General features: G+C 42.1%; 1 protein-coding gene, 2 long non-coding RNA genes, 1 other non-coding gene and 1 pseudogene across 8 annotated transcripts; 2 read left to right on the top strand and 3 right to left on the bottom strand.

Annotated features, from left to right (window-relative positions):
• The first annotated feature begins 11,528 nt into the window (after nucleotides 1-11,528).
• Gm32202 (predicted gene, 32202) lies at nucleotides 11,529-18,460 on the top strand. The gene is made up of 2 exons (NR_168512.1): nucleotides 11,529-11,706; nucleotides 18,009-18,460. It is a non-coding gene; the product is annotated as a predicted gene, 32202 (long non-coding RNA).
• A 1,606-nt stretch (nucleotides 18,461-20,066) lies between these two features.
• Gm26153 lies at nucleotides 20,067-20,193 on the bottom strand (annotated as a pseudogene).
• Nucleotides 20,194-22,298: 2,105 nt separating this feature from the next.
• Mrpl39 (mitochondrial ribosomal protein L39) lies at nucleotides 22,299-39,262 on the top strand. Of its 5 annotated transcripts, none has more exons than NM_017404.5 (10): nucleotides 22,299-22,389; nucleotides 22,930-23,136; nucleotides 25,062-25,201; nucleotides 26,616-26,715; nucleotides 27,057-27,124; nucleotides 29,947-30,059; nucleotides 32,353-32,418; nucleotides 33,552-33,705; nucleotides 37,226-37,273; nucleotides 39,159-39,262. In NM_017404.5, exons 1-10 carry the CDS (start codon nucleotides 22,326-22,328, stop codon nucleotides 39,207-39,209), a joined length of 1,011 nt encoding a protein of 336 aa, NP_059100.3. In that variant the 5' UTR covers nucleotides 22,299-22,325; the 3' UTR covers nucleotides 39,210-39,262. The 5 variants fall into 5 exon arrangements, with proteins under 5 accessions (NP_059100.3, NP_001371022.1, NP_001371024.1 ...); NM_001384093.1 differs by having other exon boundaries at nucleotides 38,061-39,262; NM_001384095.1 differs by having other exon boundaries at nucleotides 37,623-39,262.
• Nucleotides 39,263-42,297: 3,035 nt separating this feature from the next.
• Mir155hg (Mir155 host gene (non-protein coding)) lies at nucleotides 42,298-44,520 on the bottom strand. Its single transcript, NR_132106.1, has 2 exons — nucleotides 44,450-44,520; nucleotides 42,298-43,490 (listed from the first exon to the last, which is right to left on the bottom strand). It is a non-coding gene; the product is annotated as a Mir155 host gene (non-protein coding) (long non-coding RNA).
• Mir155 (microRNA 155) lies at nucleotides 43,339-43,403 on the bottom strand. The gene has a single exon (NR_029565.1). It is a non-coding gene; the product is annotated as a microRNA 155 (primary transcript).
• Nucleotides 44,521-71,666: the final 27,146 nt, after the last annotated feature.

The raw sequence follows: 71,666 nt of genomic DNA, 5'->3' as shown, positions 1-71,666 counted from the left end.
TGCTTTCATTGTGTCCCATAGGTTTGGGTATGTTGTGGCTTCATTTTCATTAAACTCTAAAAAGTCTTTAATTTCTTTCTTTATTCCTTCCTTGACCAAGGTATCATTGAGAAGAGTGTTGTTCAGTTTCCAAGTGAATGTTGTATTTCTATTATTTATGTTGTTATTGAAGATCATCCTTAGTCCATAGTGATCTGATAGGATGCATGGGACAATTTCAACATTTTTGTATCTGTTGAGACCTGTTTTGTGACCATTATATTGTCAGTTTTGGAGAAGGTGCCATGAGGTGCTGAGAAGAAGGTATATCCTTTTGTTTTAGGTTAAAATGTTTTGTAGATATCTGTTAAATCCAATTGTTTCATAACTTCTGTTAGTTTCACTGTGTCCCTGTTTAGTTTCTGTTTCCATGATCTGTCCATTGATGAAAGTGGTGTGTTGAAGTCTCCCACTATTACTGTGCGAGCTGCAATGTGTGCTTTGAGCTTTACTAAAGTTTCTTTAATGAATGTGGCTGCCCTTGCATTTGGAGCATAGATATTCAGAATTGAGAATTCCTCTTGGAAGTTTTTACCTTTGATGAGTATGAAGTGTCCCTCCTTGTCTTTTTTGATAACTTTGAGTTGGAAGTCGATTTTATTAGCTATTAGAATGGTTACTCCAGCTTGTTTCTTCAGACCATTTGCTTGGAAAATTGTTTTCCAGCCTTTCATTCTGAGGTAGTGTCTGTCTTTTTCCCTGAGATGGGTTTCCTGTATGCAGCAAATGTTGGGTCCTGTTTGTGTAGCCAGTCTGTTAGTCTATGCCCCATTATTGGGGAATTGAGTCCATTGATATTAAGAGATATTAATGAAAAGTAATCATTGCTTCCTATTATTTTTGTTGTTAGAGTTGGCATTCTGTTCTTGTGGCTGTCTTCCTTTAGGTTTGTTGAAGGATTACTTTCTTGCTTTTTCTAGAATGTGGTTTCTGTCCTTGTATTTTTTTTTCCTGTTATTATCCTTTGAAGGGCTGGATTCGTGGAAAGATGATGTGTGAATTTGGTTTTGTCCTGGAATACTTTGTTTTCTTCATCTATGGTAATTGAACTTTTGGCTGAGTATAGTAGCTTAGGCTGGCATTTGTGTTCTCTAAGTGTCTGTATAACATCTGTCCAGAATCTTCTGGCTTTCATAATCTCTGGTGAAAAGTCTGGTGTAATTCTGATAGGCCTGCCTTTATATGTTACTTGACCCTTTTTCCTTACTGCTTTTAATATTCTATCCTTATTTAGTACATTTGTTGTTCTGATTATTATGTGCCAGGAGGAATTTCTTTTCTGGTCTAGTCTATTTGGAGTTCTGTAGGCTTCTTGTATGTTCATGGGCATCTCTTTGTTTAAGTTTGGGAAGTTTTCTTCTATAATTTTGTTGAAGATATGTGCTGGCTCTTTAAGTTGAAAATCTTCATTCTCATCAACTCCTATTATCCGTAGGTTTGGTCTTGTCATTGTGTCCTGGATTTCCTGGATGTTTTGAGTTAGGATCTTTTTGCATTTTGCATTTTCTTTGATTGTTGTGCTGATGTTCTCTATGGAATCTTCTGCACCTGAGATTCTCTCTTCCATCTCTTTTATTCTGTTGGTGATGATCTCATCTATGGTCCCAGATTTCTTTCCTAGGGTTTCTATCTACAGCATTGCCTCACTTTGGGTTTTCTTTATTGTGTCTACTTCTCTTTTTAGGTCTAGTATGGTTTTTTTCATTTCCATCACCTGTTTGGATGTGTTTTCCTGTTTTTCTTTAAGGACTTCTATCTGTTTGGTTGTGTTTTCCTGTTTTTCTTTAAGGACTTGTAACTCTTTAGCAGTGTTCTCCTGTATTTCTTTAAGTGAGTTATTAAAGTCCTTCTTGATGTCCTCTACCATCATCATGAGATATGCTTTTAAATCCGGGTCTAGATTTTTGGGTTTGTTGGGGTGCCCAGGACTGGGTGACGTGGCAGTGCTGTGTTTTGATGATGGTGAGTGGTCTTGGTTCCTGTTAGTAAGATTCTTAAGTTTGCCTTTTGCCATCTGGTAATCTCTGGAGTTAATTGTTATAGTTGTCTCTGTTTAAAGCTTGTTCCTCTCATGATTCTGTTAGCCTCTATCAGCAGACCTGGAGACTAGCTCTCTCCTCTGAGTTTCAGTGGTCAGAGCACTCTCTGTAGGCAAGCTCTCCTCTTACAGAGAAGGTGCACAGATATCTGGCGTTCGGACATGCCACCTTACAGAAGATGAAGGCCAGAAAGAGGGCCTGTCCCAGAAGCTGTTAGCTTCTGTAGTCCACACTCTCACCTGAACAGACTAGTCTCAGAGGGATCCGGGAACCAAGATTGCGCCCCCAGGTGCTCCGGCAAATCCCTCCTGGGCAGTGTGGACACCTCTTCTCTCGCAGGGAAGGTGCCCGGATATCTGGAGCCCAAAACGGGGTCTGCCTCAGAAGCTGTCCTCTAGGGACCTTGTGGGTGTCTGCCTACTCCGTGCCCAGGTGCCCTGCTGGTGGTGCTGACTGGAAGGGATTTTTGACCCTGGCCAGGCTGGCTTTTCTGCTTCCCTGATGCTGTCTCAGGTCCCCGCGCGATTTGATTGGAACAGAAGTTGTGTTCCACTCACCAGTGGTCCAAAGATCACATGGAGAGTCCTCTAGGGGACCTTGGGGGTATCTGCCAACTCCACACTCAAGGTGATCCGGTGCTGGCGCCAACTGAAAGGGATCCCCACTAAGCTTTTAATGCCATTCCATAGACAAAAGTAACCTCTGTTGGAAAAGAGGTCTCTTTCTCACTGTTCTAAAGGACACAATGCTTTGTTGGTTCTCCTTCCCCTTCCCCCTTTCCTTCCCCCTCCCTTCCCCCTCCCTCCTCTCCTTCTCCCTTTCCCACTCCCCCTCACCCTCTTCCCCCTGCTTTCCTCCTGTTCTCAAGGGCATCATATTTTAACTCTTGGGATGTTTTGCTGTTTTCTTTTCTCCCTGCTGCAGAGGTAGGTGACCAGCTTGTCCAGGGAAAGAGTGTGGACATTTGCGTTAAACACACTTTAGGTCTGAGACAAAGTAGCTAGTCTTTGTCTTTACCATCAGTTCTTGGCAGTCACAAATAGTACCAACAGTGTATCAGTGTAATTTGTATTATAACTGGCTGGGCGGCAAGTGTGAGAGATCCTATCTCTGCCTCCCAGCACTGGTGTCAGAGGCACATTCCACAGCACTCCAGGCTTTTCATGTGAATCCTGGGACCTGAACTCAGGTCCTCATGCTTGCCCAGCTAGTATTTTACCAACTGAAACCTCCCCCAGCTCCCAACCTGAATTTTGTGAAGAATATTTAATACTATTTAAACAGCCGCAATACGTTTTAAAATTTTTTTTGACACAAGTTTTTGACAAATTTGCAACATTAATACTTGAATTTTTCATAACAGGTTCTATTACCTTGCCTATTTGCTGAGAGGCTATTTCTGCCACAGTAACAAAAAAAATTAGAGAAAGTATAACTTTAAACAAAAAAAAAATGAGAGAAAAGATAGAGACCTTTTCCTGTGTTAATGTACTTCCAGGTACTCTTTTGAAAAACCAAATTAACTGTGTGTTATGTATCTAAACTTAAATAAGTAGACAAATAGGAGAAACATAGCAAAAATAAATGTTTATGGTTTATTTGTGTTTCCAATCTATCTCCAGGAACATATACATGTAAAACAGCGTTGCTCACCAACATCCCAAGTTCACATTTTCACCTTGCAAGAGTCATCATTCAGAGGGGAGCAGAGCACATGAACAAACAGGACATGTGTGAGAAACTAACCAGGTGCCATAGACATGAAACATACTGATGTCTTCTCCCTCCCAAAGACTCACGAATTCTTCTGTGTTCTCGGATCTGTCCACTCTAACGGGTGGATGATTTTGATCTTTCAGGAATGTTCTTTTTGGCTGATGAAATAATTGCAGACTAGAATAGCAGCAGAAGATTAACACTTAGTTTCATGATTGATAACAATGTGGCAATGTACTCTTCTCCCTGTAAGGGGAGGAAGATATTACAAGTTATAGGAATACTATTTAGCAAAGTAATGGTGATGGGTTCTCCCTTAAGATTTACGACCTATTTAGCTACAGGGTCTTGGCTCCATTTAATGATGGTGCCAGAAATAAATTCCATCTCTTAGAGTGGGACTTTGATTCAATTTGAAAGTGGCCAGCTAGTTCCATAGCGTTAGTGTCATTGGACCTTAGTGAGCCTATCTTGTCAGGCACTCACTGTTGTAACTCTCCAGAATCACAGAGGGATGAGACTGAAGCTTGCTTTTTCTCCTTCTGGAACCTGCCAGTATGACGGATGCTAGCCGGGAGAGATGAAGGCTGTGTGCAAGTACCAGCTGGATGTTTCCATGTCCTGTGATTCAAGGATTCGGTGTCTTCAGCAATAAGGTCTAACTGTCAGGTTCTAGAGGGTGACCAGGAGTAATCATCGTAACCTACAGTGTTGGGAGATCTATGTGACACTGTTGGGCAAAGCTCAAAAGGCAGTAACTCATTTCCAGTGTGTGACCACAGGTAGACCGATCATACCCGAGGGCAGGCCATAATCCCAGCACTAGGTGGACTTGATGGAGGAAAACAAAAGAACTATTCCCAAAGACGAATGGGAAGGAATAGGCGTTGAGAAGTGTGGAATGGAGGAGAATGTGTTCAAAATACATAGTACGAAGTTCTCAATTAAAAGTGTTTTTACAAAGGCGGGTGCTTGCTCATGGAACATGCTTGCTTATTTGATTTTAAGGCTGACCTTGAACTTTACAGATGTGAATGCTCAGAAGTTAGAACCATCTTCTGAAGTGTCCTTTTTCCTGGAATGGTAACATGAAGAAAGCCTACCTGTTGGTTCTAATAAGGTCAGAGACAGAAATTCAAATGCTTATCTATACGCTTTCACATCTACTTTGGGGTGGACGGTGGTTAAAAACCAAGATGCTGGGTCAGAGACGTAGTAGAGTCACCCCTTTGTCACCCCTTTCTAGAATAGGTATTAACCCTTCTAGAGTATGGAAAATCAAAGATTTTAAAGATTCCCAGGCTACTCCAGAAGCAATGATAATTGTCTCTTGATACCCTGAAAGTTATGCACCTAAGCACACCTGCTTCTTCCTATATAAAAAACAGGACTGAAAGATCTAATTGAACAGATGTTTTCAAGTACAAAACTAAACTGCCCTTATATTCGAGTCTTCAAATTTAGAAATAAATTCTCATAACAAAACTATATTCCTATTAATTGAATTTTTCTTTGATGTATACACTTCATTAATGTATATAATATATCTCAATACTCTCACCCCACTCTCTCATCTCCAGTGCACTTCTGTTAGCTCTGTAAGCATTCCTTTCCCACAATCCCATCTTTTGTTTTTATTTTTGATGCACTGAGTTTAATCAAGACTGTCTGTGTGGCCAAGTGGTGGTGGCGAACGCCTCTAATCCCAGTGCTTGGGAGGCAGAGGCAGGCAGATTTCTGAGTTTGAGGCCAGCCTTGTCTACAGAGTGAGTTCCAGGATAGCCAGGGCTATACAGAGAAACCCTGTCTCGAAAAACCAACCCCCCCTCAAACAACAAACAAACAAACAAACAAACAAGACTGTCTGTGTGGCTCTGGGTCTGGAGCTAGCCATTGTAACTCACTGGACTCACTGGTCAGTACACAACCAAAAACAATGACTTGTTTCTCCCAGAATATTCCAGTTGCCAGTGGTTCTGCAGGCAGGAACAGAACTCCAGGAGTTCTTGGCTATTGACAGGACCAGCCTGGAGCAGTTGCTATCAATTCATGGGGCAATGGCTCTGTCATACCCAGAAGGTGACATTTCAGGCTCTTTTCTCTGTCTTTTGACTCTTACATTCTGTCCCCTCTTCCTCCGAGTACCCTAAGCCTTAGAGGGGGTGGTAGAAATGACTTATTTATGGTTAAACACTCAACTGTCACTCATTCTGAGCACCCCGAGTAGCTGGGAACCTCTGTGTTCACCACCATTCAAGGAAAAAGAGTTTTTCTGTTAAGGCTGAGAGTGACATCTGTACCTAACATAAATATCCAGAACTAGTTTTATGCAGTGTTAATTTAACTGACAAACAAGTTAGTTCTCTCTTAGGACCCATGACTTTCCAAGCTGTATTTTTGACCAGGCTTACAGTATCAGGAAGTAGGCTAGAGACATGTCTCAGTGGATAACAGCACTTGTTGTTCTTGCAGGAGACCCAGGCTTGCTTAGGGAGTGGCACTCTCAGAAGGTGTGGCCTTGTTGGAGTAGGTGTGGCCTTGTTGGAGTAGGTGTGTCACTGTGGTCATGGGCTTTAAGCCCCTCATCCTAGCTGCTTGGATGCGAGTCTTCTCCTAGAGGCCTTCAGATGAAGATGTAGAGCTCTTAGCTCCTCCAGCTTATAAGACTTGCTTTGGTCATGGTGTCTGTTCACATCAGAAAAACCCTAACTTAGTTAAGATGACCACTTAGATCTTTGCATTTCCAATGTCCCCCAGATCTGTTTCTTGCATGAGTGCTAGATTTTAAACTCAGGTCCTCATGCTTGTGTGGCAAGTCCTGGGCCATCTTCATAGCCCCCTTGACTAAATTCTTAAGCAAAAACTTCCAGTACTTACCCACATTTTTGTACAGCACTTCCCAACGAGGGACACTTCAGCTTTTGGCCTAAGTTGACTACTGTCATCATCAATAGTTCAAGATGAAAGAGAACTTGGCTTCCTTTTCTCAGATCCTTTCTGGAAACAGCAAAACAGAAAGCATCAGCTGTTACTTCAACCTAGTCTAACAAGTCCAAGTACTTTTTTTTCTCCTCCCTTGCCAGTAGAAGAAATAGTGACAAGAATAATAATAGACACTTCTAAACACCAGAAATGTCTTCTTTTAATTGTAAAGATTTCAGAAGTAAAATTCATGTCCTATATAAGAACATAGTATGTTTAAAAAATAGATAGACCAGAGATAAAATATTATACTACCTATAGTTTATGTTAAAATACTTTGGAAGAACAAGGTGGCAACAACATGTGACACATTGTCAACCCAGGCGCCTTCGTTTGTTGAGACTGCTGTAACAAAATGCCATCATCCAGGGAGCTTATAAGCAACAGTGCTGTATTTCTTGCAATTGTCGAGGCAGGGAAGCTTCAGTGTCTGATAGGGTCCACGTTGTGAGGGATGTGTGAGTCTCTTCCATGGCTCTTTGCAGTGTGGGAGCAGAAGGGCTGCCCAGGGCATCTTTTATAGTATATGTGCTGCTGAAGCCAGCACTCCAGGGCATCTTTTATAAAGGCACTAGTTTCATTCTTGAGGACTCTACCCAATGACCTCATTACTTCCCACTGTTCCTGCTCCTGATGCTATCACAATTGAAATCAGGGTCAGCTCCGTAATTATGATGACTTAGCACTAGACACTAGCACTGCAGGTGGGTACATGTCTATGCTTATGCTGTCTGTTCCTTCTTTCCTATAGGTCTAAAGTGTTTAATACACACAAAAAGTATCTTAGTTAGGGTTTCACTGCTGTGAACAGACATCATGACCAACCAAGGCCACTCTTATAAAGAACAGCATTTAATTGGGGCTGACTTACAGGTTCAGAGGTTCAGTCCGTTATCATCAAGGAGGGAGCATGGCAGTATCCAGATAAACACGGGGCTGGAGGAGCTGAGAGTTCAACCTCTTGTTCCGAAGGCAGCTAGAAGAAGACTAGGAAGCTAGGATGAGGGTCTTAAATCCCACAGTGACATACTTCCTCCAACAAGGCCACACATACTTTAACAAGGCCACACCTCCAAACTGTCACTCCTTGGGCCAAGCATATAAAAATCATCACAAAAACCATTAATGAATTAATCCCCTCTTCACCAAGAAGAAACTTTACATACTGGAGTACTTTGTGCCCTTTCTTCCTTATGTTACTTTTTATTAATTTATTTAATAATTTATACTCCAATATCAGCCACTTACCCCATCCCCACCCAGTACTCTCTGGCTTGCCAAGTTTATGTAGCTGCAGTTCTCCGAATAAATCTCATCTATGTTAAAGATCCTGCCAAAAACCCTTGGCCTGTAACACTGTGATTGCAGAGAGATGGATTTCATAGGTCTAGAGCTAACACAGGATCTTTAATAGTGCTTATATTAATACCTTACTTAACATGACTCTGACATAATCTTAACATAATCTCTGACAAAGCAACTTCAATTTTAGTGGAGGCCTTGAAGGTCAAGTTAACTGGGGAGGAAAAAAAAAAAAACCAAACAAACACTTTTGTTCTTTGTTTCCTTTTGCTTTCTAAAGTGATGTCTAATGCCTTTTCCCAGACTACATGAGAAATTCAGGCGTGGTACTCTGTGCTGTGATCTCTGTCTGAAGGAGGGCAGACACAGGCACAGTCCTCTGGTTCACGGGTCAGTCTGTCTTGCCTAGTTAGTGTATTCTAGGCCAATGAAATATCCTGATGTTGCCTTTGGGCTACACGCAAACACACACACACACACACACACACACACACACACACACACACACACACACACACACACACACACACACGTACCCATAAACATGTACCCTCATACACATGCAGCAGCAGACACTTCCATCTACACAAAAAAAGGCAACGTTGGGGTATCCTGAGAAACATTTTGAGAGATGCTACCTCGAACTATTATAAAATCTCACGAAACTTGGAGGAAAGAAAAATTAGTCCATGGCGCTGTTTAAATAGTAAACATTCAGTTTCTCATACTTGGGGAATCAGCTATACATCATCATGTAGATTCTCAAACTCTCAGCGACAAACACTACAGGAGTTGCTTTTATTAATGTAAGCAGAAACATTTGGATTTTCCAGCTTTTCAAGCATCTGAATATTGTAGACCGCGAAGGACAAAGAGGAGGGTAAAGAATATCATGAACATTAAGATGATTTATGTCAAATAGGGAGCGGCAATTCATATAAATGATCAAGTTACAACTACGTGCAAAGTTTAAAACACTTGAATGTACATACCCCCTTGTTTTCCAGTATTTATAGTTTACTGCCCTCTAAATGTCCTGACTATCTCATCCTGAAGAAGACTAGCCCCACATTGACCATGAGAACTGGGGTTGCCTCTCTCTGAGGTGTTGCTAGCCTGGCAAGGCTGACTCTCCTCAGGATCCACCATCCCCGTTATTTTCTCTTCTAGTCCTATAAAGGTACTCAATTCTCAGTAGAGTCCTCTAAGTTGAGGTTCCAAATATGGCCCATGTGCATTGTACTTCAAAAAGTAGTTGAGGTTTCTCACTGACCCAGGTAGAGAGGTGGAGTGCGTGTGCAGGGAATAGCATAGCAGCGAGAAGAAGAGAAAGCTAAATCCAGTCAAATCTGTTGATATGAGCTCTCTAGGACAAGGTTCTGTATGCATGGTTACAGCTCTGGCTGGTCAAAGGGATTCCAACACATAAGATGGCCAGCAAATATGTCAAGCTGCTCCATATATATCACCAGCTGACTCTCCATCAAGATGCCAACCATCCACAATGCAACATTACCTCACTCAAATTAGAATTCCTAGTGTCAATCAAAAGGAGAAATGAATGCAATTGCTGGCAAAGATGCAAAGAAGGAAGAGGTCTCGTACATTGGAATGGAACTATAAATCAATCAATTAAGTAAGGAAAGCAGTATGGAGCAAAATGTCAAAGGTAGATCTGTAGCATAAGTCTATGATCCCACAATCCCACTACTGGATATATAGCCAAAGCATTTGAAGCAGGTATGCCAAAAACATATCCGCATTCCCAGGTTTACTTCGGTACTAGTCACAACAGGCAAGATACCCATTCTACCTAAATGTCCATCAGCAGATGAAGAGATAGACCAAATGTACATGTATACAACTGCAAGGCTACTCAGTCATAAGGGGAGGAACTCCTGTCATTCACAGTACCATGGATGCTTCTGGGGAGCATCAGCAGGCCAGGCACAGAGAGGCAAACTCAGCTTGATTTGCTAACACTAAACCTAAGAAAGGGGAATGCATAGAAGTTGAAGGAAGCACAGTGGTTCCTGGGCGGTGGGGGTGGGGTAGAAACAGGATGAAGGACAGGCTGGTGAACAGTACAAAACCCGAGCTATTGCACAGAAGGGTAATCACAGGTAACAAACAGTGTTGTGTCGCATGACTCGAAACACTAGAAGCAGGGATCTTCCGAGTGCTCATACAAAGAAACCATGTGTGGTTGAGATAAGAGGAAATCACAAATCCAAAGTTCACCATTACGAACACTAAAATGCAATACACCTGTAAAATGTATAGTCATTATCTGTCAATTAAAAAATACACAAAAGAAATTTTTACACACACACACACACACACACACACACAAATGAATGAACAAAGGAATGAATAGGGCTCTAGCAGTGTGGTTGTCTGGCTAAAACGTGGACGGTCGGCAGTTCGATATGAGTGAGTGGTAGACAAACTCCCTCAGTGTAGTGCAGATGGAGAGATGCCGAGGCTTAGGAAGGCTGGACTGTTTGAATCTGTCAGTTAAGACCTGCTATGCCTTACTGAGAAGGTCAAGATGACACATTTCATAATGACAGTGAATTATAACTTTGTGAGGGAAGTCCTGGCCACTTTGAACAGCCCATGGCCTCTCTGACCATAGATGAGATTTAACAGCAGGAACTGCAGTTACTGACTGGAAACCTAATGTAATGAGGCTAATTGAGTCCTTGGGTAGCAGGGCCAAGAGGACGCTCTCACTCACCATAGGCTACGTGGTGAGGGCAGTTCTGTGATGGTCGGCAGGGCCTATTAGAATGAGCTGCCTTGCTCAACCTACTGTGTTGCCAGGTGACGATGGTGTTTCTGGAAATGAAACATAATCTGTATAACTTCTTTCTTGCTCTAATGTAAATCGTAAAACAGTCAGAACTCACGATAGATTGAATGAGAAATATGCTCCATCGGTTCTTTTGTTTGAACACTCGGTTCCCAGCTAGGGACATGAGTCCTATCTGGTAGCAGTGCGTCATGGGATGGGACATGATGGGACTTGATGCTGATTCTGGTCTGTGCTCTATGCTTTCAGAGCCAAGCTGTGAAGGGCAGCCAATTCATACACCCTCCAATATGGAACTCACTCAGCAGACCAGGCTGGCCTCGAACTCAGAAATCCGCCTGCCTCTGCCTCCCAAGTGCTGGGATTAAAGGCATGCGCCACCAGTGCCCGGATGGATCACTAATGGCTTTTTACTAAGGAATTGAGCATTGGAAAAGAATAAATCATCAGACCTTTGAACAGCTAATGGACTTTTGTCACTGGGCCTGCACTGACACTCTGCCTCCCACGGTTAGAACAGGAGCATATGGTGTCAGGAGATCAATAGAATTTTAGCCTGAGTGCATTTTGTACTGGGCCTCCTAGGTTTCATAATATCCTGTGGCTATTTCCCCAGTGTCAGAATGTATTATTGGACCAGATATACTCGACAGCAGCCTGCAGAAACCTTCTATTGGTTTCCTGACCTTGGAGGGAGGGCATGGGAAAGTCCAAATTGAATTCACGAGAACTGACTCTCCCTCAGAACTCAAAGCAGCACCGCACTCCTAGAGGAACTGCAGAGATGAATGCCAGAGGGAAGGCTTTTCCAAGGTCAGCATTCTCACCACTCATCTATCCAGTTTGCCTGCTTTAAAAGATATAGGCAGAAATGCCTATCCATTTTGGAAGGGACAGGTACTGTTTTAGCCAGAAGATTTAATAACATGATAGAAACCTGTGAAGACTGAACTAGGGGACAGAGAGATGGACCAGTGGGTAAGGACACTTGCCACAAAGCCTGAGTTTAGTCCACAGAGCCTCTTGGGTGGGAAGGAAAGAACCATTTCCTGCTAGCTAGCTGCCTTCTGGCTTCCACATGCATGCCATGGCATGGAACTTGTTTACTAAATATATATATATATATGTAAAGAAGAGATTGAATTCGGGATGAAGAGATGGCTTTGTAGGTAAGAGCCCATGTTTTGAAAGCAAGAGGACTGGAATTCAAATCTCCAGCATGTAGGTAAATAGCTGGGCATGGCCATGAGTGCCTGTGACCCCAGTGTTTTGGAAAGGAGACAGGCTGGCCCTTGGGAGCTCAGCCTTTGGTGAAGGACCTTGTCAGAAGGTTGAGAGAGATAGAAGAAGCCACCTGACTCTTCCATCACTTCTGTTAGAACCCGGGCACACCCATGCATGTGCACATCTCCCCCCGCCCAAATCACACAAAACACTGTTACATAAGATTTCATTTGGATGTCTGACTCGCTTCAGATTCTACAACAGAACATCAATATGCACAAGTTAAATATAGAAAGCTCCACTACGGCTTTAGCTTTAGCAGTTCTGATTGTTCAAAGGGTTCATGGAATTGTTAATTTGGAAGGATGAATTATTTGGTGAGAATTGGGTAGAGCATTCTTGAATCTGTCACGTGTAGCAACTCCGCAGTCTGAGAAATTGTTACTGGCATTTGCAAACACGGCAGAAAGTTAAGAAACGGTGGCCAAACTATTTGCTTGTTTGAATGCCAAGGTTTCCTCCCCTCCCCCCCCCCCCCATCACATGCCGTGCCCTGTTGCCAACACTTATCAAAATACTCCCACAGTTGTCACAGAGACAATTGTTCTGAGGGTTACTGCCTCTTTATTCTCCATGTCCTTACAAATTCCTCGTCTTTACACTTCCTGGAGACTTACTTGAATAATGTAAATAATGTGTGGTACAGTGGTTAAATCCAAAAAATTGGAATGAGGGTCACATAAGCAATAGAATGAAGTATGGGCTTCTCCCTCCCTCCCTCCCTCCCTCCCTCCCTCCCTCCCTCCCTCCCTCCCTCTCTCTCTCTCTTTCTTTCTTTCTCCCCTTCCTTCCTTCCTTCCTTTCTTCCTTCCTTCCTTCTTTCTTTTCTTTCTTTCTTTCCTTTCTTTTCTTTCTTTCCTTCCTTCCTTTCTTTCTTTCTTTCTTTCTTTCTTTCTTTCTTTCTCTCCTTCCTTTCTTCCTTCCTTCCTTCCTTCCTTCCTTCCTTCCTTCCTTCCTTTCTTTCTTTCTTTCTTTCTTTCTTTCTTTCTTTCTTTCTTTCTTTCTTTCTTTCTTTCTTTCTTTCTCTTCTCTCCTTCCTTCCTTCCTTCCTTCCTTCCTTCCTTCCTTCCTTTCTTCCTTCCTTCCTTTTTTTCTTTCTTCTCCACTTCTACTCTTCTTCCACCTTCCCTCTCTTCCTCTTCCTCCTCCTCCTCCTCCTCCTCCTCCTCCTCCTCCTCCTCCTCCTCCTCCTCCTCCTCCTCCTCCTCCTCTTTGTTTTTTTGAGACAGGGTTTCTCTGAGTAACAGCCTTAGCTGTCATGAAACTCATTCTACAGACCAGGCTGGCCTCAAGCTCACAGAGATCTGCTTGCCTCTGCCTCCTGAATGCTGGGACTAAAGGTATGCATCACCACACCTGGTTTGGGTTTCATACTTTCTGACTGTTTCATCTTTAAGACTTGGATTTTCAGAGGAGAGCTATTATTGTGCTAAGTGAAACAATGAGAGAAAGTCTAGAAACAAGCTTAAGGGAGAAAGACTTTAGACAAAAGCACTAAGCAAGTCCAACTGGGTGTATTTATTCTAAGTCAAAGTGTGCAATTGTGTGGTGAAAAATGTAACAGGAGAATTTAGAGAGAGCACACAAACCTTAGAACCAGAGACTGTGGTTAAGTTTGTAGATTTTATGATGAGCCTCGTGGGTTAGTGACATTAAAAACTCTTTCATATGAAGCAAGGCAGGTGGAAGACTGGAAAAGTGTGGTCCTGGACCTCAGCCTCAAGTCAAAGACGAAGCACATGTAGCTCTCTTCTCCACAAGAATAGCATCCACAACTATCCAGAATAAACACGTCTCCACGTTGTTTTGTATGCTTAGTGTCATGGTCCAGCCTCGACTCAGGATCGGAGTTCTCAACTGGAAGCAGGGATATCTGGAAGGCACATAATAAATAGACACAGACTACTTTTTGGGGTACATGGCTTAATGTTTCTCTCTCTTCTCTCTCATTCTCTGCTCTCTCTCTTGCTCATTCGCTCACAACTTGAAGCTGCACACTCTGCATTCTCCTGTGTACTCTGCTTTTCTCCTGTGCTCTTTTCTTTTCTTGAATTCTCACACTCATACACACCTCTGTGCATTCCTCTTTCACTCACACACACTCTTCACACATCTCTCTCTCTCTCTCTCTCTCTCTCTCTCACACACACACACACCATATGCACTTGCCCTTCACTCACAAATGCACTCTCCATGCACACCTCACATTCTCTCTCCACTCACTCTTCACATGCTTTTCTCATGCTCTCTATCATTCTTCATTTGCTCTCCACATTCACCTCACATACTCCTCACTTGCTCTTTACATGCTCTCTTGCCTTTCTCTTGCCCCAGTCCTTTATTGATACTCTAAAAGCAGGTAAAAAAGACGTACAATCATTGCCAAATCAAATTCAAAAGAAAAACCACGTCCCACAAAGAATCAAGAATTACAATTTTCCCCCAAAGTCTCAAGCTTCCATATTTCCAGGCCTATAGTCAATAATAATAATAATTGCAAACCTGTCATTATTTAAACTTTAACTTACTATATACTTCAGAGCTCAGAGCTCCCAGGCCAGCTACTTGTATTTTCTTTTTCTTTTTCTCTTTTGGTTTTTTGACACAGGGTTTCTCTGTATAGCTCTGGCTGTCCTGGAACTCACTTTGTAGACCAGGCTGGCCTTGAACTCAGAAAAACGTCTGCCTCTGCCTCCCGAGTGCTGAGATTAAAGGAGTGCGCCACCACGCCTGGCTTGCTACCTGCATTTTCTTGTGAAGCTCTAATATAAATGACACAGGCAAAGCTGCCAGGCTGTGGCCAGAAAGGATCAAGCTAACCCTTAACTCAATAGTTCTACTAGCTTTCTGCTTCTGCACATTGCACACAATGACTCTCCTAAGGGTCCCAGTGTTTTAACTTAGTTTTACTAATATAAGATTTTACATATTCTATACTTGCTTATCCAGGAACCACTCTCAAATGTTATGCAAAATGTATTTCATAACCTCAATAGTTTTTTTCTTTCTTGGTGTCCCAATGTTGGCTCTATTTAATTTTCTAATAATTTCTTCAAACTTTTTTTTTTTGAAAATCAAGCATTAATCTGGAACTACCATTGTGCAGATATTACATTGTTTCCAAGATGAGAGCGCACAGCATGCACCTGGGCCATTAGGCTGTGCTGTGCCCCATGCCTCAATTTTTAATTGTTTAAGAATCATTACATCAAGGAACATCTAGTTTCACAGAATTCACCAGAGCAGAAGGAGAAAGAAGTAAGAAAGTCAGATATAATAGAATAATTATGCACACCAAGGTCAACTGAAAAGCAGTCATGCACAAATGAAATCTATACAGCCATTGTCCAGGACTAAGCTTAAGAGAAATGGAAACAACTGTTTTTTTACAAAGAGCTTTCTCGGGCTACTGAGATGTCTCCATCTGGGACTACTGCAGGTAGTACCTGTCATTGTATACTGTCCCCAGCAGTTAGTAGTAGCTTTAATAGTCACCATGGCAGTCTTATCAAAATGATAAGTTCAAATACTGGTGAGCAAGCACTTCCACATATGTTTTCAGAAAAATTAGACAGACGCTTACTCCAGCAAAACTCTCAATCTCAAATATATGGTGGGAACAGGCACACAGTCAACACACACATACACACACTTAGAGGGTGGATATGATTTAATAAATACATTATTTTATCGCAGGCCTGAATAATTAGAGAGCTGGGATGTGGCCTAACCTTTTCGTATGTTTTTCTACACTACATTTTATGAGTCTATGATTTTTGAGTGGCTTTTGGGTGATCATGACTCTGTCATGAGGGAACCTATTGGAATTTCTAGTCTTTTGTGTCCCAGTACAAAGAATTGAGCCAGGAGTTCATAGACAACAGTGGAAAGAGAGATGTTTTTATTTTGCAATATTTAAAATCTAAATATATTTACATTGTTTTCACCTTCCCTCCTCCCTTCCCACTTGCAGCCATGTCCCACCCTTTTTTGCTGTCTCTCAAATACATAGCCCTTTTTTCTTTCTTTTACTTTTTCTTATTATTGCATGCATGTGCACACACACATACACAAACACACACACACACCAACATAAACAAATACACACACATACACAGAAACAATATAAACAAAAACCTGCTGAATTATATAAGTAATGCTTGTATGTATATGTGTTTAAGCCTTGGTATCAGATAACAAATTAGGGAGTTTATCTCAGGGAAAGACTGTTTCTCATCGAGTTTTTTGTTTTATTTGTTTTGTTTTGTTGGTGTTTTTAAAGAGCATTTCCAGGGTTAGAGGTGGACTAAACAACAGGAAATGGTTAGAAGCTCACAGGCCCTGACCCAGGAGTCTTCACTCTCTGTGGATCATTCCCACAGTGACCAACTTACAGACTTGGAGTTTGTGGACTTTTCTTACAAATGCTCTACAACTTATATGAAGTTGGGCTGGGGAGGGATTTTCAGTCTTTGGGCAAACTGGCTTCTTTTATAGATACTTCTCACTCTGTCTACTCTAGTATCCTTCCACAAAAATTCATGGTTGGCAGAGAGCGGAGAGAACGCAAATTGTAGTTAAGGGACTATGAACAAGAAAAGATGGGACAAGAATTTAAAACAATATGAAAAGTAAGGGAAATTATGACTAATTAAGAAAAGGGGATTAAGCCGGGTGGTGGTGGCGCACGCCTTTAATCCCAGCACTCGGGAGGCAGAGGCAGGCGGATTTCTGAGTTCGAGGCCAGCCAGGTCTACAAAGTGAGTTCCAGGACAGCCAAGGCTATACAGAGAAACCCTGAAAAAAACCAAAAAAAGAAAAGGGGATTGTTAGGGAATGTGATTCAGTTCATTGACACAGAAAGGGGCTTTCTTTCTTTCTTTCTTTCTTTCTTTCTTTCTTTCTTTCTTTTTTCTTTCTTTCTTTCTTTCTTTCTTTTTTCTTTCTTTCTTTCTTTCTTTCTTTCTTTCTTTCTTTCTTTCTTTCTTTCTTTCTTCTTTCTTTCTTTCTTTCTTTCTTTCTTTCTTTCTTTCTTTCTTTCTTATTGGATATTTTATTTATTTACATTTCCAATGTTATCCAATGTTATCCTCTTTCCTGGTTTCCCCTGTGCAACCTCCCTATCTCATCCCCCTACTCCCTGCTTCTAGGAGGGTTCTCCCCCACCCACCCACCTACCCACCCACCCATGCACTCCTGCCTCACTGCCCTAGCATTTCCCTACACTGGGGCATCCAGTCCTTCATAGGACCAAGGGCCTCTCCCATTCTATTCTTCAGGACCCGTGCATTTCCATCCTAAGACTCTACATAAGCTATATTCTGATTGGTAGGATAGGTTTTCTCAGGCTGAAGTAGAATCAGGGTTCCCATCTCCAGGAAACTATTTGTTTTTTTCCTTCAAAGAAAATTCCTATGAACATATGTTTGGCAAATTTCTACATCTTTGAAATTTTAAACAAACGGGAGTGGGAGGGAATTCTTGTGATGTTCCCCCCACCCCAAACTATAAAGTGAAGCATTTTTTGCCTTTGTGGCTGTCACAGGCTGGGATAATTCTGAATGATTTAAGGACCACATGCCACATACTTCAGGAATCCTGACATTTTTGGCATGCCCTAGTGTTTCCAAGAAACCCAGATGCCACACTAGCATTCTGGATGACCTTGAGCCAAATACCAGTCCCTTTATGATTCCTCCCCCCCCCCACACTGGGCAGTAACTGAGGGGGAGGGGTGAGATACATGATCTGCACCAATTTGTGATTTTATTTGTAATTTTCAGTACGTATTGACTCATCAGCAGTTTAAATAAGCATTGTTTGTGTTTAAGGATGAAGGTGATGTGATCTTGAAGAAGTCCATGATCCATGCTTCGGTCGGCTGCTTTGGCAAGGAGGTTTCTTTAGCAGAGGCATCTGTGACTGTAGACTCATAACTGAGAATGAGAAACACCGAAGGCTTCTGTGACAACCTCCACATTTCCCACTGGGTAGCTCTTCACAGTCTTCACAGTTGATAGCTTCTGACAGGGGTGGTGGTGGTGGTGGAGCTGGTGGTGGTGGTATGGTGAAGAAGGACTCAGTTTTCTTGAACGGACTGGTCATTGGACATGCTCCAAAGAGTAAATGGGAAATACAAATTGGTCTTGGTGGGTTTGTTGTTGTTGTTGTTATTTTGGGGGAGGCACAAGACTTGGAAGAACCTGGGGGGGGGGAATAGAAAGCATGTGACCAAGATGCATTATATGAAATAATTAATAAAAATATTATGTTGTAGAAAAAAGACTGAAGACTAGAAAAGTCTTAACAACACACATGCATATGTATGTATGTATGTATGAATTCTATCCTTTTGTAAAACAAACAGAAAAACATTATCAACAAGCAATACTATACCTTGATGGCCTATACCCTTGGTTTCCTCTCTAATATTAAGAAAGAACTGGCAAGATTTTTTATTGGGTTAGGGAAGAACGGGCTGCTGTAAATGGAGGGATTGAAGGAGTCAGTTGCATTGTACATCTTTGTTCTATTATTATTTTTTAAAATCTTTTTGCAGTGCTAGGATCAAACCCGGAGCCATGAGCGTGCTAGGCAAGTATTCTCCTACTTGGCTACATCCATTGGCTTTTGAACATCTTTCCATTCAACTGCCTTTTGTATTTCCAGAGGCGTCTGACACACACTGGGAGGTTCCCGGGAAGTCAGATCACAAAGAACTTGATAAAGAATGAAAGTAGAGGAACCATACTGCTTAATTTCCTGGATCAGCAGAGAGGGAAATATACACTTTTTTTGACCTGCTTTTTATTCTTTGTTATTTCACAGCAGTATGAACCATTGAAATAGAGCCTTGATGCAAAAAAAAAAAAAAAAAAAGAAAGAAAGAAAAAAAGTGTGTGTGTGTTTATGAGGGGCATGTAAAATTCATATTACCTGCTCCTTAAATTACTTGATTTATAAAATTCAGCTTATTTCATGTGCTTCATAGAGCTGCAATTATAAGTACTATGGTTGATCCTTGGCCGTCTAATAAGTTCTAAAACCCATTACCATGTATACATTGAGGCTACAATCCCATTTCTCAGGAGCAGCTCCCAGTAAAACATTGAATGGATGTACGAGAGTTTAGCCAATTTCCAGTGGTGCCACCTTTGAGTAATGGATATAAGAAAACAAACTGAGCAATCCAGGGCAAGCAAGCCAGTAAGCATCACTCCTTCATGGCTTCTGCTTCAGTAAGTGCTTTTCCATTCCTGCCTTGGATTCCTGCCTTGACTTCCTCTAGAAGTGGAGTGTGACCAGAGAGTGGTAAGATGGAATCTTCCTCCTAAAGTTGCTTTTGCTCATCTTTAATTATAGTAATAGAAACCTTAACTAACACACAGGCATTTCTGCTGATTAAAATCCTAGCGTGCTGAACTCTGCCTGCCCCCAGCTTCATGCTGAGCTCTGTTCCTCCCAGAACGCCACTAAGATACTTCATACAACTTTTCCAGGCACAGACTCATACGTTTAGTATGTTGCATTTGGATCAAAAGAGTGAAAATATATGCGGGGCTCCCCACTTGTTCAGGAAACCATATGTATATTTGACACCATGGCCATCAGGAATGAGCCGCTTCTCATCAACCATTTCTTAAACTCATCTGCATTCAACTTGGTGCAACCTCATTCCTTTGGGATGTGGATCTTGTGATGGACAGGGAACTTGAGCTTCAGTCATGAGGCTTGATGTCCCATATTCTGCAGCTTGGTGCAGAATGACATAACAACCGACCTGGCAATGTGAATCATGGCCACTAGGGTTACCCAAAGGCATCACACATACCTGTCCAGAGCCTAGAATGGGACAGCATTGAGATCAGAGACTTGAATAACTGCCAGGAAATTGCCTCCAAGGTCCTTCAGAGCAACCCATATAGGCAACAGGCTCCATACACTACCAAGGAAGCTGCTGTTTGCAACCATCGCACACCATATCTCCATGGGGAAAGGACTAGTATATATGTCCAAATTCCTTATTGTAATTCTTGTTGTTACTAAAAGTTTTTCATAGTGTACTGTGCCTTTGAGTCTGTTCTTCAGTGTGTTCCCACTAACACCCACCAATTCAAATCACAGTGTTAGCAAAGAGTGGATTATCTGGGGAAAGGACTCAGCAAGTTTAGCAAGGAAGGGAGGGGAACAATTGGAAATGTTTAGTGACACGAAAGTACTGCAATGAATGAATCCTAATACTTCGAATGCTAAATTAAAAAAAAAAGGTGGGGGGGAAACTGTCATGAATTTGGGCAACAAGAGCCTCCTTAATGGTTGGTGGTACACGCCTTTAGACTTAGCACTCAGCAGGCAGAAGTGGGCAGATCCTGAGTTCAAGGCTAGCTTGGACTTTACTCCTGTCTCTAAGAGGAGGAGGAGGGAGAGAAGGAGGAGGAGGAGGGGGGAGGAGGAGGAGGAGGAGGAGGAGGAGGAGGAGGAGGAGGAGTGGCTCAGTTGTTCTTGCAGCGCAAAACCATCTGTAACTTCATTTCCAAGGGATCTGATGCCCTCTTCCGACCTTCTCTAGCACCAGGCAAGCATAGACAGGTATGCAGGAAAAAAATTATACATATTTTGAAGGAACTCTTGGTCAAAAGTCTATCTTGGGTAGGTCTCTCCAACTCTCCAAACGTTGCTTGGCAGACATTCAAGGCAGTTGTGTGGGTTAATAAACAGTTTTATAATTAGCATATATTCAGTACTTGTTGGTCAGTATCACCTGTGGCATCCTTCCAGCAAAATTACTTTCTGCGATAGTAGACGCTCCAATCAGCTGTGTGCAGATGTGCTTATGATTAATTTTTCTCAAGCTAACGTCCAGAGGATTGTTTTAAATGTGGCCGTGAACTATAGTTTTCGGGGTGGGGTGAAATGGACACAATCTCTAAAAGCTGTGAAGCTGAAAGCTTTCAGGGGAACCATAGAACATTTAAGGAAGAAACACACATGCACGCTCACACGCGCGCACACTTTTCCAGAGTTGATTTAGAACTTCTATTGTTAGGAAAAGGTGTGTTAAGTAGCTAAAGGCTTCTCCAGCTCCTACCTAAGCCTTCTTGAGGAGGGATTGCAGGCATCAGTCACTATTCTCGGCCGAGGACTTTACATGAGATAGGCCAGTACAATATTGAATGGTTGAATCCAAATTTATACTTACATGTCTTGCCTTAAAGATGAGGAAAGGTCTTAACACTTTCCCTATGCAATTGTAAACATGTATTATTTGGGCCAAGGAGACAGCACATTTGTGTGGCATAAAACATAGCATTTGTGACCGAGCTTACCCTTCCGCCTGGTGGCAGTGTGTGCTCCACCACAAGTTAAAAGTAGGGATCATGTGAAAATTCCTGACTAAATTTATAAAACTATATTGGTTCATTGGTTCAGCTTTGCAGAAGTAAAGAATGCTGCTCCAACGGGAACGTGCTGGCACCACAAAGGCGTTAGATGTAGCAGTGTGTTTTTACCAACCGTCATAACAAATATTTGCTGAGCTGCCAAGCACGGTTTGCGTTTCTGGGATACATCCAGGGACGAGACACAGATTCCCGGTTACTCCGTGCAGTCGTGCCTAGATCATTCGGAAAAGAGTTCTAGGACGTTCTTTGCAAAATCAACACGACGTGTTTCCAAGAGCCCAGGAACGTGGCCGACTAAACGGTGAACCGGGTTCAGCCCCACTGCAGCCGACCTGAAACTCACTTTTGCAAACCTCTTTTATTTCCACCCTCTAGAGTTGTACCCGGCGTGGCTGGCCAGACTGTCAAAGACGTAACGCAAAGAGTCCTCCTCTAATTTTTTTCTGCCGGGAATCTGGAACCCTCGTGAGACAAAGGCGCCTGTGTGACTCCTCTGTCCAATAGACACTTCTGCGACTCCTCAGGGCAGCCGGTCGTCCCCGAGCCAAGGACAAGACTCGCAGCGCGGCCAAGGGTGAGCCATCCAAGGAGAGGCGCGCATGCGCCCCCGCGTGGCTCGGCGCGCTCCTAGCATCCGGTCCCGAGCTGATCAGTCCTACGGAACCTCCGCCGCGGGTTCCGCGTTTCCGGGGGAAGAGGGACGAGAAGGACCGGGACGCCGAGCTACCTTGGCTACTTCGGGAAGCCATGGCTACCGCGGTGGGAAGGCTGGTTCTTCGGCGGCCCGGCGCGGGCGGCGGGGCTCGCTGGAGTGAGTTTTTTGTGTTCCCGGTGTGGGAAGACAATCTGGGGTGCAGGAATCAGGGAAAGAGAAGGGATGCGGGCATGGGCGGCTCTTGTGGGGGGTTTTAGGAGCCCCAGTCTTCGGCAAACATGTCCCCATCTCCCAGGGAGTGAGGACTCGCGCTTGCCTAGCCAAGTCCCTTGCTTTGGGGTGTGGAAGAAAAGTTCAGCATTTCTCATGCTAGCTATTGATCGTTTGGACACGGGGATTCCGCCTTCCTGGAGCGTTCTCCTCCCCTCCAGACCGTTTCCAACTACAACTTTGCTCTCCTTCCCAATCGAGTCTGGTTTTAGGACGCCACTGAGGAAATCGGTGGTGATGTGAGAGTAAATCAGAGCCCAGCGTTTTTGTTTTTTGTTTTTTCGTTGTTGGATCCTAAATTATTAACATTATAAAGTGGTTCAAGTTTGCCTCAGTCGAATTTTTGACTTATGTTCTGCAAAATTCTACCGTTTTCAATACTTGTTACAGGTCCAGAGTAAACTACGTACTTTGCTTTCTTAATAGGATTTATAGCGACGTCGCCAGCTGCCGAGCTGTCACCCACGGAGCTGACAGAAATGCGGAATGATCTGTTTAACAGAGAGAAAAGCAGGCAGTTATCGTTAACCCCCCGAACGGAGAAGATCGAAGTTAAGCATGTTGGGAAAACTGATCCCGGCACTGTCTTCGTGATGAATAAAAACATCTCAACCCCTTACAGTTGTGCCATGCGTAAGCAGCAGAACAATGTTGACCATTTTACACGCGCTGTGCAGAGCACTGCAGAGGGGAACATGCTGTCATTACTTGGCGAAGCTGTAGAATTTATTTGCAGCCATTTTGCCACCCACTGTCCCCTTTGTTTTGTGGGTACGGTGGGTATCGTAGCATTTCTCTGCTGTACAGGTTGTCTCCCTAGTTTGTCTGAATATGACTATGTAATATGCATGTTCTGGGAGCATTTATCTAGCAGGTCTCATTAAAGTATTTTGAGGGTTGTTTTTTTGGTTTGTTTTGGTTTGTTTTTTTCTTGAGTTTTCATTTATTCTACCTTTATCTTTTTAGTTTTTTTTTTCCCCCCGAGTATATGTCTCATCTCCTTCCTACTTGTCCCATGTTGTGGTTTTATCTAGTATAGGTACTAAATGTGTGAATGGAAACATAAGTATAGTGAATGCTGACGTTAATTGTTTTGTTTCTATTGTTAGAGAGGTCGTTGGCTGTAAAGGTACTGATAGGATTTGGATAGGGCTTCCATAGATAGGATATTTAAACTGAAATATCTCCCGAATAGTAGATAGGCACGGTTGGCTGTTGTTTAGCTTTTTAAAAGACTCTGTAATAGTACCATTAGGGTAATTGACAGCATTGGTTCTAGGTAAGGCTCTGATGTGTACTCAGTCTCCACTCTGGCAGTTAAACAAGCACTGGTGATAATGACTCATTTGATTTTCATGTATTTCGTAGCACATGCTGTGTGGTAGACAGTAGGGGATTATAGAGGAGAGTAAGACAAGCCTAAGGCCCTAATGGGACTCTGTACACACCATATGCAGAGATGAAGTTTCTGAGCCACCCCCATCACGACCTCTAAGACCTTTGTTATGGAACGTATGTACTAATTGATATGTCAGACTCTAGTTTGATAATTTTTGTGAATATGTGTAAAATATGTATTCAGGGTTAGAATTTTCTTAGATAATGGAACTGATTAGAGGTCATTGGTTTACAATCAATTCACATTTATAATTTTACAGAGGTAACTATACTATTTAATTTGAAATGTCCGTGTCATGAGAGAGTGGAAGAAAGGTGGTTTGGGGGCAAGACTCTAGGTTAATTTAAGCAGATTTATGTGTGTGTGTGCAGATACTGTACTTGGTGGGTTTTGTGTGTCATCTCGACACAAGCTATCGTCATCAGAGAGAAAGGAGCCTCAACTGTCTCTATGAGATCCAGCTGTAAGGCATTTTTCTCAATTAATGATCAGTTGGGGAGGGCTCAGTCCATGGTGGGTGGTGCCATCCTGGGCTGCTGGTCCTGGGTTCTGTAAGAAAGCAGGCTGAGCAAGGCATGAGAAGCAAGCCAGTATGCAGCACCTCTCCGTGGTTTCTGCACCAGCTCCTGCCCCTCAGGACCCAGCCCTGCTGGCCTTTCCCCAGTGATGGATTATGATTCTGGACGTATAAGCCGAATAAACCTTTCCCTCCTCAACTGACTTTTTGGTTATGGAGTTTTATGGCAGAAATAGAAGCCTAGACTCAGACAGATATATTTTCCTTTTCTTTTAAATTGTGGGTACATCAATCCATGGATTCACGTTGTTTCTCTTTAAATATTTGCTTATAGCTCTTTGAAGATTGTTTTGTTAATTGTAGATTAAATTCAGACTAGACTTAGCTTTAATAGATATTGTTAAAGGTTTTGGTAATTTTGTTAAAAATGACTTTGCATGTGGATTTTTAAAAAAAAATTCACATATATATGTATACACACACACACACACATATATATGTCATAAATACATAATATTTCTGCAAAAGTAATCCCCAGAATTTTGCTTCAATTGTTCTGTTTCATAATGTAGTGCTTAAGCATGTAATCTTTCATTGTGGATTTTTTCACATTTCTATCATAAATCAATTTTCCATCCCTAGATCTGAGTGAGTGGTACTGCAGTAAGTCCATCCTGGCTCTTGTGGACGGACAACCGTGGGACATGTATAAGCCTCTGACCAAGTCTTGTGAGATCAAATTTCTTACTTTCAAAGACCCTGACCCAAAAGAAGTGAATAAGGTATTTTCCTGTCTCCTCCATTTTTTTCTTCTTCTAAATCAACCTATGTGCAATGGAGTATATAGTCTAAAAATACAGACAAACTCATATGTGGTATTCTACTAAATAGTGTTTTACTAGGTATTTTTGTAGTTCAAAATACTGGTGGTACCAACTTGTCTGTGTTTGGATTGACCGCATGTCATTTGTGCTCATAACTTTGGATAACCCTCTAAATCATCGGGAGTCCCACTCCTACTGACATAACTTGAATTTGTTCTGAAATCACCGTCTTCAGTGGATGGTTTTGGTAACTTTTTGAGTCTGTCCCACCCTCAACCTCCTGACTTTTACTGCTTAAAACACCACCTTTTATAGTTGTATTAAGTTTTATTACTGACGTTACGGGGTGTCTATATCTTTTATCTCTGAAGAGCCTGCCTTCGAGTTAAAGCTGCCATAGCTTTCTGGTGTCCACACAATGGGCCTCCAGCCTGCTGCTTTAGTATTGCCACCGGCAGGACCTTTTCCCCTCTTCCTTGCCGGATCCTGGCGATTTACACTTTATTATCTTCCCTGCTTTGCTGATGCTCTTCCTTCAGTGTAGACCACTAGTTCCCCTTTGAAATCGTGGTTTTATCTTATGGTTCTATCTATGGTTCAGTTAAAGCCATCTGCTCTGTGGAACCTACTAGGATTCTGCTAGACAAAATTCTTCAGGCTTTAGCATCCCCTGGCTAGTGTCTATAGACACAGCATTTTATATTGTTGTTGGACACACTAGATTCCTGCTTCTGTAAATGTAGAGATAATTCCTTCCTGGATCTGGTTCTTGACTTCAGATGGTAATAAACATCTGTTGAAATGACATACTTAGTGGCTGGAGAGACCGCTCAGTGGCTGGGAGCACTTGCTGCTCTTGCAGAGGACCTAGGTTCATTTCTCAGCACCCATGTGGTAGTTAACCCCCACCTGTGGTAACTCCAGTTTGCGGGGCTTCTGGCCTCCTCAGATACCCACATGCAGGAACACTAAATACACATACAATATAAAAGGAGAAATGACGAAGAAGCAGATGACAGAAGCATTAGCAGGGGTAACACTGAGTGTTTAATAAAGTGATTTCTAGGTGGTCGCTTCATCTCAAACTCTAGAGAGCAGGTGCTTTTCTTCCCACTTTCCCGTGAGTAAATGTCAAAGAGAGCTGCCACAGCTTGACCAATGTTACTGCTTATGAAGTGGTAACGTCTGGACGTGAACCCAGGTACTTTGGCAAAAGCATAGTAGGTTTTGATTGTATTGTGTCATGGGTGCAGTGGGAGAACGGGCAGGAGCTGGAAGAACGTGTGCTAAGCAAAGCGCTGGTTTAAGCGTTAATGCTGTAGAGACTTTGGTGGATCATCGTGTGCTGCACTGTGTGTGTTTCCTCCTTCAGGCGTATTGGCGTTCTTGTGCCATGATGCTGGGCTGTGTAATCGAAAGGGCATTCAAAGATGACTATGTGGTCAGCCTGGTCAGAGCACCGGAAGTTCCTGGTAATGTACACGTCACTACTTATACTTTTAAGATCTGTGAATGTTGTGGTATTTGTGTTTGATTATCTACAGAGTTTATTTCTGAATTTAGTTAGTATAAGACTGTACATGTAGTATAGACAATAAAAACACTCTGTTAGGACGAAGTGTGAATAATCTGATAAGTCAGTAATTAGGAATAAGATTAGTTACTCTTAAATATAGGTGTCATGAAATTGCACTGTGATAGTGTTTTGTTTTGTTTTTTGTTTTCATTTTTAAGTCTCTTTTCTAAATTGAATTTGTGGGAGGGTGAGGCAATGGGAAGATGGGCAGCTGCTGACCTGCTGTTGGATTTGCAGTGATTGCTGGGGCCTTCTGCTATGATGTCACTTTGGATAAGAGACTGGATGAGTGGATGCCAACAAAAGTAAGTGTGCTCTCCGGAGCATCATTCTCTGCCAGGACGGTACTGTTAATGGTGATGGTGCTGCCCATCGATGGTACTTAGTCTCTCTGGAAGAGGATTTACCTAGCTATTATCTGCTTGTCTGTCTGGCAGTCACCAATCTACCACCTACCCGTTCATCCTTCTCTATCAGTCTGTCTATTGGTGAGTTTTCAGCGTATTTATGATGCATATGATTGTATTAGGACATTCACAATAGTGAAGAAAGATGTTGTAGTTTGTTCTTGACTTTTTCTTCTTTGTTTGTTTATTTTTTGAGTTTTTGGTCTGTCTGTTTTGTTTTTTGCTTGAGACAGGGTTTTATGTATGGCCCTGGCTGTCCTGGAATTAACTATGTACAACAGGTTGACATCAAGGTCCTAGAGCTCTGCCTGCCTCTGCCTCTGCCTCCTGAGTGCTAGGATTAAAGGTGTGTGCCACCATTCCTGGTTTTTGAAGTGCCATTCTTTTTTTTTTTTTTTTTTTTTTAAATAAACATAACATTTTTTTAAGGATTTATTTATTATTTATTATATGTAAGTACACTGTAGCTGTCTTCAGACACACCAGAAGAGGGCATCAGATCTCATTACGGATGGTTGTGAGCCACCATGTGGTTGCTGGGATTTGAACTCCGGACCTTTGGAAGAGCAGTCGGGTGCTCTTACCCACTGAGCCATCTCACCAGCCCCTGAAGTGCCATTCTTAAAGCAGTAGTGTTTAGCACGTCCAGAATATAAAACATGTAAGATGACTCAATAAGAATGCTTGCTGTGTGTGCTGTCTGTTTTTTTGTCAACTTGACGGAAGCTAGAATCATAGGGGAAAAATGAACTCCAATTGAGAAAGTGCCCCCATCAGATTGGTCTGTGGATAAGTCTGTATAAAACTTTTGTAACTAGTGATGGATGTGGGAAGGCCCAGTCCATGTCAGTGGTACCATCCCTGGACTGATGCTCTTGGGTGCTAGAATAAGGCAGGCAGAGCAAGCCGTGGGAGCAGCCACTAAGCCGTACTACTCCATTGCCTCTGCATCAGTTCCTGCTTTGAGTTCCTGCCTAGACCTCCTTTGATGATGTATTATGATGTGAAAGTATGAGAGAATTACATCTTTTCCTCCTGCAGTTGCTTGTGGTCATGGTGTTTTATCACAGTGATAAAAATCCTAAGTAAAATGCTGTGCAAGCAAGAGGTTCTGAGTTCAAATCTCTAGTGTCCATGTAAAAAGCTACATGTGACTGTACTTAATTGTAACCCCTTGCACTGTTGGGAGGATTGGAGCAGAGATGGGTGGGATTGTTGAGGGTTTGCTGATCACCCGCCGAGCCTCAGGTCCTGTGGCCAACACTGCTTCATGGGAATATGGTAGAGAGTGAGAGAGCAGGACACCTGATACCTGATGTTCTCTTCTGGCTCCATCATGTAGCTGTCACCTTAACAGGTAGACATACTCTACACTTACTACACAACACTATACACACACACACTCATGCATACACACACACACACTCATGCATACACATACACTTGGAGTCCTGGAGTAGAGTTTGAAAACTACCACTTTAAACTATGTTAGTATTTTGCATAAAGTGAGAGTTCTTTAGTTGCAAGAGTCATATCAAGAAGAAGATGTGGCCAGAGAAATGGCTCAGTAATTAAGAGCATGTGCTGATCTTACAGAGGACCTGGGTTGTGTTCGTAGAAATTATATCAGGCACTCATAACTGCCTGCCGGTAACTCCAGCTACAATAGATCTGACACCCTCTTCTGGCTTCTCTAGGCAGTTGCACACACAGACATAGAAATACAATCAATAACCTTTTTTGTTTTCTTTTAAGGTAGGAGATTAGATATGAAAAACTGACCCAAATAGCAATGACATACATTTCAAAATCTCAACTAATTATGTACTTTCTGTTCCTTAAATAGTGGTGATCCTGAATGGTCTGGGATTTGTTGACACTACATAACTGTTGTTTTAAAAACAAAATTTCAAATGTTTGATTTGCCAAAGGAAGACCTAGGAGCCAGATGATGGGGTGAAAGCCTGTTAGCTCAGAGAAGCAGCTAGCAGACCTTCCCACTCCACCCACACCTCTGAAGAGGAAAGAGCGCCTTCTTCATGCTGTCTTCCATATCCTTCATCTCAAAGGCCCTCCTTTCTCTGTCCTGGCTTCTCCTGTGTTTATTCCCTGTCCACTGTTAGCTCCCTCCATCTCTTGACCGCTTGTTGCCTTTATTTAGCTCTTGTTTACAGAAGGCTCTTGAGTTAAAGGTGTGTGCTAGGATTGAGCCACACCACAAGAGGCAGGTTTTTCCAGTTCCCAAGCTTGGGGTTCCCCATGGGATCACATATCCTGTATCACATGACCAGGGAAACCGAGGAATGGAGCAGTGCTGTTTTTCTCTTGCTTTTATTGGACTAGGTTTAGTCATCTGTGCGCAGTGCATGTTTGTAGTCTCCTTGCTTGTTAGTGTTTCTACTTGTTGCATTATAACTTTAGTCAGCATTTATTTCTATGTTTTGGGTAAAATGTTAAAAATTTATCTGCAGATCTATCTTTAGCAGTTTTTTACTAACCAGTATAATACCCTATACATTTTTTAGTTTCTGGAATTGAATGCATGTGTGTGGTGTACATATTGGAACACTATGAATGAAAAATGTCCTAAAATATTAGTTTTCCCTTTTTTCCTTCTTTTAAACTTAGATCTATGCACTAAATGTGCGGTTTGTCTTGTGACCTACGGTGAAATGCGCTTGAGTGAATGCTTACTAATGTTTAATTCTTTCTTTTCTTAGGAGAACCTGCGTTCTTTCACAAAAGATGCCCATGCTTTAATATATAGGGACCTTCCCTTTGAAACTCTGGACGTTGATGCAAGAGTGGCGCTGGAAATATTTCAACATAACAAGTAAGTGCTGACTGCCTTTCAAACAAGCCTGACCTCCAGGAATAGCATCTAATGAGGGAAACTCATTAGATGCTAAGACATTTTGTTATTTTATATATATATATATATATATATATATATATATATTTTTTTTTTTTTTTTTTTTTTTTTTTTTCCTGGTAGTGGGGGTTGAACCTAGGGACTTGTGCATGCTAGGTAAGTACTCTACCATTGGGCTATATTTCCAGCCCTTTTTTTTACTTTTGATTTTGAGAGAGTGTTCTGCAGGTAGACTTTGAACTTCTCATTTTCCTATCTTAGTATTTGAAATTCCTGAGGTTGTGGCCCTCTTGTATGTCAGTGCTCACCAGGAATTTTAATATTTGATTTGTATAAGACATCATTTTATTTTTTTTGCCCTAAGATTTGTTTTTCTGCAATACGTTGCTCTTTTAGTATTGCCATTTATTAATTTCATTGCTGACTTCTGAGAAAAGTGGTCCCTACACCCTCAATAACTCTCTCATTATGTTTTAGTTGTCTGTTTTTTTAGGCTGGCCCTTCCCTTTTTATCCAGATAGTATGTTTCCCTCTACTCTGAAGTGATAACCTGTGTATTTGTGGACTGGGCAGCCTTTCCCCTCGTTCTTTCACTCCAAGGCCAAGGCTGAGATTGAGAATGCTAGCGGTTTAGGCAGTGCCGATGCCTTCAGCTTCTGCTCTTCTCCGTGAAATAGTTGGAGGATTTGTCAGCTCTTCATGTCCTGCTCGGCTTCTCACACCTCTTACCCTTAAAATGAGCTACTTTAAGAAGCTCCTCCATTTATTACCTAGCTTGGCATCTTGTAAAGCAGTATACCTTGTAGTATCTTCCAGAGACATTAATTAATACAGATGTGAAAGATACAGTTAGCCCAGTTGCAAAACAAAGGCCTCCCAATGGTTAGAAGACAATGTTTCCCAAAGGATCGACTCCGAAGCCCTTTCCTGGGAAGCGGTTTTTTTTTTTTTAGCATATTCTAGTTCAGTGTGTGACGGGAGGAAGGAGGAGTGGTTTGGAAAGTGTAGGAGGACAGAGTGTTGGACTGTGGAAGGCCATTTAGTGACTGAGCCTCCTGCTTTTGTGAGGACTGAGGGTGCCTTCAGTGGCTTGCAGACTAGAGCATCTCACAAAGGAGCGTTAGGAAAGACACATAGTCACAGAATTGGCATCTCTATGTGCATGGGTGTCTGACAGAGGAGGATGACAGGTGTAAACCAGTGTTTCCCACTGCTCCTCCCTCCCCTTCCCATTCTGCTGCCCCTCCACCACCCCCTCCCCTCCCCCTCCCCCTGCCCCTCGAGAGACTCAAGGCAGTACAATTGGTAGGACTTGGTGATGCAGTTGATACGGGGATGTGGTGTTAAAAGAATCAAGGACATCTCTGGTTTTTCACTTAGACACATAAATGGTTGTGTTATAATATTAAGATAGGAAATGCATGAAAGACATGCTTAAATTTGAAGAGGGAGACTTTTTTGTTGTTCAGTTTGATGACTGGGGGTTTAATGTGTTAGTAGAATACTGTCTAAGGGTTTTCTATTGCTGCTACAAAAACATCATGACCAAAAAACAAGTTGGGGAGGGGTGGGTTTATTCAGTTTACACTTCCAGATCATAGTTCATCACTGGAAGAAGTCAGGCAGGAGCTGATGCATAGGCCATGGAGGGCTGCTGCTTACTGGCTTGCTACCCTTAGCTTGCTCAGTCTACCTTCTTATAGAACTCGGGATACTAACCCAGGGATGGCACCATCCACAATACCCTGAGCCCTCCTCCATCAATCACTAACTGAGAAAGTATATTTCCTCATCTGAGGCTCTGTCTGGTCTGATGACTCTAACTTGTTCAAGTTGACACACAAAATCAGCCACATCAAATACCCTGGTGGATGTCAGGAAGTCTAGGGTCTCTAGCACAGAAGAGAGACCTGGATTAGAGGCAGAGGTGTGAGGAATCTAACTGCATCAGTGGAGGTCAAGAAAGCTACTTCAGGGCAGATGGCTAAGTAAAAATTTCAGTGTAGGATAGACTGCCCTAAAGGGAAGGGAAATGGGGGTGGCGTATGAGCTGGGTTATCAGGCTGTGGTCCTGTCCCTGAGGCCAGTGGACAGTGCTGTGAGAAGGAAGATGAGCAAAGGGGAGAATCAGAGGTGGTTGGGCTGTGGGGTTGGAGCCTGGGGTGAGGGAGATGAGGGGGAAGCTTGAACGGAGAGAGGCATCTTTAGAGGCTGTTGTCTGTGTAGAGTCTGACTTGTGTGTGCTGCTTTTCAGGTACAAAGTGGATTTCATAGAGGAGAAGGCATCTCAGAACCCCGAGAGAATAGTCAAGTTACACAGGTAAGAGTCTGCAACTCCGTCGGCTCTGCTACAGGAAGCCTAACCTCGTCCTAGCCAAGTGTGTTCACACAGGCGGTGCACGTGGGCTGGAGGATCAGCTGCACTTTCTGGCTTTTTTTTTTTTTAATGTATTTTCTACCTTTCTGTTTGTTTGCTTGAGACGACGTCTCTGTAAACTGGGCTGGAATATGTGAGCCTCTTGCTTCAGCCTCCTGAGTGCTGGGATTACAGGCATAGGCTACCTACCACATGTGATTTTATGATTTATTTTTATTCAGCTCAAGAGTTGAAAATGTTAAAATAGTAATTTTTGAGAGTTGATTTTCAGATTGGGCAAACCATTAAGATAGGAATTGGACATGAGAGTTTTGTGCGTAGAACTATGAATGCTAATTTGTAGTTTGTGTTTCATATAAGTTAAATTGTAATGGACTCTGCTGCAAGGATGAAGAAAATCCACTGCTTACGTTGATGTTTTCCCATGGAGAGCAGTGTTCAGGAGAAAGGAGTGGGAGGAGGGAAGGGAAGGAGAGAACGGGAGCTCATGGGTGCACACTCCCCAGTGTGCGTTCAGAAGCCAGGGGACATGGAGTGGCTTCTGAACGCACACTGTGAGGCAAGCCAGTGAGGACCAGGATTCATCCCTCTCAGTCCCCTGACTGCGCTCACAGCCATGTGTGGCTACGCTTGGCTATGTGGGTCCCGAGGGGGTCTATGCATGCACGGCAAGTGCTCCTGTAGCTCTGAGGGTATCCCCAGCTCCAGAGTCACAGTGTCTTCCCGAAACAGTCCTTCATTTCTGCACTCATTGTGTTCTGCACACTGAATTACAGACTGTGGCTTACTGTAAGGTTACAGGTTATTCGTCTAAGAGAAGTTGCATGTGCTGATAGCATGATGTGTTTCATGACTCTGAAAATTCTTTCTATTTGTATGAATCCTAGTTAAGAAAAAGATTTGTCTTGTAATTATCAATTTATCCTCTTGACATTGTAGATCAGGGCTTATGACAGATGGATTGAGTCAGATTATTTTTGAATTGAGATACAGCCATAAGGAGAAGTAGATTTTTTTCCAAACTACTGTGATTTGATATTAAGGTTTTCTTTGCTTGTTTTTCTATATCAAACCAGAATCGGTGACTTCATTGATGTAAGTGAAGGCCCCCTTATTCCGAGAACAAGTGTTTGCTTCCAGTATGAAGTGTCAGCGGTCCACAATCTTAACCCCAGCCAGCCGAACCTCATTCGCAGATTTCAGGGCCTGTCTTTACCCACGCACTTGAGAGTAAGTAACCCGAAGCTTCGAGCCTTCTAGGTTGGGGACGTGTTGAGTCTAGAATTGATTTTATAAAACCTTGAAGAATATGCATTTTTATTTTCCTTGTCTTCTACTAATAGTTTTGCAAGCCTCTTCATGATTTGCAGCACACTTGCTTAGGAGTGAAGGTTCATTCAAGGAAGGGAAAGTTGTTGGAAGGATTCAGTCGAATTGAGATGTTATTTTTAATTTTCCAAAGTAGCCTGGGAGAAAAAAGCGATGGTCACTCACCTGTGAGTGAGTGAGGCCCCCGGTGCGCTGTCAGGCAGAGAGGGCCCAGGATGCCCTGGGCCTCCTGTGTCACTCTCTTCCCACATTGCCCCCACTACTTGCTCAAGCTTTTTCTTTCACTCTTTTGTAAACATTGGACTTTGTGGTAATTGCGGGTATGGGAAATAGTAGTTGGGATGCACCCGTGGCTGCGTTCTCAGTGCTGATGTCTTAGGAAACAAATGCTGCAGCCAGGGTGCGAGCACGGCTGTAGGAGAATGGGCTGGGTGGGGCTGCTTCTGCACTTGCAGTTCTGATCCCCTGCTCACACGCGTCCACCTCTCATACCACAGTTCTGTTCCCCTGCTCACACGCGTCCACCTCTCATACCACAGTGTTCATCGCTGTAGTAGAAAAAGGGCATGGAATGGGGTACAATAATCTCTCCCATTTTATTGGTCTTTGTCAAAATTTTGCATTTTTTTAAAATTAAATTTCAATATATTTGTTTGTTTGAGACAGGGTCTCTCTATACCCCTGTCCGTCCTGTTCCACCTGCCTCTGCCCCCAAAGAGCTGGGACTAACCCCTTCCAACTTTGTGCCTTCTGTTTTTATTTCCCACTGAGTCCAGTTTGTGCCTATATACTCATGGGTCTTACAGGTTAGAGCGGGGCAGAACTACCATGGTCTCGACCCTTAAAGGAAGTTGACCTCTGGCCCCTGCTGTCAATCACTCGGCTAGGAGTGGGGACAGTGGTGGGGAGGGGGAAGAGTTGTAAAACACGTGATAGGAAGGAGAAAGGGGGCATGATGGGGAGGATGGTGTGAGTGGGGGAGGGGTGTAGGGAGGAGAGGTCTCTTACTCTAAGGACATTTACAGGAGCCACCTGGAGCTCAGTTTCCGAAGCTTCCCAAATCTACATGCATATATTTTCCTATAAAAGTCTAACTACTCTAATTCCTTTGTTTTTTTCATTTAACTTTAGTTTAATCATTTTGGGATCAAAACAGAACAGGAATTTCTCTAAACCTCTCTAGCAGTATGGAAAGAATTGTTACCTTTTGTTTTAGTTAGGGTTTTCATTGCTGTGAAGAGACACCATGTCCAAGGCAACTTTTAGAAAGGACACATTTAATTGGGGCTGGCGTACAGGGTCAGAGGTTCAGTCCATTATCATCAAGGAAGCGTGATGCTGGAAGAGCTGAGAGTTCTACATCTTGTTCCGAAGGCAAGACAAAAAGAAGACTGGCTCCCATGTGGCTTTTAGGAGGGTCTCAAAGCCCACCCCCACAGTGACACTTCCTCCAGCAAGGCCACACCTACTCCAACAAGACCACTCCCTGGGCCAAGCATATTCAAACCACCATACCTTTAATATGTTCTGTTTCCTAATATATTAGTATGGGATATTTTATTTCTTTCATTTAAAATTTTTCTAATACACAGAGCCTAAAGTTGGACTGGATGGAAGAGGAACTATGTTAAAACAGTTTCGGTAGATTGTAATATGGATGGTACCATCTTGCCTTCACAACCTGGTTATAGCTTCAGCAATCAAGACTGTGCTATTGAAAAGGATGGTCGATAGGATAGAGTCAGCCTGCCTCGTAGGAGTTTGATGACACCGTGTGGCACATTGGACTTCTGAGCTTGTGCTTCTTCCCTTCTACTTCCTTGTGATAATCCTTGATTCTTCCTTCCTTCCTTCCTTCCCAGTCACTAGTAAGTCCTTCGACTCCTACTCGGAACACTGATTCTAAGCTCTCCACTGCACAGCAGCATCTGACCAGATGGATTGCTGAGTCTCTTAGCGCTTTCCGCCTTCAATGTCACGCTCCATAGTGTAGCCTGTGACTTGTAATCAAGTCCATATGTTTAACTTCTTTATGTGTATGAGGGTTTTGTGTGCATGTGTATTTGTGCATCACGTTGTCTATGGAGGCCAGAAGATGGCATCTGACCCCATGGAACTAGCGTTCTAGATGGTTACGAGCTGTCGTGTAAGTGCTAGGAATTAAACCTGGGTTCCTTGGATTAGACAGAGCTTTTAACCTCTGAGCTACTGAGCCAGCCCATTAGGTGTTTCCTTTTTTTTTTCTCCAGGCTGACCTTGAAGTCACTGTGTAGATGAGGGTAACCTTGATCTTCTGACTCTCCTGCTTTTGCCTGCTAAAGTTGGGGTTATAGGTGCACCATATACAGATCGTATAATTCTTCATGCCCCAATTTGCAGTCGTTTCTCTCCAGTAAACCGACCATGGTTTTTTACACAGCTCTGCAGTGGCTACCCCGCTTGCCTTGCTGACCTCACTGCAGGTCCCTCCTTCTGTCTGCTCTATCCCGGTTACACTATAAAGCCTCTGCACCAGTCCCTTTGGCCTCGGAAAGGCGTGGTTTTCTTCGGCATACCGTCCTGCCTTCAGAAGGGTTTGCATGTAGCTAGTTAATGATGCTGCCTTTTATTACAGACTTCATGTGAAATGGTCACTGAGCACTCCTGTGCTTCCATGTCACCTTGTTAGCTTTCTGCTTGACCTTGGGTGGTTTAGTTTGCTGAGTCCTGGGACTGTCAGTGTCACAGCAGTGCAGTTGGTCCTGATGGCTTCCTCTGTGAGTGTGTGTGATAGGATTTAAAGGGTGACCTCTTCAGGCTGAGATTGGCTTGTTAGGGAAAGAACTGTAGTGTTTGGGGAAGTGGGGCACTCTCTGTGATTCATCCTAGAAAGAATGCTTTCCGGATGGATGGGAATGATGTAGCAGGATGAAGGGGGAGGAAGACCATGTCCCAGCCAAGCAGAGTGGGAGAGATGACTCAGCACCTACAAACCCACCCAGGGAGGCTCCAACCATTGTAACTCCAAAGCTAGGCATCTGAGGCCTCTAGCCTTCTTGCAAACCTAGGCCCCACCCTACCCCCAACACGCACATGCCCATATACAGACATACAGTCTTTAAAAATGCTATATGTAAAGATTTGAACATACTTCCTTTGGAGGGCTAGCGAGATGGCTTAGTGGTTAAGAATACTTGTTTTTGCAGAGGACTTGGGTTCAACCCCCAGTAACTATATAATGGCTCACAACAGTTCACCACACCGGTTCCAGGGATTTCATGCCCCTTTCTGACCTCCCTAGGCACCAGGCACAGATGTGGTACACACACACACACACACACACACACATGCAGATGAAACACACATGTAAGGATAAAATAAATCTAAATACCCCAGCTTCCCTTCATATGTCATTTATAGCAAATCTTTTCTTTTCTTTCAGGCACAGTTTACAATATGGGACAAGCTAGTGGAAAGATCTCGGAAAATGGTAAGTTTCCACTTTAGAGATTCCTTCTATGAAGAAACTTCATAGAAATTAAGCAACAACCAAAACCTAACGAAAACAAACCAAAAATAAAACAAAGAACAGAGAGTAATCATTTGTCTCACTAACAGTGATTATTCATCCTGATGATATTTTGGCAAGAATACAGCTATAATTTGCCTTTAAAATTTGTTACCAGCATGCAAATCATACTGAAGAACTGGAAGAGAAATGATACAATTGTTCTTAGTAGCTATGCTAGTTCTTTTTTTTTTTTTAAAGATTTATTTATTTATTTATTTATTTATTTATTTATTTATTTATTTATTTATTATATGTAACTACACTGAAGCTGTCTTCAAACACACCAGAAGAGGGCATCAGATCTCATTACGGATGGTTGTGAGCCACCATGTGGTTGCTGGGACTTGAACTTCGGACCTTCGGAAGAGCAGTCGGGTGCTCTTACCCACTGAGCCATCTCACCAGCCCGCTATGTTAGTTCTAATTGAGTCCCCACCCAAGATATAAGATACAATTTCCTAAACACATGAAACTCAAGAAAAATGAAGACTGAAGTGTGAACACTATGCCCCTCCTTAGAAGTGGGAACAAAACACCCTTGGAAGGAGTTACAGAGACAAAGTTTGGAGCTGAGATAAAAGGATGGACCATGTAGACACTAGCATATCCGGGGATCCATCCCATAATCAGCTTCCAAATGCTGACACCATTGCATACACTAGCAAGATTATGCTGAAAGGACCCTGATATAGCTGTCTCTTGTCAGAGTATGCCTGGGCCTAGCAAACATAGAAGTGGATGCTCACAGTCGGCTATTGGATGGATCACATGGCCTCCAATGAAGGAGCTAGAGAAAGTACCAAAGAAGCTAAAGGGATCTGCAACCCTATAGGTGGAACAACATTATGAACTAACCAGTACCCCGGAGCTCTTGACTCTAGCTGCATATGCATCAAAAGATGGCCTAGTCGGCCATCACTGGAAAGAGAGGCCCATTGGACACGCAAACTTTATATGCCCCAGTACAGGGGAACGCCAGGGCCATAAAAGGGGAGTGGGTGGGTAGGGGAGAGGGGGTGGGTGGCTATGGGGGACTTTTGGTATAGCATTGCAAATGTAAATGAGCGAAATACCTAATAAAAAATGGAAAAAAAAATAATTTTATAAACTTAATGAGCATTTGAAAAATGAAGGCTTCTGAGCTTTAAAGTTGCCATGACTGTTAAATATGTGAATGTCCTGGAACTGAGATTCAAACATGGCTTTAGTGTTTGAGCTGCCCATGTAAGTTGTTAATTTTTTTGACTTCTTTCACTCTCGTTGTCTGATAGCTGCCCTGTGAACCTACCTCACCAGCTCTTCCTACTTAGTCTAATTTCCAGTCACCTTTTGAACTTGAAAATAAGGCTTACAGACAAACAGATTACGCACATGACATTTATTTTCAAGTTGCCTACTTTTTCAGGCCACTTGTGTCCATGGGTTAGGAACATGGAACTTACTGGTACCCTTTGCACTGGGTCTGTAACAGTCTCTTCCAGATAGACATGGGCCCGCAGTAAGACACATTGATGAAGAATACCCTGTGTTTCCCTCCTGCTAATTTTCTCATAGTAATGCTTTTGTTTTATAGATAAGAATAAGGTGAGAAACTTAGGAAGCCTACGTTAATATGCCTTCTGTTATATAGTTTTTAATGGCCACACTTGGTGGTTTATATCGGAACTTGTTTTGTTGTTGTTAAACTCTGTGATAATTCCTGAAGGAAGTGGGACAGGTCTTCACAGGAGGGGGAGTGGGGGTTGAACTGTGCACAGGGTGGGCTGAAAGAGCCGGAGGAGTAAAACTGTTGCTGTCTTCACAGGTAACTGAAGATGAAGTCAGACAGACAGAGAACACCGAATCCACCCAGTAGTGTTCTAAAATTTAAACTTGTAGAGTAAATTAAAATAAAAGCTTTTAATACAATGTGTGTTTGTCCCTGCTCTGCAGATACAGACTTTAAGGAGGTCCATGCGCCTCCTCCCCATGGATAGACACATGGGAAAATACACTGTGTGTGCGCCAGTTTGGGCTGTTTAAAGAGTGCTCTAGTAAACATCCATGTTCGAAATAATGTGTTTGCAGATGGGCGATGCTGTTAACTGTGTCGCTACTATGTGCCAGTGTGTTAAGCACCCCTAGGCCCCTCCCTCCCCGGAGCTTCTCTGTTGTTTTATTTGAGCCAGCGTCTCAGTGTGTAGTTAAACCTGGTCTGGAACTGGCTATGCAGCCCTCCTGCCTCTGCCTTCCAAGTCCTAGAATTAGGGTGTGAGCATCTTATTTAATTCCCACTTGTTAAGACAGTGTTTCTGTTTCATCACCATAGAGAGTGCAGGTGATCTTACCAAGGCTGCTCTACTCTCACAGGTGCTGCCGCCCGCAGGGATACCTGGATAAGTTTGCATTCTGGTAGCGGAGTTCTGTTAGATGCTACCAGATGCTAGCCTCCAAAACTAGTTTTCTCTTTTTAGATTATATATATATATATATATATGTGTGTGTGTGTGTGTGTGTATATATATATGTATGTATATATATATGTATATATATATGTGTGTGTGTGTATATATATACACATATGTAATAAACATTATTATGAAAATGTTGTAAATAAAAATATCATATACCGAAATTCACTAGGCCCGGCTCTCATTCCCTAGAGCTGTTCCCCACTGCCTTCCTAGGGGAAAATCCGTAAGGCAAGGTGAACTGGGTGCCTACACCGGCTTTTAGCTGTGCTGGCTTTGAGCAGCTGTTTGACTAGATACGGAATTCTATTTTGAAAACAGTTTCCTATCAGGACTCAGAAAGAGCCCAGTTGGCTTCTGGCAAGTGACAATGCTGACAAGACTGACAGCCTGGTTCTTGTCTGATTTTAACCTGAAGCTCTGTGCTGGACACTTGTGGGACCTTGCTTTTGTTGTTACGGGATTCTGACATTCTGTAGCTGTGCCGGTCTCTTGGTCCTTAGTGGGTCTGCTCACTTAGGAATTTTGAGCTGTATTTATTTAATTTCCTTCGTTCGCGTGTTTTTCCCACTTGTATTTTACTTCAAGTTTCCCCATTCTTTCATGCCCTGACCATTTATTCTCAGGAAATGACTGTTATGCCACAGTTTCTATGTGTGCCTCAGTCTGTCCCAGCTTTCTCTCCTGTCCTACCTCTGCTACTAGGTTTATTTAGCTGATGAGAGCGAGCAAGAAAAGCTGGGTTTCCTTTTCTAATTATTTCCTAGTTAGTTTCTTTACAAAAAATCTTTTTCTAATTACTTATACATCCCGACTAGAACTTCCTCTCCTCCCAGTCCTTTCTCCCACCTCATCCACTCTGTTTCTCTTCAGAAAAGGGGAGGCCTCCCATGGATATCAACCAGCCCTAGCATAAAAAGTTGCAGTTAAGGCTAGGCACATCTTCTCTCGTTGAGGCTAGACAAGGCAGCCCATTAGGCAGCCTGAAAGGGTCCCACAGGCAGGCAACAGTCAGAGGCAGCCCCTGCTCTCACTGTTAGAAGTCCCACATGAAGACCAGGAAAAACTTGTTTTCTAACTCTCAGCCAATGGCTTCAGGGGCTGGTCTGTGCCCAGGTCATCCTATGTAATTCAGTGCTTCATTCCCTTTAGTCTTCTGTGCACGAAATTGGGCTGCCCTTCCTTTACTCACACACACACACACACACACACACACACACACACACACACACACACAAACTTCCTCATTACTTACTCTCCACTCCAAACACACCCAGCCTTAACTCATACTCCAAGAATTTTTGGAATGACTGGAAATGTTGGTCAGGAATAATCCATCTGTGATGCCAAGAGGTCAGCTAGTAGAGTTGGGCATCCGGGAAGACCCAGCCTGCTGGCCACGTCTGGGTTGTGTGGGTGGTTAGGGTGGGATGATAGCTGAGGAGGTGGCGTGTTCCAGGGACGCCTGCTGCGTCGATTTAGATTATGGACTTATACATGTTTCAAGGTTTGTATGTATTCATCACTTAAATGCTGGTAGAAAGTGTGTTCCCTCTTGTGGTATTTCATCTAAGCCTTAATAAAATTACATCACAGAGATACACACACTGATGGAGAAACAGACATGGAGCAAGTGATTTGCCTAAGCATGCAGTAGGTGTTACAGTGCTTTATGATTTCAGAGCTTTTGATTGGAACTGCTGGAGGGTAATGTAGAGAACGCAGCGGGTTCCTAGCTTTCTGTGACTTTGTGGTTGTAGGCAGCAAAAAGGATTTTGAAGAATTGAGACTCGGTACAAGGACTCCTGAAGCTCCATCCAAGGGTTGAGAGGAGGAATTTATGTCGGCAGCGTACTCGGCAGAAGGCAGTGGGGCAGTGGGGGTGGCGTGCCCTGTCTGTGTCATGGCAGGCAGGGGCATTCCTCTCACTGTCCTTGTGACTTATTCCATTGTTGTCTTTTTTGTGTGTCTTCTGAAATCACAGTCTGTACTTTGCAAAAGAAAGGGTCATCACAAACAAAAAGTATTCTAAGCCAACTAAAGACTCAAAGACATTTATTTGGCTATAGGGAAGACAATGACAAGATATTCAGGAGAACTATCAGAACAGGTATAAATTAGGGCTGGTGAGATGGCTCAGTGGGTAAGAGCACCCGACTGCTCTTCCGAAGGTCCAGAGTTCAAATCCCAGCAACCACATGGTGGCTCACAACCATCCGTAACAAGATCTGACTCCCTCTTCTGGTGTGTCTGAAGACAGCTACAGTGTACTTACATATATACATAAATATATATATACATATATATACATAAATAAAAAGTCTTTAAAAAAAAAAAAAAAGAACAGGTATAAATTAAATATAACAAGTCCAGCTGTCTATGTGTTCGTCAGTGATATCACTGTGGAGAAAAATTGCATAGGAATTCAAACATTAAACTTCTGTATATCAAATTATTACCTATGTCAGGCAACGGGGTGAGTTTTGGATTGGCTTTAAGACATCACTGTGGGATTTTATTACCTTACAAAGAGTTGTTCATCTCCAGTGAGCTGCACACCAACCTTGTAAAGTTTCATCCGCATTCATGAAGAAATGCGTAGGAAACGTGGGTCTCCTTACTACACAGCTTTACTGTGCAGCTAAAGCAGTAAGCTTGAACCCAGATTTGGGTTTCATTTCAAATGTGAATATTTGAAATTAAATATTAATTAAATTAAATATTTATACCGTGTGAGGAATATATAGGTAGCCCTCAGGAATGATTTGTCATGTCACTTTTTAATACTTCATCTTATTTTCTTAATTTTTTGATAAGGCATTTTTCTGTGTAGCTAAGGCTGTCCTGGAGCTCACTCTGTAGACCAGGTTGGCCTTCGACTCAGCCATCTGCCTGTCTCTGCCTCCCGAGTGCTGGGATTAAAGGAGTAAACTACCAACAGCTGGCTCATAGATTTTAAAAAAATCATTCAGTGTTGACTCAGTTTTTCCTTACCTAGCCCTAAACTCTAACACTAACCCTAAATTTTTCCTTACACTAAAACACAAGAGTTACAAATTTTAAATCAAAGTTGACTAATACATTGTAATGTGGAAAAAATGCCAATTCCAAGTCTTACAAGAGGTATTCCAGACAATCCTAGATGTCAGTCGAGAATGGCCGTCCTGAATTTTAACTACAGAAATATAGAAATGTCCTTTTTAGTGCATTCATTTTGTATTCTGGTTGAATCATTGAAGATGGTTATGAACATAATTTTGAAATAAAAATGATACAAGTTTCACTTTCCATTCAAGATAAAAAATAAACATGTGGGCTTGAAGTTGAGATGTTGTTTAGGATACTGCTGATCTATCTTTTAAATGACATTTATCGTAACACTTACAGTGGACTATCCTAGTAACCAGGTTATGACTAGCACATTAAATGATAGAGTCTGACATCTACGTTCATCCAGCAGGGTGACTCTTGGACTTGTCATCCTCCCACGGTGGCCATTTGTTCCATGTGAGTGCTAGTAACAGGCCTTGTGTCCTGTTAATGCTAACAGGTAGGAGTCAGTCAGAGGCCAAAACCCCTATCACAATTAGCATTAACAGCATACAGCCTTCAGCAAGCCTCCAGCAGCCAGAGGATAAGGGATATGCAACTTAAACCACACACTTCCCCTTCCTGGTTTGCAGCACCTGCAAAGAGAAAAAGAAATAGTTGTGTGTACGCACACAGTTAGTTATAAAGTAGAGTGAACGATTATGAATCTGAAGGCAAGGTAGACTTCAGCTTTGAAAGAAAAGAGCTCTGAAATGCTTCTAAGTAAATTTTGGAAAATTTTTGTAAGGTTTGCAATTTAAAAACTAATTATAAAATCAAACTTTAAATTCTGTGGAAATATTTGAATACATGTATCATTTTTAACACAGCCACGGTTCATAGTTCTACAATGCTGAAGTTCAAAGGACACAACTTCAGTTCTGGGTAATATTCTGACGTACATCCCACAGGTCACTAGGCAATTCAAGAAATCTCAGATATTTAGGATGGTACTTTATGATTTTTGAAAGTTAAAACTCAATGGATGAACCCATTTTGATTCTATAAATAGTAGTTGCGATTTTCACCTTATTCGTTTTTCTTTTTCTTCAAGATAGGGGGTACAGCCAGGGCAGGTCTGCCCTGAAAGGTATCTGAAAATGCTCCTGTTGTCCTCCAGTGATTCCTTTGGGGACTCACAAACCGGTGGCTTCAGTTTGACCCATGTAAAGGAAGTGCGCCTTAAAGAGCTCTGACTCAAGGGACTTGTCTCCAGCAGAGTGGTTTAGAAAAAGAAAAAAGATGAATTTGCTGTTTCCTGTTAGAGTTGGATTTTACTCTCTCAGATAAAGTGACATTTCTCCCACAAGTTTCTGGTTTCAGTGTTACTGTACGCGAACCTAGAAGTTCAAGCATCACTCAAGTCTGTGGTTCCCTTTAGGACCAGAGGGGAACCACCTTTTCTTTTCTTTAATAATGAAACCAGCTAGATGTAGAAATGTGATTAAGTTCAAAAGAAATGCATCAAGTTAAAAATTCCCCAGTGAATATATTTTGACAGGGCAGAATATCGTGGCTTGGAAATTTCCAAACCAAGGAAATATATCATACTTACTGATAGTATTTCTTTTTTAAACTTTGCTGTTTTCTCAGATGAGCTGGTTTCATGAGGAAAGTCTGTGAATTACACAGTTTCAATCTTGGATTTTATTTCAGCCAAAAGAAAGACTGTAATAATACCTTTTCTCTTCATAGTGCATTGAACTCAGTAAGTCCTCAGTAAATCTATTAAGATTCTAGTGTTCTACTTCATGCCATATTATTGACCCATTAGGGAGAATATATGCAACTGTGCATGTGTGCATGAGTGCCTACATAACCCCATTCCAATTTAAGTAAATAACTTATCTATAAGTTCTGTTTCTATCCTTTAAAGATACCATCTGAATAAAGGTATTACCAAGAATATATTTAGTATAGGTAGCCAAGGTTGCCCTATATAACCTAGGCTGGCCTTGAACTCATGACCTTACACTTCAGTCTCCCAAATTCTGGAATTATAGCCATATACCACCACATCTGGCTATATATATATAGCCATATATACATATATATGTATAGCCATATATACATATATATGTATATTACATATATACATACATGTGTGCACACATACACACCTATCTATCTATCTATCTATCTATCTATCTATCTATCTATCTATCTATCTATCTATCATCTATCTACATGAAAAGCCTAGGTTTGATTCCCAAGTACCACATACATGGACACTGGTGCAGCCTTTGATCTCAGGACTTGAGAGATGGACTTAGGAGGATCATGAGCTCAGGGCTGTTCCCAATTACTTATCACCTCTGGGGTCAGCTTGGGCTATATTGGACCCCGTCTCAATAAATAATAAAATATAATGTTAGGAATTGCTATTGCAATCAACTCTTTTGACCTTAGGTAAAAATCTCGACCAACCTTAAGCACTATATTTAGTTCAGACAAATCGTAAGTCCAGGTCCCATTCACTATGTGGCATATCACCATTTCTCTGTGGTATAGCCTAAACCTAAGGACATTCCAGGAGAATATAATTAGACTTTTCTTCAGGATAATATTTTGAGGTATAAGGGAGGCATAGAATGTCACAATCTGTCTAGTCTTGCTGATTTGCCAGGGAAAATGTTATCAGCTAAGGTACTCAGAGAAGAATATGTCCTATACTGGATCTTTTTATTTTTAGTAATTTTTTTGTGGTAACACACACACACACATGTATCTCACACATATAACACACACACACAGACACACACATACAGAGTAGGGTAGATGAACTTTTGGAGCTGTAAGAAAGGGCATCATATTCATACTCATCTTCAACTTTCATCATATACATATACACACATATATCTACATACATACATACATACATACATACATACATACACACATATACATACATACATACATACATACATACATACATACATACATACATACACACACATATACATACATACAAACAAACTTTGCCACTGTAACCAGTTTTAAGTTTCTGATTGAGTTATCAAAGACATCTGCATTCATTCCCACCTTTTCTCTCAAATGACTCCATTTGTTTTATGAGGGTCTCACTTTATGTTAAAATCATGAGTTGTAGGCCAAGTGTGGTGGCACACACCCTTAATCTTAGCACTCAAAAAGCAGAGGCAGTAAGGTTTCTGGGAGTTCCAGGCTACTCTGGTTTATATAGGGAGAGACTGTATTTCAAACAAACATACGTACAAGCAAACAAGCAAGAAAATCATGAATTAGATCCTCCTACAATTATATATATATGTATATACATGTGTATATATCTATGTGCTTATTTTTTTGTCTGGCTTATTCTTAGCACCAACCATTCGAGAGTTATCAAAGAAACTGCATGATGAAATATTTTCTTTATAGGAAGCCAGTGGTTGTATTTTTCACCAATACCATGTGGGACAGCCCTAGCTATTCACTTTGACATATACAAATTTTTGGAAACTGTTCCTTTGAGGTTCTGAAGTGAATGAATATCCACTTCTTTGGAAAAGCATGATTGTGTATTGATAGAGTAACACAAATTCTAGTTTTAAAGCCACTAGGTGAAAAGAAGGTCATATTTTGGACAATTAAAATGGTTTAATTCAGATGAGTTTATCTAATTTATCATCTAACAATCTATGTATCTATGTGTCTATGTGTCTGTCTATCTATCTATCTATCTATCTATCTATCTATCTATCTATCTATCTGTATCTATGTATCTATCTATGTATCTATGTATCTATCTATGTATCTATGTATCTATGTATCTATGTATCTATGTATCTATGTATCTATCTATCTATGTATCTATCTATGTATCTATCTATCTATCTATCTATCTATCTATCTATCTATCTATCTATCTATCTCTATCATCTATTAACTTGAAAAACATACTAATAGAGATAGAATTCATAGTTGAATCCTATGTGGATTACTAAAATCAATTGCATATCATTGCATTTACAAATCATCTGGATTTCCCACCAGAATTTACCCTGAACCTGCGTTTCTAAAGCTATGTTCTGGACTAGACCAGGGAAGTAGGGAGCGAAGGTTAAAGCAGCCGAGTAAAACATGAAGACACGGGGAAGCTCTGCACGAGTCATAGTTAACAAGGCTTTGGTTGCCTTTTGACCTAAGATGAAAGTTGAAGATGACTGTGAACACCATGCCCTTTCTTATAGCTCCTAAAGTTCTTCATCTGCTCTAGCCTGGCTTCTGTTCTCAGTCCGGAGTCTCTGACCATCAGAACCAATTCCTCCAGGGTGAGACAGGCTTCAGGGTGGAAGTTCCTACAGTGCAATGAGGAAGGAGGGGTGGGGTGGGGTTTAAGTCCTCAGTTAATTTGCACTTAATCGGTTAGTTAGCTAGTCATTGTGCAGAACAGAGGCGGAGGAGAAAGGACCCAGGTCTTGGTAGACAGCTTTTAATTGGATGAAGAAAGACTTGGACAAAAGTGACTGAGCATCTCCAGTCATTTTACATCCAACACAAAATAGTCACAGATGGAGCGGTTTGAGTGGTTTTAACCAAGCTTTGGTTGTTTTCTGTCACTTTAACCTCTGTTTTATACAGCATCATTAAAACGTATCTCAATAGTGCTTCGTGTAAAGACTTATCCTTTGCCTCGAGGGCGATTTCAGTTTCTGCTTTTCTAAAGCAGGGCCACATGAAGGTTACTGCATGTTTTCTGTAGACCTTTTCTATTCTGTCTCCCCTCTCAGTATCTGACTTTAAGGATAAGGGAGAAGGAATGAGTAGTATGCTAATTCGTCTTGAACACACGAGCTCCACGTGTTGAGAAAGATGTTTGGTGTGACCTGCTTCTGACATCTTCTACAGGATCAATAAGTCTTCTTGTCTCCGACTCTGCCTTGGAATCTACTTCTCCTAGGCGGGCTGCCTTGTCTGCTCTCAGCAGGCAAGGACGCACTTAGTTCTGATGCGATTTGATGTGCCAGGGTGGGATGGTACTCATAGGATGGGGGGCTTTCCCTTCTCTGAGGAGAAGAGGAGGGAGTAATGGGGGGAGGGGAGGGAGGGAGGCTGTGATTGGGATATAAAGTGAATAAATTAATGAAGAAAATACAAATTTTAATTTCTAAAACAAACAAAACAGTTGCTTTATGATAATAATCTGTATCCTGAATCAGGTGACATTACATTTCATATTTCTTTTACATTTAAGAAAAATCTTTATATAAGCCATTTCTGGGGGAGTTATTAATTCTTTACACCATAATATTTTCTTTCATAAAGCCCTTAATTCCTTCTCTGCTCTTATTTCTAGCTGAGACCTCTTTATTGAAAATGCCTAAAATTTTTATTAAGAGTTCCTTATTGAAAGGAGCCACAAGGACACAGAACAGCTTATATACAACATACTCTTATGTATTATGAAAAATTTCCAATAAAATTAATACATGCAAGCAAAAAAATACGGCATGCTTTTGAATCTTCTCAGAAGAATGGCACTATACTATATTGGGATCACTATGGAAATATATTGAGAGACCATCTAATTATGAATGCAAAAAGAGAAAGAATATTAGAAGATGATTCTGTTTTTCCCCATTTTATAGCTAGAATATTTTTATAAAATGACCCGTGGAACTGAAGTAGCCTTCCCAATAGCTCCATCATGGGTTATGATTAATATCAGATAAGGATGTGGAAAAAACAGGTTAGGATCTTTCCCTCCAGAGTCTGGGTGTGGAGAGTGCAAGCAGATAACGTGGAGTGGAGCTAGCCTGAGTTCAGCTTTCTCCCCACTTCACTGCATCACAGGGAGGAACCAACTTCCTTACTTCAGTGACCTCATGGGCTTAGTGCAGGCCCAAAGCTCTGCTAAGGCACTATGAAACAGACATGGGGAAAAACATGACAGGAAAAACAGGGAACAGGAGGGGAGAGTGCATTGATGAGATGAGGCCCACTGCTTTAGTCCTTCTTATTTCCTATTTATGCAAAGTCTTGCCATGTCTGGGCAAACTCTGTAATGCCACAACAGTAAGATTTTAATAAGATTTTTCTTAAAAAGTAAGATTTTTCTTCTTTTAATTTTTATTTTTTTGATAACCTCTATTTTTTCCCTTCATCTTTGGGGAAAAGGAAATGTATGGCAGTTACTAATTCTGTAGTATCATCACTCTTTAAGGTCACCTTCTCATGAACTTCCTCTGTCTACTTAGGATCACGCGTATTATTTGTCAACAATTAATTTTAATAAAACTCCCCCATTGAAATGTATGTGCTATTAGTTATTGCCATATGTTTCAAACACTCTGATAAGCAGCACTTTGTATTTTTTCCTCTTCCCATATATGACAATGGCTCTGGGTATGCAAGAATTCATGTAGTAAGAATTATGTTAGGATCTAGGATAGGAGAATTTGCTTTTGTCTTGTAGAACTTAATTTGTGTGGGACACACACAGGCGATTGCTCTGAATTACAAGGCAAAGTCCATACCATTTACTTCATATCCACTAGAGCATTCTACCCATGCTATAACAAACCAAATGAGGATGATGGCTGTTGGTGCTCAGGATGTCTGTGTGAGACCTCACTCACTCAGACAGTAAGCTTCTCTACTCCACAGGCTCAAGTGTGGCCCCTTCCACCTTGCTGTTTTCTACAGTCTCAAGGACACGCCCAGGGGATGGGCTTTTCTTTTATCTTGATACGACCATCCTGCCTTTCCCCAGGTGGCTCATTCTCTCTTGACCCTCTCTCTATCAGAGCCCTGGTCACATTGCATGGTAATTAGTGTTTGGTTTTTCTTCTATTAACCCTGTGTGTATATGACGGAAGAAACTGGATCTCAGCGATCGTTCCAGGGCACTCAGTTAATGCTCCACAATAAACACGATGAGGTACTCTTTAAAGGCATTTCGCCATGCACAGTGCCACTGGAACACATCAAGGGGATTTAAGTGATAGACCTGTTCTTGAATTAGTGAGGTAGAACCTTGTAGTGTGGAACCCTAGTAATAGACCTGCTGTCATTCCAGATGAGAAATCAACCCATCTAGAGGATTCTGTACTTAGGTCTCCATCCAGAGAGTAAAGCCATTATAGAGTAAAGCTGGAGAGAACCAGCAGAAACCATCGCCAGGGCCCAAAGGACATCAGCTGCCCTGCTAATATCACACCAGCTATCTGAGCATCAATCACATGTTAACATGGCTGTTTTGTCTTGTGTGGAGCTGGGGACCCCGTGGTTCATGCTTGCTAGCTAAGCATCTTACCACTGAGCTATAACTGGAGACCTTGGAGACCTTTAAGTCTTCCACTTTAAGGGTACTCTGCAGATCTACTGACTACTGGACAGTGGAATCCTTACACTAGCTATAGGTGACACGAAAGCTTGTAGAAGACAAAGTATATTTTGGCTTTTCTTGATTTCTGTAGTTATAAAGTAGTTGCCAAAAGGTCAAAATGTTGCCCAAGAAAAAGTTTCCTTAACTGTTTTATTAGTTTTTCATTTGGTTAAGGAGACGAATGAATTTTCCATTTGTTAAAAACCTTCACAGTTAGTAAATTCTTTACCATGTAAAGAATTTTGAGAGATCTCTTCGTGCCTATATTCTTTACACCCTCAGGCTGCATTTGCATCTTGCTTTCCAAATGGGTTTGTTGAAATGAATGAGCTAATGCATGAGTATATAATGTTAGCAAGCAGGCATGCGTGCCTGTGTGGCAAGCACTGATCCCAACGTTCTACTCCTCACAAGGGATGGGCACCAGCCATGGATACACAGGAACATGATCACAGGCAGCTGATCTAACAGTGGGTGAGGAGGGATGGTGCTGTGATGTGCACCTGGACAATCATCCACAGCAGATCACATGCTCCTAGCCTCTCTCAGCCTACCTAAAGATGCACAGGCAAAGACAGGACCACATCTCTGGGTTAAGACACCCGGGAAACAAACCTTTTACAGTACCTCCTTATTTAGGGAGAAATGGCAAAGGTCCCAGTTTCATTAAGTCAACGAATGGTTCGATATTCTTCACACGGCTTCTCTGCCAGTGTCTTAACCCTGTATCTTTGCATGGCTCACTGTTTCTCTGGGCTAGCACACAGAGTTCCCATCTGTGTTAAGCTACAGCCACTGACTGGATGCTAAGACTCATTTTCTGGTGAGTGTGTCACTGTGTTCAAGGGTGGTTAATTTTAGGAATCAGGTGTTCTTCCCATGGCCAAGAGCCTTGGCAATGTAAGGACTCTGATGGTTCTGACATATGATGTGCTATATGTGTTCTTTGGAGGTGGTTTTGTTTGAGATCTTGGATACTGTAAGTTCAAAGACACTGACTGACAGGCCTTCAGGGTTTCATTACAGGTGAGAATTATAGAGCAGAAACCAAATTAAAAGCATTGCTTTCCTTAAAAGTCTTAGCAAGAAAGGACGTATGTGTTTGTATATTGTGCTTTTTATCTATAATATATGTATATGTATTCTCATATATATGTACTCATGTTCCATGTGGAGGTTGTAGCCAGTGTATTGAGAATAAAAGGGGGATTAAAAACAGGCTTTTGGATTTATATCATTTTCTTTGAAAGTGTTTCATGTTTTCTTATTCTATACACTTTCAGGAAATATGTGCTGGTTTGGAGCCCAGAAGATCTAGGAAAAGACAAAGATGCACTCAATCATGGCTTCCAGGAGTGCCCGCTAGGACTTTCTTTGGACATATAGGATACGAATGCACTAAGGCTAGCTGTGTCTTAGGCGCTGCAGACGTCTGTTTGACGGTCTCTGTGGGATTGTAGAATGTTCTCACTTTAAGAGATTTAGGAAGCAACTCACTCCCAGCCACTTATCTGAGACACAGTGGAGGTGAGACCCGGGACTGTTGCCGACAGGCAGGTCTAAGAACATTTGTAGTCTCAGGCTCTTGAGAGTCAATGACCAAACAATCAAGCTATGAAACTAAATAGCCTCAGCTAAGCAATAGCTCAGGACTCAAAAAAAAAAAAAAAAAAAAAAAACCAGAGTCAGGACATCTTGACTAGCCTAGTCACAGTGAAGAATCCACAAGCCCCTTTGCCCCACCCAAGCTCTTTAGTCCTCCTAAGGAGCATGGCTGAGCACCACTGGAGTCTCTGACCTGCTGATGTGAAGTGCAGAATTGTGTGTGGAACTCTCTATTCCCCTTTTATAGCCCCTGGAAAAAGCCTGTACAGCTTCCTTTAGAATCCCACCAATGTACAGAAAGTGACCTTAAGAACTATGACTCTATTTACTTCTTTAAGTTGACCCTGCGATCTTAATTATAACACAGAAAACTCATAAGAAAACTCCAGAGGCTAAAACCTTTGTAAGTCTTTTAAAAATAGACTTCTTATTTAGAGGACGAGTTGGCGGAGATGAGAAGACAAAAGTCACAGATTCATCTCACCGATACAGGCAGAGTAAAGAACATCAGAAATCTCAGCGTGCTCTTAATTAGTTTAGGTGTAAAGCCACCAGAATTGGAATCATATCAAATTGCTTATCAGTGTCCCGTTAGCCTCTCTTTCGTCTTCCCATGAGGGTGGGGCTGTGCCAGTCTGTACCATCTGCATCTCTGGTGTCAAGCCCTCTGCCTTGTCTCACGCGTCAGCATGTGAGGAGAGCCACCCCAGAAAGAGAACGTGGCACTTAGGGACTTTGTAAGGAGTAAAGATCAGTCTATAAATATAAAGATCAAATTACAGTTGCAACTCATTCAAGCTAAACCTCTAGTAGGTATCTGGGCAAGCGCCAGTGTTCTGTCTGGTATCTCCTAGGAGTGTCACTCTGGGCTGATAGTTCTCTCTTCTAACCTGTGTGGTCAGGAAGCTGGGTCCTGTGGCCATGGCCAGCTGACCCCACTCTGCAAGGAAACTCATTTATTATAATCCCCTTGAGGAGCAGCCCTTGCTGCTGAAGTACTTAAAATGTGCTCTGGTCCCTTGGCAACAAGCTACCATGAAACTGAGCCTAACTAAGAATCAATAGCTGGCTGCCTGCCTCCCGACCCCCACATGACCCATCTCACACCCTACTCGGATCTAAGGAATCTGTGACCTAACTACAGAAAATTCAGATTCTGAGTCCCCACTGTCAAAATCGAGGTAATACCACCTATCCTGCCATTTCCTGTCATCCCTTCCCCACTTAGATGGTAGACTGGGCATTGCTCTGAGAACTAAGTAGCCTATAATACCGTTCGTTCACTTACAATAGCACTATATTATTGTCCCTTCACAAGCAACGAGGTACTGTACACAAATCTACTTTAAAAGACAAATCCTATGATCATTATAAGATTGGCTGTATTGATACTTAGATTATATATACACTATGCCAAAGTCAAAGACAAGATTAGGTACTTCTGAAGAGGCAAGCTGAGGCAGTAAGCAGTAATTTCGTTTAGGAATACATACATGGTGTGCACGCTTCACATTCTCCATTCGACACAAAATGTAAAAGTAAATTACGATTATCCTCAGGTGCCACTGGGTTCTTCAGAGCCCAGCTTGTCCTAGTTCTGCTGTGTGGTGTTGGAGTGGTAACTTCACCTGTCTGGGACCCCTGCTTCCCAGTTTTTAATATAATCTGGACTTTCCTGTCAGCTTTGGCATTTACAAAGTAGGTTGCGTTATTAATTACCCTAATCCCTCTGATTTAGATGGTACAAACCCTAATAGATCGGGTCCATTCCTGAAAGCTGAAACAAACAAACAAACAAAACAACAAAACAACAAAAAAGTGACCTACGCTCCTAGGAGATTTCTGAGAAAAAAAAAAGCAAAAAACAAAACAAACAACAACAACAACAACAACAAAAACCCAACAGACAACTCAAGTGCCTCAGGAAAAAAATCTCACCTTGGCACGAAGGGAGCAAACAGGCACAGAAGCTCAAGGGTTAGCCAGGCTTCATTCTTCCGTTAAAAACCACGGGAACCTAACTTGGTTAGATTAGTTTGGATTATTTATGAACTGAAGCCGGTCCCTTCTGATCCCCCATTTCACACCCATGCGGGCCATGTCACAGGTGCCTAACTCTGTTTCCCCAAGGGCACCGCACAGCCCCCCTCCATCAGGACTCCCTCTCCCCATCCGATCACCCGGAGCCCTGACCGCCCAGGTCGCCCAGGTCCCCGGCCACGTGCGCCTCTGGCCCCCGCTGAAACCCCGCCCGCACCCGCACCCCGCGTCCTCGGAGCGCGCGCCTACCTGCGTCCCTGTCCCGGGCCGCGGCTGCCCTCGCTCCGTGTTCCCAGGCGCCCGCGGCGGCGGCCGCGTACAGGAAGCCGGCGCTGCGCACCGGCGACCCTTTTATAGCCCGCTCGTGACTCATAACCGACCAGCGCCGGCTGCAAAAGCCCCCGCCGCGCCCCCCTCCCGCCGGTTCTTGGAACCTCCGGCTCGAAAAACTTTTCTTTCTTTTTTTCTTTTTAAAGGAAAAGTCCAAAACAAAAGAAAACAAACAACAAAAAAAGTCCAGCGCTGCGAGAACCGGGTGCTCCCCTTTCCCTTCCTCCGGGGTCACGGCGCGGGTTTTCTCCCACCCGCGCCGTGGACTTTCCTGACCCGCCGCGCGGTGCTTTATTCTTAAAGGAAACGCAGTCGAATGCCGCCGCCGGGCCGCCCGCCTGCCCGCAGGGGAAGTTGCAAACTTTTGGCAGCAGGGTGGCCGGGAGTCTACACACCCCCAGGGCGGCCGAGGGACCAGGCTGGAAGGCTTCCCCAGCCTCACCAGGACAGACAGGAGGGCTTCAGGGCATCCTGCTCGCCGCCCTCTTCCCCTTGACCCTTGCAGACCCCGCCAGTGATTCGGAATGAGCAACAGGTCTGAGAAAGTACTTGCCCTTGTGGGGACCTGCGTTTACACGTGGGCATCCTAAAGACAAACAACTGTGGTGTGCTTTAATTTTGACCTCCCCAGCTTTACATTCTGCTCTTTGCTTCCCTCCGGACTTTCTTCTTTACTCTCTCCTCCACCTTCACTCTACCTAACGGAGGCATTTTTCTTTAGGAACACCAGAGTACGGAGAAAAGACCATCCTAGCAAGGTTACACTGCAAACCGGCAGGAGAAATGCCTTCGGGAGCCTCCATGCAGTTTAGAGCACTGGTTCTCAACCTTCCTAATGCTGCGACCCTTTAATACAGTTCCTTCTGTTGTGATGACCCCCAACCATAAAATTATTTCGCTGCTATTTCATAACTGTTATGAATCGTAAATGTAAATACCTGATAGGCAGGATATGTTATGCGAAGTTCACCATCATGGGTCCCATTAGTTTTTTTTTGTTTGTTTGTTTTGTTTTGTTTTTAAGATAAGGCAGGTCACTCTGCATTCCAGGCCGAGTGTCCAACTCCTGGACCTTCCACCTCAAGGTCAGAAGATGTGTTAGAGCATTTCATGTAGAATGGATGTGAGACTCTTAGTCTCTAGTCTCCTGAATGAGTGAGGAGCTGGAAATTACAGCAATATTACAGACTGCCCGGGTTGGTTAAGGAACTTGCAAACGTTTTTAAGAACCTCTCATTTCAAGGCATAAAATTTCCCTCTTGTATAATTCAAAGAGTGACCATGTTGGTTATAACGCATATTTATAAAGCCTTCGACATAAGTCAGGCCTTCCCCTAAAACTCCACATATGTGTTTGTGGACATTCCGGGAGGCAGAAAATGAGATACAGAGAGATTAAGAAAACAATTTCCATTAGCTTGTAGAGGTTGAGCAAGCTGAGAGCAAAATCCAGCTCTAGCCTAGGTGGGCTAGCTGTCTACTCTAACCTCTTTAGATCCCTGTAGTATCTGGGAACCCAGCACAAACAACTGGCCTGGGTATTCACAAAGAAAGAACAGACCCTACCCAGGCAGTCTATAGCTTTTGCTGGGTAGAGAGACCAGTGAGGCCTGTCAAAAATCCCCTCTTCTCCTGCACGTTAGACTAGGAAAACCTGCTTTTCATCTGTCAGGTAGCAAGCTCATATCACTTGGTGTAATAGAAGCAAAGTTTCTAGCTCTCAGCTCCACCCCCCCCTCCACCCCCCACCCCCCCGCCCCCATCTCTCAGGACCACAATCCCACCCTTCATGTCCTTCCCTAATGGGAACTGTCAGATTCGTGGACACAGAAATGGACTTCTGGTGTCCACTCTGCTAAGATTTCATGCTGATTCTGGTTATGTTAATTGGGAGTTCTTCTCTCCACATTTCAGTATCCTCCTCTGTCGTGAGGATGATAATGGGGTGATTATGAGCAGAACTGTCTAATCCTAAAATGGGAACCCTGAAGGTTTTCTTCCTACCACACAGTTACTCTTGTTAAATGTGGGGCCCTCAAGTAGCTGACAAAGGTTAAATAAGGCCCTAAAAGTAGACAGATGGAGCTGATGACCTCATAGGAGGAGGGGACATCAGATTCATTTCTCTCTCGTTCCTGTTCCTTCTTCTCCCTCTCTACAAAGAACATGGCGCCTGAATGACACGGTGGTTGCTTATAACCCAGGGAGCAAGTCGTCTCCAGAAACCATACTTGCTGGACCCTGATCTTGGGCTTTGTATTCTTCAAAAAAAAAAAAAAAAATCAAGATTTTTTTTTTAATTTCAGTGGCTCAGTACATAGATATTGTTATGCCAATACTAGGATAAAATGATTAATGAACTCATCTTGATTAATACAGAGTATCTGTTCCAAACGATAGCCAAGGCTGTGGGCAAAACCCCATCCATGTTGAAGCCCTAGTGTGTGCATACTTGAGAATGTGATCCTATTTGGAAATAAGGTCTTAATGGTATAATCTATTAAAATTAGATCATTGGAGTAGGGTGTGCTCTGCATCCACTATACCTGATGTCCTTATAAAAAGAACATGGCGGGTGCAGAAGGAGACACAGGAGGAAGGTGAAGGTGACCTGAGGAGATGCGGTGTATACACCAGGTATGGAGGCCTTGTACAGACTTCCCCTTGCCAGCCTCCATCTTGGTCTTCCAGTTTTGAGAACTGGGGTGTGTTTGTGCTGTGACTCATATCCAGTTTGTGGTCCTTTGTCCTGGTGGCCCTGGCAAAGTGACAAATGTGTGCCTGGGGCTCATTTGGCATTGGTTCCTGCCTTTCCTCATTTACTCCGTACCATCACCAGTAGCCTCCCAGATAAACGTGTGGATTGTTGATATTGCTTATTATAGATCGGAAGAATCTCTTATAAATTGTGGCAATGGGCCAACTGTCTAACAGTGAAAAACTCCTATTAGAAATCCTGAAAGTCCTCGAAGATTGGTAGAACTCATGGTAATCATAGGGAACAATCAGAAGCCAGCTTCTTGTCTCTCTTCCCAAAAAATAAATTGTGGAAAAAATAAAAAAGAATCTGTGAAGCTTAACCAAGTGCTGAAACCCAGGCCGGGTGGTTACTAAACCCAGGTTGGAACTTGGCTCTTTGGAAGGATATGAGAGGGACATTTCTCGGAGTGTATAATGCATTTTAGATGGCGGGTGAAGAAACAGACCAGAGTGTCAGACTTGGCCAGTTCATTTAAGGAAACTCAGTGTTAACTCTGCTGGACAATAACATGGATATTATTAATTATTCTGTGAACTTGCAGATGCTCTCTGTCCCCCACGACGAAGCAGGCTGAATGGCTTCCTCTGGACTCCATCAGTGAAGCAACCATAATTGATGCCTAAGGCTGAATGTGTGGCCTTCATAAGATGTCCAGACTTAACGGTGTCCATTTGATTTGTCACAGACAAAGCATTGTGTTTATTCTCCTATCATAATTTAATTTTCCTGCTTTCACTGCTTGTAACATTTTCGATGCCCAAAGTCTGAAGTTTACAGTTTTATTATTTTTTTTCACCCTCATTTCTTTTGTAAACGGGTTACTGGCTTAGAGTAGTCTGTGACCCCCCTTATATTCTGGGGTGCCTTCAGAGGATAAAGGATTGGTCTTCTATCTCCCATGCCTGTTTCTGTCCATCTGATAGTTGAATTCCACAAATCAGAGATCATTCCTCTTTCAATCTGCTCTTTTCCACTCCCCCCTCTTCAAACATCAGTGAGGTCAGAATTCTGCCCAGGAGACAGTGTTCACCGCCATGGGGTACTTGTTGAACCAAGGTCTCTTAAGATTCTTGTGTGCACAAACTGCCTTCTGGAGATAATTTCCTTTGTTTGTTTTATGTTTCAGTTTTTGGGACGCAGAGTTTCTACTTTGGGCCCACTTCTTCTCTTCTTCTTCTTCTTCTTCTTCTTCTTCTTCTTCTTCTTCTTCTTCTTCTTCTTCTTCTTCTTCTTCTTCTTCTTCTTCTTCTTCTTCTTCTTCTTCTTCTTCTTTTTGGTTTTTCGAGGCAGGGTTTCTCTGTGAAGCCCTGGATGACCTGGAACTCACTCTGTAGACCAGGCTGGTCTCGAACTCAGAAATCCGTCTGCCTCTGCCTCCCAAGTGCTGGGATCAAAGGTGCCCGGCGTGTCTTCTTTTTAAAGTCATGAGAAGTCAGGTTGTCACAGTGTCTTGGACCTTTTCCTACAGTGAAGGAAGCAAAGTGGATCCGGGGGCTAGCCTGGAATTCTCAGAACGTTTGGAAGGGAAGTGTTCTTGTCTTTGGCTCTGTGGTTACCCCTTACAGAGCAAGTTCCTCTGCCTACCCCCTGTAGCGCTCATCTTGATTCAGTATCTGAGCCCAGCCACACTCTTATCTCAACTGGCCTGGCCCTGTGTTCTCAGCTTTACTTGGGAAATGATGAGTCACTTGCAGTAAATCACTCTCCATGGTCTTTTTTTTTTTTCCTTCCTCCGTGAAACAGTGGGGAGACTTCTCTAAGGACCAGCATCGTCTATTCTGTGTTCTGTTTTCTGCCTGAAGACCATGTACTAGAACCTCCTCAGAACTCAGACGCTGTTGTTCACTCCCTCTCCCTTTCTGTTCTTATAGTGCCACTAAATTCTATTGGATAAGGACCCCCATCTTGATGACCTCTTTAACTATATCCTAAAAGTCTTATCTATAAATATATATACGCTGTGTTTAGGGCTCCAATATAAGAATTTAGGAGGAAATTAGTTCAAACCACAGCATTTTGTATTCTCCCCAAATTGCATGCCATTTTCACATCTCTTCCCCCCCCTCTCTTTCTCCCTCCCTCCTCCCCTCCCCTTCCATTTTTCTCTCCCAGGTCAACAGTCTCCAGTGTCTTAGCTCATTTTATCATCAACTTTAAAATATATACTCTGTCTGCATTCCTTCCAAATCAGATATGGAAGAGACTACAAAAGTGATTCACGCTGAAGAAATTTTTTTCTCGGCCTATGAACCCCTGACATCAGACAAGTTATTTGATTCTAAAATATCATGGAGGGACAGACATAGGACAAACATTCTTATTCAAAACAGAAAAGAAAACAGGGAAGAAAGAAGAGGAGGCAAGTTACCAGGAGTTCAAAAGCTGGCAAGCTGTAAAGGTTGAGTTTGATCTTTGGTTCAGTGCTCCACTTCCCAGATTGCTTGGGTTCTTGATCGTTTCGGTGTCATGTCTTCTGGATAGGATCCTGCAGGTCAGCTGCCGTGTGAAATCAAGACAGTGGTCTTGATAACTTTTGAGTCACCTTTCAAGCTGAGTTTATTATTTTATTCCTTCTTAAAGAATGGGATATGTTTATAAACAAACACTCTGCTGCCTATTGGGGCCAAGGAGTTGGCTATCTTCCCTTTATTCCATTGTTACTAGGACCATTTCAATCCATACTGAAATGTTTTGCTTATCTAATTGCAGAGGTCCCTTACTGAATTATGCTCCAGTGACACTCTTGGTGTCCTTCTCTTATTATTTTTGCAATAGGCTGACAGTTTTCCAAGTCTTTTTGTTCCCTTTGGCTAACAATTCCTTCTTGTTCACTTTTATTTCCAACTTTACTGTAACCCAGCCTCTCCTTCAACACTCTGCTTAGATAAATCTTCCACCAAATAGCAGTTTCATCACTCTCAAGTTCTATGGGTTTGTTTTGTTTTGTTCTTTGTCATTTTGTAACAGGGTCAGGTTTTTCTCCTATTTTGTTTTAACAGCATAATTCATATTTCAGACCTCACTGGAATAGCCTTTAGCAAACACGTTCCTACCAACAGCTTCATGACTTCTGTGTTTTCACTAACAAGATGCCATCTTCCTCTCTGCATCTCCTTTTCTTCATTTTAGCTCCCATATTTCCAGCATGCATGTTGAAAATGTTCCAGCCTCTATATGGAATCCAGTTCTGAAAACTCCTTTGGTATTTAACACTTTGGGATACACATGCTCCATTTCTTAGCGCTAAGCTAAGCTCGTTATCACTCTGCTATGGTTAGCACAAACAAACTACCAGAAACAAAGTAGCTAAACCGACAGAGTTTTATTTCTCATTGTTCTAGAGCTACGATGAGTAAGATCAACTCTGAGGCCATTAGATGCCCAGTGGGCACTCTTTCCCTGACTTGCAGAGGTCCACCTTCTTACCGTGGCTCTTCATCCTGTGCGCAGGCAGAGAGAAATTTCTCTGCTCTATTGGATTTAAAACCCACCCTTGTGAGTTTAACTAACCTTTAATTATCCCTCAAAACTATATCTCCAAATGAAACCAGGGACATGTCTCAATCTATCACACTCACTGTGATAAGGGTACTAGGTTAGGTTTTTTTTCCCTTTTATGTAAATAAAATAATTCAAGTTTTTCTCTACAAAACTTTACAAAGAAATAAAGGTCTGAGGATACAGATGATTGCTCAGGTGCTTTTAAAATAAAGAATAGTATTGTAGCAGCATGCCAGAGACATCACCCCTCCTACTGTGTGGCATGCCTGGATGACCCCTGCCCACTGTCTTGTAGCACAGTCAGAGTGGCTGGACACCTAGAGACCTGGACAGCACTCAGATGAGCAAGCAGGTGCTGGAGAGATGGGAGAGAAAGCGAATCAAAACGGTGTTGCACAAGGAAGATCGGCAGAACTGGAGACTCCAGGTTCCTGAGGAATGGCTTGGCTTAGGTAACCTGCACTGCCACCTGAAGCCATGTCTGGGTCCATGGGCCTGAAGACTTGGCACGTGTTACCACCAAAGAGCAAGCAGACACCCCCAGTCTTGGCGGCTGGCTGGGGCCATGTTGATATCTGAGGGCTGTGCAGAGCTGGCCTCACCCCTTGCCTGGGCAGCATGGGCGAGCATGGTGTGAGAGCGGGAGAGCGGGCCCTTCCCCTCACCAGCTGCAGCACGTGTGAGAGAGGCCATAGATCTTCATCTGAGCAGCACAGTAGAACTGGCCATGGCCGTGTGGGTGTGAAAGAGCCAGCCCCGCCCCTCGGTGGCTGTGTGCTGGCATACGCAAGGGATATATGACTGTTCCCTTTGCTACCACCTGCAGCAGTGCTGGCCCAATGACCTGGGAGAGGAAGAGTGGGTACGCTGACAAACAAACTCAGTTACCACAAGGTCCTGTTCCAGGGATTTGAGTGGACCCACCCCAACCTCGACCCCATCTATGTACTGCTGGAGCATGTGGGCTGGTCCTGTAGATCCAAAGCTGTAGGATCTCCACGGCACGGGGCAACAAAAGGATATCCAAGCAGAGTCCTGGTAAGATCCAGTATTGATAATGTAGCAAAAGTGAGAGGACTGGAATCTGGCCAATGACTAAATGTAATGAGCATTTGCAGGTAAAGCTTTTGGGCAAAAAGGTGACACCATGAGACACTCTGTGACACACCACAGCTTCCATGGCAAGATGTTATTTTAGGATATCAATTAATTGTTTAGGATGCAATTAATTGTTATTTTCTTTTGCCAGGAGATTGGTTGTCAGGGTGGAGGGTGGATGTGGGGGTGGGGGTGGGGATTGGGTGCATGATGTAAAATTCACAAAGAATCAATCAAAAGTTAAAGACAAAAGAATGTTATTCTGAAGTTCGTTTTATTGAGTGTACCAAGGATGACTGCGGTGGATTTAGAATGTGGGGAAGAAGTCGATTCTAAAGAACAGTTATGAAGAGTGAGAGTAAACCAGAAGTCAGAGCCAGTGCAGAGCTACAAGGTTGTCATTGGCTTAGGCAAAGTAGTTGTGAGCATAACCCATGAGACACTTAGCATTGCTATGCTGAACAGAAAACACACATTTAAATATGCTCCAGGCTCAGTTACCTCTGTATAGCAAAATAGTTTCCATGACAAGATAAACATACAAGGTGGACCTCATTTCATTACGTTTTTCAGAGAGGCCCCAAAGGCCTGTGTAGTGTAGTTAGCATTCTTCCTTTGTAGAAGTGGCCAATGTCTTTCATTTCTCTATCCTGCACTGCGAACACAGTGCTTTGTTGGCATTCTGTACATTTTTAAACTCTTCCCAAATGTTCTCTGATTTTTTTTCCAGTCTTCAAAGATAGACCTTATGACCAACGTTTCAGGACTCTAATTGTCCTATTGTTATTGTTGTTGTTGCTTAACTTCCACGGTGCAGGGGATTGGATCCATGCCCTTGTCCATGCTAGGCAAATGGTCCATCACTGAGTTGCAGCCTCAGCTCCATGTCTCTTTATTAGTAAGCTTTGCTCTGAACACTTTCCTTGACTTCCATCCTGTAGCGGCTCTGTCAGTATTCAGTTGTTCATAAATAATGTTCCCAGGAAACCGAAGTTCTACAAGAAAGCGTTGCGCACGTGTGTTCTGAGATGTACCAGGAGTTAGTCACACCTGGACTCTCAGCAGCTGAGAGGCTGAAGCAGGACTCTTGCCATACACGTGAGGCCCATCTAGGCTGCAGAGCAAGACCTTGTCTAAAAATAAGCAAAACAAAACAAAACAAAACAAAACACCTAAACCAAGATTGCCTGAACAATTTGATTTAATAGATTCAAGATCTGTTAATGTAGATAAAGGATTTAGCATCTACTAGAATGTTTGGTAGTTTTTGTTTGTTTGTTTTGTTTGTTTGTTTGTTTTTTATGCGCCCTTTCCTTAAAGAATAATGTAAATTGAGTTTCAGTTTGTCCATTGTCAGAACTCAGTGAGATCAGACTTTCTCCTCTCTGACCTCCGCCATGTGAGTAACTGGGTTTACTCTCTACTTTATTAAGCACCGCTGATTTCTTGCTTTCTCTTACTGCACAGTTCAGTTCATTAAGAAGTCTATAGAGTCAACCTTAAAACCATATCCTAACACCATCTACTTCTTTCTACTTTGTTACCATAATAAAGCCACTAATCCTCTAGTGTTAACTGTCCCCTATATCACACATGGGTAGCCATAGTAGTGTGTCTCTCTATCCCAACTTTTTTTTTCTCTCTGAGAAAGGGTATTATCATATATCTCGGGCTATCTTGGAGCTCACTATGTAGACCAGGCTGGTCATGAACTCATAGAGTTTTACATGCTCTGCCTGCTTTGCCTGTCTTTTTCTTCAAAGTCTTGGAATTAAAGACATGTTCTACTATGCCCAGCCCAGAGTAACCCTTAATACTTGTGATGGTTTGTATATACTTGGCCCGGGGAGTGGCACTATTTGGAGGTGTGGCCTTGTTGGAGTAGGTGTGTCATGGTGGGAGTGGGTTTTAAGACCCTCATCCTAGCTGCCTGGAAGTCAGTCTTCTCCAAGCAGCCTTTAGATGAAGATGTAGAACTCTCAGCAATTCCTGCACCATGCCTGCTTGGATGTTGCCATGTTTCTGCCTTTATGATAATGAACTGAACCTCTGAACCTATAAGCCAACCCCACTTAAATGTTGTCCTTATAAAAGTTGCCTTGGTCATGGTGTCTGTTCACAGCAAAAAAAAAACAAAAAACAAAAAAAACAACAACAAAAAAAGCAAAAAACCATAACTAAGATAATACTTGAAATCAGCTGTCAAGTGCTTACACAAAGTCTGCAATAGTTTTTCTATTGTAGTCAGAATAAATTCTAAATTTCTAATCTGTCTTGTGGAATCCTGTAGTGTTTGGTCCTACTTATTTCTCAGATCTCATTTGTTCATTTTCCATATCCCACAGCCTTATTTTTGTATTCCTGCAAGTTAACTATCTTCATCCATTTATGCTATATCATATATATATATATATATATATAAAAGCTGAACTCAAAAAGGGCCATAGTGACCATATATATGAACATGATCAGAAAAACATGCAAATAAATACCAGTAAGCACACCCTAAATATTAACAAATATATATATAATAATATAATATTAATAATATATTAATATTCTCCAAACTTTCTCAGGACAGACCAATTTATGCACAATTGCCTGGCATGAACTATAGTTTATATCTGGGAAAGCATGAAAACCAGGCATAAGGCCATATCCAGGTTCAGAGTACATTGGCCCGATTGGGTTCTATAACTATGTTCTGACATTCAACAAGGATAAACATCTCTTATAAATTGAATGTAAGTGTTTGTCACAGAAGCCATGAAATCAAGTCTAAAAATAATCCAGGGAACAAAACACACCTGAGGTAAAGGCTCTTTTTTTTTTTTTTTTTTTTTTTTTTTTTTTCCTGGAGCCTCTCTCACAGTTCTCCAAGGTATTGTTCACCAGGTATTATTCTTTTGACTGTGCCTACTCACATCAAAAGGAACCACTTTGAGGAGTTGGCTGAACTGGGCAAGAGATCCACATAGCCTCTCTCAAGATGAAACGGGCAATTTAGGTTACCTTTATAATGAATTTGTCTTCTTTGTGAGAACATGGTGACCTAAAGCAGTGTGAGACTAAATAATAAGAGCAGTGTGAGGAATGCAGCTCGATAGAGACTGGAACGTTGCTCTGACACACATTCCTTTCTCAAAGCAGGATGGGTAAATACCCGTGGAGAAGATGCCCAGAAGTAAGGTCAGTGCTTTTTCCAGTGCTAGCCTACGGCTCATCTATCACACCCTAAGGACTATATAGGAAGCCCTATAGGATCTGTAGATTGATGTAGAAATTACTTTTCTGTGTACAAAACAGGTTTTTACAAAGTGAAGCTTCTCTGGAAGTTGGCATCTAAAAAGTTCAGTCTCCTGAATCCTTCTCCCAGATAGTGGCAAATGAATCTGTGTCATACCACTCTTTCCTGGATGTCAAATAAGAAGCTCAGGTTAAAACACAATATTCCCGATGAGCCTTACCAGGTGCCCATAGCGGTGATGGGATGGGAGTCAGCTGGGTGCACTTATGTTTACATGGAAGTTGACTTTCCTTGCTGGTTGGAATGGTCTATGGTGATCTCCACAGTGTACAACATCATACTAACAGGATGTTTCCAGATGGTAATGGCACAAAAAACGGTCCAAACCAAGGTCAGGTCTTAGCAAATGGCCAAATGGTGGTGATTTTATTACATCTTATTACAAGGTACTCTGGTGCTCCATTCCTTAAAATAAAAACCACTATTTTGCTTGATTAATGGATAGATGTGTCTTCAGTAGGATCTGTATATACATTATTGGTTCTGTCGCCCTGGCAAATAAACCACTTACATTCATAAACCTTACAGGCAGGATAAACTAAGTTGGTTTACGTGTCCCATTTAATGGTTTCTTATATGTATCAAATGAGTAGCAATAACAGGCAAAACTACCAAAGGATAAAACTTCTGAAAGACAAAAGGTGCTGAGAGCATTTGCATATTGAAAGAGAACAGCCAAGAGGAGTCAGGGCATTGATTTGATCACTAGCACCACATAAAAATAAAAGGAGAAACTACAATAGACATAGAACTAAGACAGAGCTTAGAAGTGACGACTGATTCAGCAATATCACTGGGCTGTAGAAGAAGGATTACATTTAGAGTTCAGGGAACATCTTTAGACTTTTTTTGGGGTGTGGTAGATTAAAGTAATGGCTTAAGAGGCCTATGTATAACTGAAATAGAAACTTACTCTGGTTATGGGTTTGCCGTTCCTGCTTGTAACTCTTCTACCAAAGCCACCACAGTGGACATACAGAACGCTTTATTCACTGTGTGGGTTGCCCTGATGCTGTTTGGATTCCGATGTTAATGCTGCTTCCTCAAGAGGGGTTGCCCCCATGAGCAGTTGATCACATATTCAGGTAATCTCATGTGAACCTTCTCCCCATTGTAACTGGTCAAGAAAGGCTAGAGCCTGTGATTGGGCAGTGGAGAGGAAAGGTGAGATGAGAAGTTTTGGGAGAGGAAAGAGGAGAAGAAGAGAGGATGGAGGTGGAGGAGGAGGAGGAGGAGGAGGAAGCTAAGATGGAGCAGAACCATGCATCCAGAAGAAACTGGAAGTAGCAAAGGGTCATATGGCTGGAGAGTAAGTTTGTATAGTGATAGATCTGCCCATTCAAGGCACATAGCTTATAATTACAATAGCTAGATTGTGTTATTGGGGTTGTGAATTTCTGCAATAATCTACCACCATGGTATTCCATTACAGTATTGCTTCAGACAAAGAATCTACTTCACAGCCAGAGAAGTGTGACAGTGGGCCCGTGATCATAGAATCCACTGGTCTTATAATGTTCCCCACCATCCTGAAGCAGCTGGCTTGACAGAAAGATGGAACGGCCTTTTGAATACATGGTTAGAGTGTCAGTTAGGTGGTGGCAGCCTGGAGGGCTGGGGCAGGATTCTCCAGAAAGTGCTATGCTTTGAATCAGTATCTAACATACGGTGTGGTTTCTTCCATAGTCAGACACAGAGGTCCAGGAGTCAACGGAAGGAATGGGGAGTAGTTGCAATCACTGTCACCCCCAGGGACCTGCTAGGAAATTTTTGCCTTCCTGTTCCTTTTGACCTTAGATTCTGCTGGTGTAGAAGTTTATAAAGGCTAAGATTTTTGGAACTAAAATATGTATGTAAACATGTTTTCTAATATGAGAAAGTGCCATTTTTCTGTTGAAAACGACAGTATAGAATATGAAAATATCTAGCAACTTTGTAAATATATAAGAGCTGAGCTCATATGAAGACTGAGAAGTAATGGTAGCAGTAGTGTAGCTAGCACAGTTCAACATGTTCTGGGATAACAATCAAGATTATCCATTATTAGATGGTTTTCACTAACTCAACTCAGCTTCTAGTTTCTGCTTAGTTGTCGCTTCCTCCATGAAACTTTGTCTATCCTATGGACATGTAGCCTAGCCATCTAATAGTGGCTAGTCTTCATTGTTAAATTGATGGGATTTGTAATCCCATGGAAAGAAATGTAATCATGGAAATAAATACTTAGGCATGTCTTTTGGGTTTAACTAGGTTACTTCAGTCAAGATGGGAATACCCACTCTGGAGGGTTCATCCCATAGCCCAGGGTCCTAGACTATATAGACAATAGAAAGTGAACTCAGTACAAGCATTTATTGCTTTTGGCTTCTTGACTGGACACAATATGACCAGCTGGCTGTCACTTCTGTGTGTACCTTCTGCTATGATAGACTGTACTAACAAACAAGCTATTCCTTCCTTAAGTAGCTTTTGCCAGATACTCTGTTGCTTTGATGAAAGAAGTGACTACTACAGCTTTCCTTTTCAGCAGGCTTGGGTGTTAACTGCTTCCTAAAGATCTCTGAGGTAAGTCTTGACCCCAGGCTTTGTGCTAGTTGGGAGTCAGAGGAGGTGTTGAAAGTTGGAGAGGCCTGTCTTACTGTTAAGGCTATGGGCAAGGAAAGGGTGTGAAGCAGTTTCGGGACTCAGCTCTTCTTCCTCTTCTCTCCCACTTTCTGGCTGCTGTGGCCTGCTATACAATTATCTTAATGTACTACCTTGCTCCCAGCCCAAAGTAGCAATTGATCATGGACTGGAACTTCCAAAAGTGGGATACAAAATAGACCTTTTATCTTTATATGTTTATAGTCTCTTTATTTGTCATGGTGACAAAAAAAAACTAACATACTTTACCAGTACCTTCCTCTTTAATAATGTGTTATAAATGCTTGTTTGATTGTTATGTTTTAACTAGATTTTGAGTCCTGTAGGGTCTGAAAATTGACTTTTTTTTTAAACCTAGTATGTCTATTTTATTACAGCAGGAAGAATAGTGTTAAGAGACAAAAATGATTGACTACATGAGTTTTATTCTTCCCCCAATCTATTACAAAATATCAAATCAACTATGAATAGAACTTTAAAAAAAGATATATTTCTGATGTAATAGACTAGCAAAGATAGGTAACATATCACAAAAATAAGCAAGAAGAATTTTAAAACAGCACTAATGATTCCAATTAATATGGAATTACATAAGTTATTTTGGAACTAAATTTTCTGCTAAGAAGAACATTTTCATGTAGTGTTTAAAAAGTAAGCTAATGATAAAAGGAGGTATTTGTCAAAGTCACCTGTTGAATTTGAGATATACTGGGGGGGGGTTGGGAGAGGGAGGGAGGGAGAGAGAGAGAGAGAGAGAGAGAGAGAGAGAGAGAGAGAGAGAGAGAGAGAGAGAGAGAATATTTATGCCTAGTACGGTAACTATGGTAAAAGCAGAAAACAAAATCCAAAAATTACATACCAGGGTGCCCATTGGGCCTAGGAGGGAACTTTTTTGTTGTTTATAAAATTTACAGTATCTGCCTTTATATATATTTCTATTATTTATATTTCTACCCATAGACTCACACCATTGTCAGCCTTAATCAGAAAAGACTATCTTGTGAATGTTAGTAGATGCAGACTTACTGTTGCACAAGATGCTGAGAGTAAGTGTTAATTAGTATTCAGCTCTAACAGGACCATTTATACTCTAGACTCAGGAAACACTGAGGAAAAGGGGCCAGGAAGAATGTAAGGGCCAGAAGATAGAGCCAGAAGAATGCTTTTTCTTGGTCAAGACACACAGTCATTGTAGTCAAAATAGCAGCTGTGGATATCTGCCCTGGGCCCATCAACACCAAGACATGGAAGAAGGACTTAGGGGTCTCTACCTCACACTGCTGGATTGCTTGCTACTGATAGACTCAGGAAATTTACATTGCCTTCAGCTCTGCACTCACTGATGACCTCACCAGTATTGGATAAATAATTTGGCAAGGAATTGTTGCTTTCATGATAACGAATCATGAAGATTATCATGACCACAAATGTATGAAGACTTGTTATTGTGGCAGTAATAATTTCTTGCCAAGATACTTATCCTATACTATAATTGAAATACTAAACATTGGGGACAGGAAATTGACAAAATAATTCTATAAAACTAATACTTTATAAGATTTAAATAATTAAAATAGCATTGTGTTATGCATACTGGTTTAGAAAAAAATGTTTTGAAGAGTTGGAAAATGATGAATACCAGGTTAGGGGTAGGCTACCTCTGGGAGTGTTTGCTGCAGGAAAAGTCAGGGACGTCAGGATGGAGGAAGACGTGAAGCTTATTTGCATGCTCATTCTTGTTTTCTGCTGTGAAATAGTTAAGAAATGCCAAGGAAGCATACACCATGCTTATATTGTGTATATTTCAGTAATTATGACTTACCAAAAATTACAGAGAATCCAATTTAATGTACCCAGGCCCCTTATCAAAATGTAGTAAATGAGACTTTGCACTGTAGGTGGATAGTGAAAAACTGAAATAGAAGAATCATGTATTTGTTGGGGTTGGTTAAGGAGGTGTTTAGGAATTGAGTTTGTATCTTGGGCTGGTGAGATGTCTCAGCTGCTAAAGGTGCTGGCTACCAGGATTTATGATTTGAGTTCAATTCCTGTGACTCACGTGTTGGAAGGAGAAAACTAACTCCTGCATGTAATCCTTTGACCCATACACAGTTGCTGTGGCATGTACTGCATGTTCATATGCACTAAATACATACATACATACATACATACATACATATGTACACATTTAAAAAAAAAGAGCTTGTTTCTTCATAGTAAGGTATAGAGTAAAAGTAAGAACACTCACAGAAACAATAGGAAGCCCACGAATTGATATATATTAAATATAAGTAACAAAGGAAAAAATTTAAAGTAGAGAATCACCCTCACTTGGTACTCAAGAAATTTTATTATTTTCATTTCTATTAAATTGATATTTCACTAAACAATTATTTTGAAGCAAAGTTAGCTTTGCTCCAGCCTACCACAACTCAAATAAATAATTCTAGGTTAATTTTACTTAATTTGAAAAAATGCATATATTAAAAATTACATAATGTTTATGTAGTAAGAAAATAATGTACAGGATTTTCTTAGTCTCAAAAATACAGACGTGGGGCTGGCAAGATGGCTCAGCAGGTCAGAGCACTGGCTGCTCTTCTGAAGATCCTGAGTTCAAATCCCAGCAACCACATTGTGGCTCACAACCATCCGTATGAGATCTGACACCCTCTTCTGGTGTGTCTGAAGTCAGCTACAATGTGCTTATTTATAATAATAAATAAATCTTTCAGCCAGAGCAAGCAGGGACTGAGTGAGCAGAGTTCATCTGAGAGAGCAGAGCCGACCAGAACCAGCAAGAGGTCCTAAAATTCAACTCCCAACAACCATATGAAGGCTCACAACCATCCACAGCTACAGTGTACTCAGATACATAAAATGAATAAGTCTTTTTTTAAAAAAAGAAACCCTTAAAAAATACAGATGTGTTTTTGTTTGTTTGTTTGTTGTGGCCACCATGGTCTTGTTCCAGGCCAGCAAATTACTCCACATCATACTTGCCATATGCCCCTTGCTTTAGAATATACCCATCTATTAGCCCTTTCCTAATACTGTTTAGGTCTTCAAACTGTCTCACTAAACTTGGAATCTCTTGGGGTCATTCATTTTTTCTTTCCTTTTTATAAGAATCCATAGTTGATTTTTAAAAAAATTAATGTTCTACACAACTGGATGTCCACATGGGCAGGTGGTGAGCCTTTATTCATTGAGGCACCATCTTTTATTTTCTGCATGTTGTTCCTTCCTCTCTTTCCCTTTCTTCTCCTCTCTTAGGATGTTCCTATCTTTATGGCTCCCATGCTTCTTGTTCTGCTCAGAAATTTGTTCCTCTTTGACAGAATATGGTCATATTCTCGCTTCAGGGTCCACCCTTGACACATTGAACTTCTCCTCTGCCCTCTGATTTTGGTAGAAGGTATTTTATGACCCATTTACCTTGTTGGTGCTGCTTTTTATAGAACCAAAAGATAAATGATGGGAACCAAGAAGCAGCTCAACTTAATGGGACATTAGAGCTCTGCAGTCTCTTCTAAAACTGGTATCCAATCTATCCAGTTGGAGCTTTGCTTGCTTCTAGTCTAGAATTCTGTTCTGTTCCGTTCTGTTCTGTTCCGTTCCATTCCATTCTGTTCCGTTCCCTTCCGTTCCGTTCCGTTCTATTCTCTTCATAGGGAAAATAACTTTGCTGCACTGTTGGTGGAGGACTGTTGGCATGCATGGCCCCAGGTCTTGTCTGATGACAGAGTCCATCAGCTCCTCTCTAGAAAGCATTCATGGCATTCCTGAGCCAGAACAGAAAAAGGACTGCGTGGCTATCACTCTCATTCAGTACATTTAGATGTGAACTGTGGTAGGCACAATGCTCTCCCTATAATTCTCTCGTTGTTGACCTCATACAATCCTTCAAGGAGCTGTGTAGAGCAAAAAGAAGAGGAAGGAAGAAGTCTTCCCTTCCCTGACTCTCTCCTTGAGCTGGGATACTGGTAATATGCTACTTTAAGATGGGAAGAACAAAGACCAAAGTGTGTACACTTTGCCCCTTCTTAGAATTGGGAACAATCACCCATGGAAGGAGTTACAGAGACAAAGTTTGGAACTGAGACAAAAGGATGGACCACGTAGAGACTGCCATATCC

This window comes from Mus musculus, chromosome 16, assembly GCF_000001635.26.
Source record: "Mus musculus strain C57BL/6J chromosome 16, GRCm38.p6 C57BL/6J".
Taxonomy (NCBI): domain Eukaryota; kingdom Metazoa; phylum Chordata; class Mammalia; order Rodentia; family Muridae; genus Mus; species Mus musculus.
The sequence above is the reverse complement of the archived record's forward strand: the minus strand, read 5'-3'. Positions and strand labels throughout refer to the sequence as shown.

What these genes read in the sequence shown, in the direction of transcription:
- Mrpl39 (NM_001384093.1), top strand. Translation starts at nt 22,326, where the DNA reads ATGGCTACCGCGGTGGGAAGGCTGGTTCTTCGGCGGCCCGGCGCGGGC. An exon ending in ACCCAAAAGAAGTGAATAAG is followed by an intron (nt 25,202 to 26,615) that starts GTATTTTCCTGT and finishes TTCCTCCTTCAG; the next exon opens with GCGTATTGGCGTTCTTGTGC. An exon ending in CAGAGCACCGGAAGTTCCTG is followed by an intron (nt 26,716 to 27,056) that starts GTAATGTACACG and finishes TTGGATTTGCAG; the next exon opens with TGATTGCTGGGGCCTTCTGC.